This window comes from Myripristis murdjan, chromosome 1, assembly GCF_902150065.1.
Source record: "Myripristis murdjan chromosome 1, fMyrMur1.1, whole genome shotgun sequence".
In the NCBI taxonomy this organism is placed as follows: domain Eukaryota; kingdom Metazoa; phylum Chordata; class Actinopteri; order Holocentriformes; family Holocentridae; genus Myripristis; species Myripristis murdjan.
This window is the reverse complement of record NC_043980.1, coordinates 15,545,399-15,610,734: the sequence shown is the minus strand read 5'-3', so window position 1 is coordinate 15,610,734 and position 65,336 is coordinate 15,545,399. Positions and strand designations below refer to the sequence as shown.

General features: G+C 42.4%; 1 protein-coding gene across 3 annotated transcripts; it reads left to right on the top strand.

Moving 5' to 3' along the window:
• The first annotated feature begins 30,650 nt into the window (after positions 1 to 30,650).
• palm3 (paralemmin 3) lies at positions 30,651 to 65,003 on the top strand. 3 transcript variants are annotated; one of them, XM_030058904.1, is made up of 8 exons: positions 30,651 to 30,694; positions 54,751 to 54,803; positions 55,420 to 55,500; positions 57,838 to 57,965; positions 58,723 to 58,795; positions 60,331 to 60,361; positions 61,556 to 61,609; positions 62,912 to 65,003. In XM_030058904.1, the coding sequence occupies exons 2-8, from the start codon at positions 54,759 to 54,761 to the stop codon at positions 63,949 to 63,951; spliced, it is 1,452 nt and encodes a 483-aa protein (XP_029914764.1). In that variant the 5' UTR covers positions 30,651 to 30,694; positions 54,751 to 54,758; the 3' UTR covers positions 63,952 to 65,003. The 3 variants fall into 3 exon arrangements, with proteins under 3 accessions (XP_029914764.1, XP_029914751.1, XP_029914756.1); XM_030058891.1 differs by lacking the exon at positions 30,651 to 30,694 and adding an exon at positions 30,741 to 31,276; XM_030058896.1 differs by lacking the exon at positions 30,651 to 30,694 and adding an exon at positions 30,746 to 30,791.
• Positions 65,004 to 65,336: the final 333 nt, after the last annotated feature.

Below are 65,336 nucleotides of genomic sequence, written 5' to 3'. Positions count from 1 at the left end.
ACTCATCGGTGTAGAACACAGTTTTCATACAGTCACAAGAGGCCGAATCATTACAGTACACGTGCAAATTTTAACACGAGAATATTAAGGGAGCAGTTCTATGTAAGCACCTCCTCAGATTGTCTAAAATTTCATAAGTAGTCTCAGTATAATGACTTGTTGTAGATAGATAGATAGATAGATAGATAGATAGATAGATAGATAGATAGATAGATATACTTTATTGATCCCAAACTGGGAAATTCCCACGTTACAGCAGCATCATCAATAAAAAACATAAAATGAAATTTAAATTAAGAAGTATATACAATTGAGACTAAATATACTAAATATATACACTAAAGACAATAAGAGCTAAGTATATACAATAAACTAACCAAAGAATATGAGATGTTGAAATGAGATATATACCGATGGTAATAATAAATATGAAAAATGAAATATACAGATAGTAGATAGTATGGAACAGGGTAAGCTTGAAACCATGAAAAACAGGAAACCAAGTGGCAGAACCCGACGCCCCGGTACTGGGATTCAGGAACTGTCTGACTTGATTCGGACCCATGGAATCACCACTTCCAATAAATAAACAGTTAAGGTGCTGAATAATGGATAATAAAATAAAATACACAAGTAAGTGGGCATGGAGCATGTATACAAAAGGTGAAAGTAAGTCATTGCATTTACAAGTACTCAATTAGTTAATGGGTGCTTTTTTGTGTATTGTCTTGTGTATTTTGTTTTTCTAAGTTAGTGATTTTACATTTACATAATTTGATTTTTTTTTTTATGACATTTGAGGTCACATCAGTTACAGGGAGAACATTTTCTCGGCTCTCCATGAGCATCAAAAACCATCGTAACTTGGGGAACTGTGGAGTGATTCATAGTGAACAGTCAGAAGAGAATAATCCTGCTTTCTTTTTTTGTGAGTTTTATTATGTAATACCTGTTTTTTCCAATTAAGAAAATATACCTACATCTGACGTCTGTAATTTTACTTATGCTTCAGTAAAAATTCAGCAAAGTACTTCAACTTGAGTGGGACATTTTGGTAGTCTTTACACCCCTGCATGTCTATCCCAGCTCCCCCTCAATCTGGAAGTTCCCTTTCTTTTCCAGTCACCTCCCACCTCTGACAGGCTTCCCACTTATCACACACACGCTCCATAATAAAACCACTACAAAGCATGACCTATTTTAAGACAGAGCTTCAAAAACCACACACAGAACGCACATGCGCTAATGTATATCTTCACACCATTCCGAGGCATAATTAACTTGACAGACGTGACACTGAATTTATCTCAAGCTAATTATGCTCATCCAAGTTGACCCTTAGCTAGCTGTGCCACAGTTGCATGCCGACTCACATTAAAGCCCTCATTATCAAGCAAACACGCAAAGAACATGTGTCCGCTTTCAGGAAAAGCCGGTATTAATGGGGTATCCTAGAGGCTCAGCTGTCTGACACATGCGATATTTTGGGTTTGAATCAGTGTGGGGGTGATGTGCACAATGTGAAAAATGTACACGTCACCTCAAAGAAAAAAAATTCTGTCTTTCCACTCTAAATACCAGTGTTTCCCCAAAAATTTTATTCATATCATGGTGGAAAATCCTCTGAAACGCCATTAAGACCATGAAGTGACACTAAATCGCTCCGCTAAAACCCATAATAATTAAATACTTTGAGCGGGTTAGCAGCTTCATAAGGCAATGAGAGCACCCCAGCTTCAGTGGTAAATTTGCATGGAAAAGATCACATGTACTGTAACATGGCTGTCATTTCTAAAAATTATCTCATTAATTTTTATTCTGAGTAGATAGAGTTGATAGATTTCACACTTTATACATCTACTTCAATAAAAATTTAACGCCCCCGTGATATTGTTCAGCTCACAATGTGCACATTACCCCTACATAATTTTTTTTCCGCCTTTCCTCACTCTGTGTTGCCATACACTGAAATGTCAACATATTTGAACCAGAAATAATGTATGTTGCATATCAACATTTAGACTTGTAGCCAGCGTGATGGAGCCTGTTTCAATGGCTTGACTATTAACTATATTGCACAAATGCAAACACTACCTTGTCTGACAGCCACTTTGTTTGCTTTGTTAACGTTATGAAATGTTGACTAATATTCACTATTAGTTAAAAACTAACACAGCAGATTGTTTGAGACGGGATTCAAAACCTAAGCAAAGTGTCATCTGACGTTTCTTCCTTTCGAACAGGCTGAAAATCCTCTGAAACACCATTTAGACCAGGAAATGTTAGGAATTAGGAATATGTGCTGTTATTTAAATATGAAATAGCTTCCAACACCAGTTTTAATTAAGGTGGACACCTTTTTGGGGAAAGAGAACAAGCTGTGGTCACCTCTGACAGCACGCAGGATCAGGTGGAGTGGTGAAGAAGTGGTTCAATATTGTACAAAAAATAAATGTGGATCAGCACTTCATCTTTTTTTTTTTTTTTTTTCAAATATCATATTAGACTTTTGCCCCTCAGCTCTGTTTCATCTCAAGAGACTGGGCAATTTGAGATTAACCTCAGAGAGTGTATTCACACACTAGCCGCTTCTATCTTCCAATCTTTCAGTCCATCTAAATCTGACAAGTTTATCTCCTGGAGATTTTTTTTTAATGCAGTTTCTCTTTAGAGATCAAATGTGCAAGAGTCCATAAACATCAGGGAGACACTATATTCTGTCCACACATGTGCAGTGCTGCTGCTGTTGGACATAAAACATACATCTGCACAAGTACACTTCTCAGGAATGAAAAACAGGAGGCTCATTTTATTTCTACACCGCATGCAGTTTTTCAAATTATATGATGTGTGTTTGACAGGTTTAAGGGCCCAAGGTTCACTGATACTAACTCAAAACAAAAATTACCTTGTGTCAGCCTTCAAAGCGAGTAAGAAAAACAATATTACAGCGACACAGTTTACATTTACTGTGACAAAAGTGGCAGATCAGCATGCTAGACTCCTGTGATTTGACTGTAAGTGTAGATGTCGAATGTGGATCACACTGCATTACTGGTTACTGTCAAATGAACATAATCCTTGCGGTTTCTGTGATTTTTCATACCTGCAGTGGATATGTGTAGGTGTGTGTCAACCTTTATGAATCACATATGTTAGATTTAGTATAGCCAACTATGAGTTTTTTTTTTTCAGCAACAGGAAGGACAAATGAAGGGTTACAGTTATACAATAAAACCCAATTTGATTCAGCTACTGAATTGTGCCAGCATAAATTTTGCTACAAGACTGAACCAGAGTTCCTAACAGAGAGCAGATTTAAGATGATGACCCCTTTCTGGCTGACCCAGTAAACTAAAAAGACTTATCAGGCCGTGTAATTAAGGTCTCATGCTCATACCCCTGTACTTCAAAGGGAACAAATAAGTGAGAAAATGAAAGAGACTAATATGGCACTGATATGACAGAAACATCGAAAAATCGTAAGCTGGTAAAAGCCCCTTAACTGGTCTAATATTTAGACTTTGCCTTCGAGAGTGGGGGAAAACAAAATGGAGTGATAGCAAATCTGTTCTCTGCACCATGTGTGCAAAACTGTGAGCTTGCACATAAGTGCCGCATGTGTACCCTTGGCCTATGCAGAACGGCCAGATGTCGCAAAAGTCAACCGATGAAGTCAAACATGTTTACTGAGGGTGAGAGTGTGTGGATGGAGGCTGGTGTTGAAATGACGGCACCCCGCAGTGTGAAAAATAATGTCATGGCACTCAGGATGAACTGGACATATGTGGCTTCATTTTGCATCGAAAATGTCAGAAATGTTTATGAATGAGCAGGGAGTAAATGGGGTGAACAGAGCTTTATGCGCGCGCAGGAAGTTGAGCTTTCCTGCACTCCAAAAGGCTGCATGCTTTTTCAATGGTGAGAGCATTTTGATGTAGCATGGATATTACAGCTTGAGTGTCAGAGATGTGCCAACAGCGACACAAGTAGGCAATCTAAAAAGTAAGTAATCACTGATTACAGTCTCACAGATTCAGGGTAAATAGTCGCATCCATTTTACAAGTGTATTAGGTAATCAGTCTCCAATTATTTTACAAATGAAACAAACCACGGTCCTTCCCTTTGATAGAGCGGTGAAACATTTAATCATCTCAAGCATAAAACCCCGAAACATCAAATGCACACTTTTAACGTCAATCTCAATCAGACAGCTTTCAGATGGCTTGACTGAGAAGGTAGTTTCCTCCCACTGCCATGCACAAAAAGAGGCCCAAATTACCATGAGATCAGGCTGTAACACCTCTCCTCCTTTCGGTGTGATTTGATTTCCTGATGAGGTGGGAGCTCACATAATCACTTGGTGTAGCAGCGGTGAATGTTCCACAGCACGACGGTTAGCCAAGATTTCAGCATGTCTCTCCAATTTTCAAGCAGATGATTAAAAAAAACAGGGTTTGGTCCACTGCTAATGTAACTTTCATTACACACACACACACATACACACACAAACAAACATAGTGTACAAACCACTTCCCACAAAACAAAAAAATCAGACAAAAATCAAGATACACACTCCTATACCTGCGTCATATGTAAATGTTGGAGCAGAACAAAATGTTTGGGGCAACAAAAACTAGTTCTAAAAGAAAGAGGAGGAGGAGGCACGATCATGGAGGGACAAGCCCCTGTATACCACCGACAGAGAGCAGAAGTGGCTGATATTGAGAAAACAAACCAGTGGCTGGAAAAGGCCAGGGTCTATCATACCAGGCAGGACCCCAGCTGCAGGCTGTGCAAAGAAACCCCTGAGACAGTACAGTACATCACAGCAGGGTGCACGGTGCTGGCTGGTACAGCATACATGGAGTGCCATAACCAAGTGGCTGGCATGGTGTGCAGGAACATCTGCACCAAATTGGGCCTGGAAGTCCCACGGTCAAAATGGAAGACACTTCTAAAGGTGGTTGAGAACGACAGAGCCAAGATCCTGAGGGACTTCCAGATCCAGACGAATAAGCTGGTGGTTTCTAATCAACCAGACATTGTGCTGGTCGACAAACAGCAGAAGAAGGCAGTAGTGATTGGTGTAGCGATCCCGAGCGACAGCAACATCAGGAAGAAGGAACATGAGAAGCCGGAAAAATGCCAAGGGCTGAGAGAGGAGCTAGAGAAGATATGGGGAGTGAAGGCAGCAGTGGTGCCGATGGTAATCGGAGCTCCCAGGTCTGTGACCCCCAAACTGGGAGAGAGTGGCTCCAGCAGATTCCAGGAACAACATGTGAGATCTCAGTCCAGAAGAGCGCCATCCTCAGCACAGCTAAGATACTGCACAGTACCCTCAGGCCCGCAGGCCTCTGGGAGAGGAGCCGAACTTGAAGGAGACAAGAGACCATCGCCTGTCTCATCCTTTCTCTCTTTTACAGGTTTGTAAAGTTTTAAAATGTGGATAACTACACACACATTATGCTTAAAATGTAAACTGAATATATATGGTCTAGCGAGGGTTTTCCTCTGTGTAATGGTTGAATCACGATAGCGCCGACAGTAAAATTTTTGTTGAGATCAAAATATCAAAGTTTGTTTATTTTTGTTTGTTTGTTTGTTTTTTTTTTTGCTCCAGCACATTTCATGTTGGGTTACTATTTTTCTTGGTATAACAGCTTGTTGCAAATGAATATATTATTGGTGCTTCAGTTGGCTGTAAACCTTATACACAACATTATACGCACGTTGAAAAAGTTAGCTCATGAATTCCTGCCGAACTGACACAGGCATTAGTAGCAATGTGCTTGTTTCATTATGTAATTTACATTATGAGTGAAGATAAACAAGGGACCATGTGAGAACCTAGAAATGCTACATTTAATAGTAATGATTTCTTTTTCGGTAGTTGTGAAAAAGAGGAAATATAAACAGATACATTTAGCACTGGCAAATACATTCTGATGGGCGAAGCTGCATTGGACAGAAACACCTGTCGCCTGTCTCATTCTTTTCATTTTTACAGGAAAATTGATCTGTTGATGGGTTCTCAGTCTGAGACCTGTTATGCTGTTGCTAACTATCCACCCTGAAGTCCTCCATTAAAACCAATAGGAAGGAGCTCCACATGAGCTATGAGCGTCCACAACAGAGGACATCATAAAACGGGCTTGTATTTCATTCCTCAAAAGGTTCAAATTCACTTAAATCTCACTGAAAGCATTCATTCATCGAGCTCTACCAGACAAGAAAATGATGCTATTTTACTAAAGCACAATTTCATGTGATATTTTAGAGCATTTTCTTCCATAAAATGCCAAAATTTAGCTGTCAGGCATCTTCTGCAGCATCTATTTCAGGTTCACAAGGACTGACGCCCAAACATGAGACATCTTTGTAAAGCTTTGGTTGTCCTCTTGAAGGCACAACACCAATTTTCATGATAGCAGAGCAGTCTGGAGGCCAGAGGTTCTAATGTATAATGTCCACTGCAGAGGACATAAATGCACTGGTTGTGTCTCTGGAGGATATGATGGAATTAGCATGGATAACAAATGATTGAATGGGCTTGACTGCCACCTGGTGTCGCAGCACTGCACTGCAACACTCTGAGCAAGACGAGTGCAGTGTGAGACAAATGAGCTGACCGATGGAAAAGAGTGGACAAGCCGGAGGGAGAGCACAAAAGGAGAGGTCTGGGAGACGCAGGGTGAATGGAAGAAGATAAACAGACAGATAAAACACTTAATGAGAGTTTAGTACATCACAGAAAGCACCGCTGCAGAGCACAGCATGCCACAGGGAAATAAAATGGAGAGGTTGCGGGGAGAGGAAAAAAAAAACAGGGGGGAAGGCGAAAGAGGGCAAATGAGGATATATGAGAAAATAAGAGAAATTGAGAGATGGGCGACTGGAGGGAGAGAGGTAAAAAGAGAAAGAGGAACACGGGAATAGAAGAGGATCAAAGCATGCATTCATCTTTTGGACACCCACATGCCCTTCCCTCCTCCCTCTCTTTCTTTTTCTTACACCCCTTTTGTCTTGCTGATTACCGCGTGGACTCTGCCACAAGCCATTATTTATCTTTAACTCTGTCAGTTTTCAGTTCAGTTATTTGTTCGATCCATAGTTACCCCTGAATCATTACCAAGCCTGCTATGTTTCTCTGTCTTCTTGCTTTATTTCCTTTCTTGTATCTCTCATTCATCCTCTGTCAGTGCATGCACACGCGCGCGCACACACACACACACACACACACACACACCTTCCTCCCTTCATCCATTCCTCTCTCCTCCCTCCCACTCTCTATCTGCTAGAGTGGTGGCAGAGAGATACAGGCAAACTTCCACATGCGATTGGACTGAGGGTGCAGCACATATCCATGAATAGCACACTGAAATGCACCGTGCGCGGCAACATACCAAACGCAGTCACATAATGCTATAAAATCCCCCAATCCTCAGGCACACATGCCCCCGCATCTTACAAACGGGAGCGCATAAAAGCACATGCAGTCTTACACATTCAGGCATGACTCCCTGGAATAAAACCCTGTAACTGAAGGTTTTCGGTCCAAATCACTCAAAATGAAATTATTATGCGATTCTCATTCCTCAGTGTTTCAGAAATGAAGATGATTGTACCCATTATAATGCCGCTTTTTACAGCAAAGGCATGAAAATAGCTAATGGCCTCAGTAATAGCTTTCACTTTCATGTAAGCGTTTTGTGGTTTTGTCAGAGAGGGTGTCAGTATCCCAAATGGTGAATAATATCTTGATTTGGAATGAAACTTTTGAACTGCGGTTTAGGCATTTAGCTGACAAGTCTTATTTGGAGAAATTTGCAGCATGGCCGGCAGCTAGCATAAGCCTGCATCTCTGAATCCTGTAACTGTATGCAGCTCAGAAAGCAGCGAGTGCAAGCGACATAATCATATTTTGTTCAAGCAATTTTATCCTAGACACTTGAGCAACAGAGGATCTTGCATATCTATTTCCCAAGTAGTGGAAGACAATTTGACCACGGCTCCGCAGTCAAGATGGGCTATTCTATTCAATATTTGCTGATGATGTGAACCTATATTGTGTGAGGTGAGCCTGAAGGATGCCAGATCTCTCATCCCTCCCTCCCCTGTAGTGATAACAGGTGGGAGCCAGCCAGTTAACAAGTGTTTCAAACATCCACCTTGTGTGCCGAGAAATCCCAGTGCAGCAGACAGGCAGGCAGGTGCTATTCATAGAGTCTGGGAGATAATGAGGGGGGAAACTGTGGAGAGAATAATGTGAGAATATTACTGTGTCTCTGTGGTGATGTGTGGTCTTGTGCGTGCGTGTGCGTGAGAGTTAGTGCGTGCATGACACTGAGAGAGATTCGGTAGGGAGGGGCAGAGGGATGGAGTGTCTATTTGTTAATATGCACTTCAAAAGCAACACCAGAGGGTTAATCAATAAGATATCCCCATATAAAGCAATCTGTTGAGGGACATGATAAGAGCGGATTTATTTTCTCACATCTCTTTTATGTCTCTCTTACATTGGAATTCAAGATAATGGTCCAATGATGCTATTTGAAATCCCCATAAAAAAAAAGGTACAGAAGTTAAAGAGAACATTTTAGTTGAATATTAGGAAAGTAATTTAACCTAAAAGAGCAAGTCGGCTCTGCGAGTAATTCTGGAGTTAGTGATACAAGTGGTGGAGATGAAATGTGTTTAGTGCGCATAATTGGCACTAAGATATAGGGAAGATGCAAGGAAAGTGCGAGCCTGTGCAGAACAAAGCATCTTTAGAAAAGAGGAAACAGGTAGCAGAACAAATACGTCGCTGGGAGGTAAAAGCAAGGTGTAGTGAAGTAGGGAAAACGGATGAACTCAGCACATGTAGAGAAAATGGAGATTTGCTGTAGACAACTGCGGGCTGTAAATGCATTTAATATGGCATTCATTATTGAAGTGATACTCTGCACTGCCATCACACCAAAAACCTCAACCAACGGGTGAGGACGCCACAGGCCGTCAGCGTTGAGACACAACAGTATTTAGACGCTTCCTGTCAACATGCAAAGCAACCTTTTCCCTCAAGGTTGATCCACTCAGCAGCACAATTGCAGCATTGAAGTGCCTTGAAGCAGCAATAAGAGAAATGAAAAAGAGAAGTGAAAAATCTCTACCTTAGCAAGTCATTTAGTCTCATATTCAGTCTTAAAAATCTTGTTTTTCTTAAAACAAGTGGAAAAAATCTGCCAGTGGGAGGAGATAATCCCACATTTTTCCAGCGCTGATCAACTTGTTTTGGGAATTCTTTTTTCTAGATCCTAGTGGGCTTTCGACATATTTATACTTGTTCCCAGAAGAAAAAAAAAAAAAAGACAGAAAGATTTGAAACTGCACCTGAAGCAAGTGAGATTATCTCTTCCCACTGGCAGATTTTTAAGAAAACCACGATTATAGGGCTGAATACGAGACTAAATGGCTTCTTAAGATGGTGATTTTCTGCAGCAAACAAATTCTTTAACTGTTAAGAAGACAGAGCAACATGCATCAAATCGGTTTTGTGCGTTAAGGGAAACAAGTCAGGAAAACAATTATCACCGAGTAGGCACAAATTAGGGCAGCTACGGGACGCTGGGGGAAAAGGAAATGTGAGCATGCGTAGACCAACACCTTGCAGTGCTTTCGGAAACAGTCTAAATCAGCAGAAGTTCTTAACTATTAGGCCCATTTGGTCTGATGCTCAGCAGTCTGTTTCGCTCACTGAACTCACTGCACCATAGGAAGATGTGGTCAACGAGGCATGAGGGAGGAGCCGAGAGGAAGACGTTAGGATACACTGAGCTCGCAGCCAAGGTTGAGGAGTGAAGCTGGAACGCCAGGGTACGCCCCGCTGAAGTCGGCAGTTCATCCAAAATACAAATCTATGTATTTATAGTGCTATCAAAAGTATCAACACACCTTTTTGTTCATTCACTTTCTCTTCAAAAGGCCATTCAGTACGGATTATGTATTGTTTTGTTGTTCTGGTTTCATATGTCTTTTTCACATCTCATATCTCTTTTTCTTTTTCTCAGGTTAGCCCTTATTGTATATTTTTAGTTTTTAGTCTTTATAGTCTTTATTGTATATATTTAGATCTATCTATCTATCTATCTATCTATCTATCTATCTATATATATATAATAATGTGGGGAACATACTGTATATTTAACAGAAAATTACACAATACCCTCCGGCACTCTGTAATCTATAAAATCTATCAGTGCTGTATTTAATTGGTCCAATCTTCACCACTGAGCACCCCACTGCCACATTAGCTCTTCTATTGTCCCCATTATAAAGAGACAGTCCACCCAAAATACAAAGAACCAAAGGTATTTCTCCACTTACCCCTGGTGAAATTCATCTATCCAGATAGCTTCCGTGTGATTTGGTGAGGTTTGTAGTCTCCACTGGCCCTCCCTGTCCCTTAGCAGCCCAATACAATGGAGTGCTTTTGATGGCACTTTGCTGACTACTTACTACTTGCTCATGACACGGCACACCACCCTGCAACAATACCTGGACAGTATAATGTTTGAACCAACACCACCACTTTGCTGACCGTTATGACATCTGCACATTTCCACTTCCATTGCTGTCATAATACCTGTGACACTGCTCTTTCAGTGTTACTGTACAAGCAGTTTGTGGTGCTATCAATGCCACTATTACAACACCTGGCAGTATAATCTGCACTTCATTGTGAATCGATATTCAATCTGTCCCTGTTTGATATGTCAGCCCACTGAACTGATACCATCATGTTGCTCAATAGGTTAAGTAGCTGTCTGCATCTTTTCTGCTATCATTCTTAGTGTGCTCACTGTGATACTGCATGTATACTACGATAGAGTGTCTAAGTTAATTCAGATTGAGATTTCATTAAATTAGGCCCATTGTATTACATCTGCTTAAAATATTTTTTTCAGACTATAGTTGTTATTGGTTTATGTCTATGTTATACACCTTGTTGAGCAGTGAGCACCCAAGATTTTCACTTGCCGGCCAATGGACATTATTTGATTTGATTTGAATTGTCCAAAATTTGCATGTGAAAAAACTTCAACAGCTCTTTCAAAAAACAAGAACATGCATACTTGGCATAATCCACAGCAAGTCATGTGGAACTGTTTCCAGCCGAAGAACCCCTGTTAAACAAAGAAGTACAAATTCAGGGTGGAGAGACCCACATCCATACCTAGTCCCACTGTGTTTGGGTGGCAACAAGGAAGATTGTGGAAAACTGGAAACCTCACCAAATCAGACATAAGCTATCTGGATGGATAGACGGCAGTGGGGGTAAAAGGGAAAATAAATTTCTTTGTATTTTGAAAGGACGGTTCTTTTAACAGTTATCACATTTTGTTATTAGTACTACTGCTATGACTGCACTACCTCTCACTGGCTTCAAGTTGTACACTCAGTGAGCCAGCCGCTGCCTCAGACCTCACTTGAAATCACTCTGAGTATACTGTAGCTCAGCAGTTGTACACATTTCCACAGTGCGCCGCCCGGCCCAGATCAACACAACCCACCACCCCCCAGTGTCTAAAGCGAGTCAGGAATCGGTTACATCAAAATGACTTTTTAAAGAGGGTCCTTTGAAGCCGTCCCTCTGTTAGGCCCCGGACCAGACTCTCATGTGGCTTCACAGCTTGACAGTAGCGACAGCAGCAGTGTGGAGCAAGCAAGAACAAGACAGCGGCGTAAAAGAGAGAGAGAGAGAGGGAGAGAGAGAGAGAGAGAGAGACAGAGAGACAGAGATAGAGAGAGAGAGAGAGAGCATGAGAGACTTATCTGCTCTCCATTAGGTTGTTTTCATCCCATGCTACTAAAAGTGAAATTGTGTGTAATCCTCCTCGGTTGTAGAGGAAACCGATAAGGCCAGTTCTCACAATTTAATCTGGAAGAGGAGCAAGAAGGGGATGAGAAATGATGACTGCGAGAGAGAGAGGGAGGCGAGGAGGGAGGAAAATATGGAAAGGGGATGCAGAACAAAAAAAGATATACAAGAATCAAAGTGAGATATGCGAGATAAGCTGGATATGGTAGATGGGCACCGATAAAACAAAGAAGGATGAAAGTGGGAACGAGAAAGGGAATAAGAATTTCCATATCGATGGAAAGAGCAGGGAGGAGAAAAAAGAGAAAAGCAACGATGAGTTTAAGGGACAGAGAGCAGCAGGTAGCAGAAGACAAAGAGAGAGAGCGCATCAGAGAGAGAAAAAGCGAGAATCACCAACAGCGAGCAAGAAAAAGACAGAAGGCAACATTGCAACAGAGGCAGAAGAATAAGAGACTGGGCGTTTGAATTGAAAAGAAACGGGTAATGAGATGGTAATGTAACAACAAAGGACTTAGTGCCCTCCGGGGGGAGCTATGCTACAGCAAGCTGCTCGGTATGAACACAGCAGAGAGGGGAATTGAATTTAAAAATGCCCTTTATTAAACTACTGCAATGCACACAGGTTAATTCAGGTGCATATACTGTGATTAAAGTCAAACCAGATTTACATCATCCCGCCTGTGGCCCAATGAACAAATAAAAATGACAGGCAGCGCTTGAGAGAGGTGGTGGGTGGGAGGGTGTGGGGGGGGGGGGTTTAACTGACAAAATGAAAAACAAATCAAATAAATAAAAACAGACACTAAAAACATCAGAAAGAAAGAGACAGTGTGCTGCTGATATCCTCAGCGGCGCACCACGCGCCCCTCCACAGCGACTCCGTGTAAGGCCTGAAAGCGTCCATGTTTCCCTCTTGTTTATGAAATGTACCGTCCAGTGAGAGAGTCCTGTCATCATCAGGACAAGGTCGAGCGACAGAACGAGAAAGAAAGAGAGAGAGAGGGAGAGAGAGGGGCAGAGACGGAGATAAGCGTACAGATGAGACTTTTGATGGCACTTAAAAAATATCACCACATGCAACTTCCACCCATTGAGAAAACCGTAAAAAAAAAAAAAACACACCTCACAGACACTCCTTACGCCATCCACCAGTCACGCCTCAGACACGCACACACACCACGCACCCCACCTGCACACACACACACACACACACACACACACAGACAGCTGCAGCCCTGTACCGCAGCATTCCTTATAAGAACGCCCGGCATGCTCAATTACAAACAACAATATAAAACATGACATCAAGCTGTCACGTTCAGACGCATATACGGAAACCCTCTTCCCCCACAGTGCAAACAGCAACATCTACACACCAGACCTTCTGAAAACCAACAATATCATTTACCAGACTGTAATAAGCATATTCAGCCCTGAGGCATGCAGAGACCGGCCCCTTCAACAGTAACACTGGGTCTACCAGCCGACAGCCTTTCACTTTATCCCTCCCTGTGAGCCAAGTCGCCAGTTTAGCCTGCACAAACAGAAAGTTACCAGCACACTTCTTGTTCTGTTTTGTTTTTCACAGAACGGTCCCAGAGGGTACGGCCCCACGGGGCAAAAGGAACCCCCATTTTTCCACATAGCACATTCAGCGGAGCAAGAACATGCAACACACTGTTACATTCAGTGAACACATGTACGACAGTCTCGGGTGGATTACAGCAAGGATATTACCCACATTTGTATCTACTTTGGGCAGAAAAACATTGCTCGCCGGGGCCTCATGAAGCACCCTCCACTGCAGATCCAATGATCTTTTTGTCACATATATATACATATATATATGGATGAGAAGATGGAGCTCTGTCAGAGTAATGGAGAGACTGAAGAAGAAATGAGGGAGACCCACGAGGCAAGATGGAGATGGAGGGAAGAAAAGGAGAAAAAATGGGGCTCTTTGCAAGGAGACAGGGTTTTGAGTGGGAGGGGATGAAGCTTTAAAAGTAAAGGAGAATAATGGAGAGTTCCATGGCGCAAAAGATGTAATTACACAGGGGAATGAGTGCTTGAGAGGAGCAATGCAGAGGATCTGAATAAAGAGAGTGACTGGGCAGTACTCAAGAGACAGTCAAAGAGAATACCGGAGGAAGGGAGGAGTGCTACAGACAGATGTAAGCCTTGAGATATTGTAGGACGCACTATAAAATATTAGAAAGCTGGAAAATCGTTATAACAAGTCCTCGAGAGGATGTTGAGAATGAGCCAGTACCAAAGCACGATGAAGGAAATAAAAGCAAGCTTAAGATTGCGGGAAAACCTTAAGGGATTGTAGGATATTTATGCTATAAAGAGATGCAGCTGTATTGGAGGTGTGTTGAGGAGTAATGCTGTTATGTGAAAAACGCACGGGATTCGTGTGTCGGGTGCACCATAGAGGGCAGAAAAATACAAACAATCACATGCTCTGGGAAGATTGTTGTGAATGAGTGAATGAGCACAATGAACGAGAAGAAAAGTGAGGCTGAAGAAGAGAAACCCTCTGGGAGAGTCGCATAAGGAGGTGGAGTGGTCTTGCAAGTGCAGCTGGAGAAATACACGGCTTTCTGAAGAGAGCGTACAATAGGAGCATTCGCGGAGAAGAATTGAGCGGGAAACTGCTAACGCTGTGTGACACCAGCTCTCCAGAAGATTGTTTGTTTACTGTGGTTTCTCTCGGCTGATGGGACCGAAACACGTTCAAACCCATCCTCAGCTCGTGTTTGCCTGCAGGTTATATCTACCAGAGCAAAATCGGCTCTTTAATCTGCTGAAGAACAAAAACAGTTATCTATTTTTTTTTTTGTCATCCATGTAAGAACACCACAGCATATCCATTGGCCAGATTCGAATCCAAACACTGAATGCTATTGCTAAAAACAGCTAACTCGGCTCATTCCGCGAACCTGCAGGCTTTGAGCGTGTTAGCAGTGGAGTGTGTTAATTGGGTTTCCGTTCTTAATTAGGCCAATTAATTAGGAAACGTAGCTGAGGCCATAAGCGCTCCGCCAGGTCATTTAGGGATTACACAGGGAGAAGGAGAGCCGTGGGAAGAGTATAGAAGTGGAGAAAAGGAACTGAGGAGATTGCGAGCAAAAAGGTCACTTGAGAGGGCTTTTGTTGCAAAAAAAAAAATATTTCAGGAGTAAGCTCGATTCCACTGATCTGTAAGTGATTCATGGCCTGAGGGTAATTACATTATTGCGGCAATTCAATCAAATCAGTTATTTCTGCTGCAAGCCAGTGAATTGAAAACAAAGCCTGTTAATTTGCACAATTTCCCAATTGATTCTCACTGTTGCTTATCTGTGATGGTATAAAATGACAGAAGAGAGGAGATGTAGAATGGAATATTCAAAACGGACAGAAGGAAAGAGCATGAGAACATCCAGAGGCATGTAACTGTGCAGCGTGTTTTCATTTGTCCCAACACGTTGCTCTGCATGACTCAACCTCCGAGAGCTAAGACTTCCACTTCCCGTGGCGCAGAAACAGGTACCTGTTCACTTGTTACCACTTTCAAGAGCAATCCTGCAGCATTTACAAAAATATTACAAAAAAAAATCTGCCTACTCATGTTCAGCTGTACAACCTCACCACAGATGGCAATTTGGATGCAAGCTGCAGGATGCAAACTCCTCACTGTTTTTCCTTTTTGTGTTTGTGTGTGTGCATGTTGTCTGTGCAGTTGTTGTTGGTCTGGTTCAGGTGCTGTGGCTTTCTTAATAGCTTGTAATTTCTCACTGGCAGGTAAGGCAGCACAGTGAGTCACCCAGCCTCCTTATACACAGAGCCTCTGCTCTCCGGCCCTGTGCAGTATGCCCTGCTCGCTGTGCCAGCCAGTAGTAAATGCCTCCAAGGCAGGATCAAGTTTAACTTCACATCCTTGTAGTCTCATCAGTACGTGTTATACTCCCTCTCAGACATTGTGCTGTCAATTGGACACAGTATAGTCAAGGCACTTACAGTCTGAGTGAACATCTACAGGTCATCCATGTGTGCACCTCTCCACTCAATATGGCACAGTTCACAATTGGCCCTACTGATGTAACAGTCTGTTTGCATACTTTTTCTGTATCTTGTTGTCTTCTTCTTTTTGTCTTGTTGATCTATTCAGCTCCCACATCTGTTGATTCCATTTTTGGGGATCAATAATGGCTGTTCGAATTAGCTTTCAGGCAGATGCAGATATACTTACAAGTAACTAGAAATGAGTATATAAAGCGAATGCCTTTCAAATTTCTCTCCCAGGGGACCATGCCCCCGAACTCCGCTAGCTGTGGCAGGTTTTCTCTATTTATTTAAAATGTTCTTGCCTTTTTTTTTTTTTTTTTTACCCCTTACCCGTTTGTATCCCTGAAGCTGGGTCAGACCCAACATGAAAATTTCTCATTTAGCAGGGAAGGTGGGTGGGTTCATATTTACCAAAATCAGCAAACACACAACATTCAGAGGGAATTTCATGGTTCAGCTGGATCAGGCTCATATTTTTACTCCTGAGTCAAGCTCTATGAGCACAACCAGTATATATCATACTTTCTTAGATTAAAGAAAAAAAACCCTCAACACTCACCTCCACAAAGAGAAAGCAGGGCACGATGTAGGTGCTGGTCTTCTGCAGGCCTCTGTCTGCCGGAGCGTTTCTCATCACACTCCTCTGTGCTTGTTGTCGACTGTCAATCATCTGTAGGGTTAAAGGTCAGTCTTTTGTAAAGCTTCATTCTGCTCACTTCACTCTTTGTGTCAAATGGAAATGCGTGGTGTGGAGCTGCTGTACAGTAAGAAAAAAAAAAAAAAAAACATTTCATATCTCCCAGAAGCAAAAACTGCAAATGGTGAGCTTGGCATTGTATGGCTCTATCTAGATCCAGTGCAACTCTGAGATATTGAACATCAACAATTTGATATACCAGCTGGCAAAACTGTTATGCATTTTTTATCTTTATAAATATTTAGAAAGTTCTTTTTAAAAATAGTAGTAACACCAACAACATAAGCATTAAAAATATCAGTGAATGTGAGACTTTGCCAACACAGCGAGGATAGTGTTCCAGAATGAAGAGCACATTTTCTGGTGTACATCAACCTAAGAGATAATCTTCATATGTCCAAAATGTTACATTTCAAGAGTCCAATGCTGCTTGTTTTTGTTCAGATTTTCTCCCTGTTCCATCCCCCTGCACCTCGACTGGCCCTGCAGTGGCAGTGCAAGAGCCTTGGGGTGGTGCATGGGTTAAATTGTCTGTCTTCATTCTCATGTTGTGGCACACAAGCCTGGTTCATACCACACACCAAAACATATAGGCATAAAAAAACAAAAACAAACAAACAAACAAAAAAACAGGCTGACTATATTTCCCACCTCAAAGGCACATGCAAAGCCTTTAAAGTGGCATTCTTTACACTGGCATGTGTAATAACCTACAGCTTCAACAACCTGTGCTCTTGCCGTGCTGGACAGACACAATGCAGACAGTATTGGGACCGACCTGTCCACTAAGACCTCAGTTCCAATATCCAATATCTTGCAATGTGCATTAACACATTTTCTCTGCATCGAATAAAGTGCAGGCTCAGCAAAGCACAGAGATTGGCGGTCTTCTGCCCAAGGTTCAACCAACTCGAACTTTCATGCAGTATGTTGTGATGAAATCCCTAAAGGCCCAATAGAAAGGAGAGGTTAAACAGCTGGGACATGATGGAAAATGGAAGCGAGCTTATTCCTTGTTGTCTCTGAATTCCCAGAGGTATATTGTACAGCTTTTAGGGGATATCAGCATCTCAGGAGGAAAGTCCTGTCCTGGAAACAGGTTTCCAACCAAGTGGGTATATAAGGCATGTTTAAACGATGCAGTGCAAACTAGTGATCTATGATTATGGGCACTGTATCATTAAAATAGTTTAATATCACCTTTGCAAGGCACTCAGTTTTATGATCAGGACTATTTTCTACATACTAATGGCAAGGGAATACAATTTTAAGATTTTATTACAAGAAGCTTGTTCTTACTCAAAAATCATATCCCTGCCTGTGTTGCACATATCTTATCAACTTTCTCATAACTTCTGTTGTGCACTGTACCAAACAGTGAGCACAGTACAAACCAGTGTGTCCTATGTGTAGGGGCCTTTGATAGTTATAACAGTGTGAAAATTAGTCAATAGATATTCAGAGTATGGGTTTAGGGTTAAGTACTCCGTCAAAATGAAGACGTCTATTTGTGAACATCTGTTTTTGTCACCTAGGTATCAACATTGCATGATCCAAATAGTGCTACCTGCAAAAAAAAAAAAATTAATGGACCATATGGGTCATAATTTGACTTGTCAGTCTACACAAACATATACATATTACAGATTATGCTTTTTTGTCTTATAGATCAAATTCACTACCATTCATGTTCAAAAAACTGTGAAAAACCACTCTGTGAAACAGCTATGTATGTAATTCCATTTTGTGAATACTTGGCCATCATGTACTTTGGCTGAAATGACCAAAAATCCATTAAAATTTGCGCACTTGGGCACATGCAATCTCTGTCCAACGTCTGTTTCAGCTTCGTTTTAAGTGGCTGTGATTGACATCTCAGAAGCCAGAACCCAAGTACAGCGGAGGTCAATGATTGGCTGAAAGCTGCACCAAAGAACAGGGAAACATGTTCCTTACACATAAACTAGAAACAGAGGGACAGCGTACTATTCAGCTCTGCATACACCTAATCTTAGCAGCCAGCTCCAGCTAGGCCACTTCCATCTCATCAAAGCAGTCAGGAGTTCACAGCACGTGGACCTGAACACCTCTTCAAGCTTGGAACACAGAACACATTTGGTATTCATGAGTGAATTTTAAGTGATTGTAATAGTGTAACAGAATTTTAGTGAATGTACAGCACATAGCAACCAAATATTCACAAGATAAAATTGCCTGTGTATGTAACTTTAAGCTTTCACAGAGTAATTTTTCACATTTTTCACACAGACGCAATCACTACTGTTGACGAGGAGTCAAAATAGGACCAGTGAGGTTCTTTAGGTAAAAAATACTATGAGAGAGCAAAGGCAGTCTCTCGGTCAGTATTAACAGAGCAGGTCAAGGTAAGGGCTCTTTATGATTTACAGGATGTCTGTACTGTATTTGTGCAGCCATACAGGCAGTCACACTTGTCACCCAGGCAATGTTACTGCAATGTGTTGAATGACATAGGAACTACATTCACAATGAGTATACTTAATATTCTCTAATATCTTTTTTGTAGAGCATTTATCTCGAGTTGATAATGTGTTGTCAGTCCATTAATAAAAGAAGTATCTGTCTTCAGCTGCACTGTCAGTGGCCTTACTTTGGAGTCGGTTTTACTGATAATAATAACCGTGTCGGAGCAGCAAGAAAGAATCCTTTTATCATCTATCATCAGTTGCAACACCACCTATTTTTTGTGCATGCACACACAAACACACACACACACCCTTACACAAACACACAATCACTCATATACAGAGGTGTCCACAAAGATGCATGTACATTGTGCGTCGTACATCAAAAATGCACGCACACAAGTGCACACAGGTACAGAAACACACACTACAACGCAGACTCACACAAGCACATGCACACACATTTGCACGTACACACCTCAATCAAAAGAATGGGGGGAAATGAGGTTGAAAGGAGGAGAAGCAGAGTGGAAACAGAGGAGCGATGATCAAAAACAAAAGCATGACAGCGAGAGATAAGAGAGAGACAAAGTCATGATGCAGACGTTCAGAGACTCTTCAGAAGTAACGAGGGTGGGGCGAAAGCAAGCAGACTCAGCAATGGGAATAATAGCAATTGAGGGAATACGGGTGGAAGTTGCAGAAAAACAACACCAAAAGCTAAACCAAGCCTGCAGAAGGCACCACTCACATTACAACAGTGCTGGCTTGTACTCTTGTGAGTTCTGGGGACACATAAGAAGGAGTTTTTAATTTACTCTAGAAATCATGTTTGGATTCAAATGCGGTTCCTCTTTGACCCAAAGAGGAAATGTAATTTTTCTCAATACTGTGAACTTGAAAATTGCGCTATTTGTCAGTCATAAAGAGAACGCCGTTAGCAATCTTGGAGAATTCAATAGTTTAATTTGATTTATTGGAACACCAGCTTGGTTTTCTTCTCTGCTATTGAGCCTATTCCCTCATCTCCTTGACAACAATTATCTCACTGGCTTTATGGCTGAAGGCAGTCGTCTGCTGCCGTGTCAGCCCTTTCCCCAATCAATGGCTGTTAAGGGTGAGAGGAGGCCGGTACACATGGCTGGAATGCGTCCATTACTTCATAGTTCACTTAGAGACCTACAGCATCAATGATAACTTAAATGTTAAGGAAACAGGGAAAGGAGCCTCACTGTGAATGCTGGAACACATCCATTCCTTCAAAGCACTTTTTGCAGCCAAAAATCTTCAAGGGGTAAAGAAAAGTTGAATAATTTATTCCCATCGATCCAAATACAAAGAGACACACATTGTTATTTAAGATGAGTGTATAATTGGATGCAGGAGATTGTAATGAGAGCAGGGAAAGATCCCTGCTGAATAGTAGTATATGCATTAATAACTTTAGCATTAAAGATGTAATGCTGCCAAACAACTGAATTCATGAAGTATTACTCCAACATTTGTTCATCTGGAGCAGTTAAACTGTACAGCATTTTTATCTCTTACATAATTGAAGGTTGCTAGACTGCTGAACTAGAAAATTGCTGAACTTGAAACAGATGTGTCAAAAAATGAAATTGGAAATGGTACACCTACTGTTATATACTGAGCAAAAAAAATTCAACAATGACTGGTATATTTCACTTGATGCTAAATGACATAGCCAAGGAATGAAAACACTCCAACAGACCACAAATGTAAGCCTCCTTTATATTGCATGGATATGATGATCTATACAAATTTAGCATACAGGATTTTAGAACAGAACTCCTCATTCGTGGAAAGGCACCCGAGGTGCTGTCACAGCATCCGTTAACTTGGATTGCCATTATCTGGCAACGGAGCCCTCCGGGCTGTGACTTTTCCACGTCATAGTTTTATCATCATGGCTCTCTATTTATAGCTTAGCGGGAGACTTGTTTGTGGCCACAAAAGAAAAAAAAAAGTCTGCAAATCTCTTTGGAAAATTTTGTTTCAAGGTGTACTTTCCATAATGCACACATCCACATAAATATATACATGCAGATAAACATGCACACTGGGGTCCTTTTCATGCATTGTGCAATTTTGAGGTGAGAGGCAACACACACACATGCACACACACACACGCGCGTATGCGCTCGCGCTTGCGCACACACACACACACACACACACACACACACACACACACACACACACACACACACACAGAATCCTGCACAGGCTACATTTACTGTGTTTAAGTGTGTTAATTATTGATGCTGTGGTTCACATATTCGTTTTCACCCCTCTTCCTCTGCTGCTCCCTGTCTGTTCCAACACACTGTCCCACTATTCAACAATAACTAGATGCTGCTGGCAGGTGAGAGACAGTTCATGTGTATGTATGTGTAGGAAAAATACCATTCTGTAAGGTTCTGAGTGAAAGACACTGTATTTGTGTCACAAGAAAACATGTACTGAATGCTTATACACACACACACACACACATACACACACTAGGTTGTATGCTGTATATACAATAAGTGGGTCTTACTTTAAGCACCCATCTCCCTAAGCCATGAGAAGCAATCAGGCATAAGGCAGGCATGACTGATCGTCTCTTGTATTGCTGTCCATGCCATTCACTGTGATGTGCATCCTGAAGCTTCACGCTGGCACAATGGCAGCAAAAGACTGAAAGACCTGCTTATTCCCACTCACTATCTCTCACTGACACAAACACACAAACGCACATAGTGCGCACAGGTGCATGCACACAGGCACATGCGCACGCACCGGTACACACGGGGTCAGTCTCAGTCCTCTTATATACGCACATGCAGACAAAAATGACCCTGTACTCTTTAAATGCCAAGCTGGATGTCAGTCCAACAAGTGGTATTGCACAAACGATGTATGTAAGGAGACATGCTTTGGTGTGTGTTTGTGCGTGTGTGTGTGTGTGTGTGTCTGTGTGCGTGTGTGTGTCAGAGAGAGCGAGAGCAAGAGAAAGAGAGAGAGAGAGAGAGAGAGAGAGACTAAATCCTTGACGGATTCCTGCTGTGCTGCACCTCAGGTTCAACAATGTGGGTCAGTCAGATGCACACATAAGGCATATGCACATGCACTCTCTCTCTCCCACACACACACACACACACACACACACATACACACTGATACATATACACACTGACAACCTCATTCCAAAAAGAACCAGAGGAGAAAAAGAGAGCACTAAATGGATTGAAGAAGTCTCACCTTCAGTCTCTGTGTGCTGCTGCTAAACACTGACCATCTCCTCCTCTGGGTCTCCAGTCTCTAGGATGATTCGCTCCTCCAGCAGGCTCCCATCCTGTGGCTTGGTTGTGGTCTCTGCTCCGCTCCCCTCTCTCCTCACCTCTGTCAAAGCGAGCCACCCCACACTTCCGCCGCTCCGCCGGTGAGAAGCCCTCGGCACTGACTGTGAGCAGGGAGAGATAGAGAGCTCACTGCCCACTGCCGGGCACCCAGCCTGCAGCCAGCCTTGTCTATATCTGTCTGCACTGTGCTGTGAGGTCGCTCAGCTAAGTATGATGATCTTCAACAGCACTTCAAGGCTAATTAGTCACGTGAAGGGATCCACGGGCTTGGCGAGGGGAGACTGGGCTCAGTACAGTTGCCGGTGGACACGAAGAGAGGAACAGAGAGAGAATTTGTCTGTGTGCGTGTCTGCATGTTTCTGTGTGAGAGAAAGAAAGAGAGCGAGCGAGCGAGGGACAGAGAGAGAGAGAGAGAGAGAGAGAGAGAGAGAGAGAGAGAGAGAGAGAGAGAGAGAGTGGGAAGATGGAATAAGAGAATGAGACAGCGGGAGACTGCGAGCAAAAATGAGCCAGCCTGAGAGAGAGAGAGAGAGAGAGAGAGAGAGAGAGAGAGAGGAGCGACTGTATGTGTGTCAGTGGAAAAGCGGTGGCTAAAATTGTAGACATCGTGCACTTTAGTACTCTCTTCCCCAGGAAACCACTTTCATACTTGAGAAGGCAGACCATGGGCTCTGCAAGAGAGAGAGTGTGTGCGTGCGTGCGTGCGTGGGTGTGCAATTATGGGGAAATGGAAAGAGAAAGAGAGGGTGAGAGAGTAAAAGCCACAGAGAGAAAATGCGTGTGTGTACGTGGGTACAATGCCCATGTGTATGTGTGTGTGTGCGCGTGTGAGCACTGTGGCTCTGCGCTCTGCATGAATGACAGTGTGAGCTCAGGTGAGCAGCGAGTGCTGCCAATCCACCTCCGCCCTGCGGACAGCAGACAGTGGGTTAACGATGCATCGTCAAGCGGAAAAGTGGGACGCATCGGGCACCCGCACACAACCCTATGTGGGTCAGGGGCCCTCAGGTGCAAGCTCACCAGCAGCTTTTGGCAGTGTGCATGTGTGCTTTAGTGCGTAACTGCTAACGGTGTATGTGTGCGCATTTTGTTTGCATGTGTGTTTGTTTGCCTTTAACAAAATCTATTTCCCTAAGGACTATATCTGGCCATACTCAGAGTGTGTATGTGTGTTTGTGTGAGAATGTGTACGGTATGTCCACATGTATGCCTTCATCAAAGTGCGTTCATCATGCAAACTGCATTTCAGTGACACTAGAGGGCTGGACATCCTGGACAATGCTGCATAATTATTTGTGTATTTAAATTGTTCCTCATAAGTCCTATTAAACTGTTCACAAAATATAATGCTAACATACTGTTAAGATATGCAAACGAAATGCAATGCCCACATTGTTTGCAAGAAACCCAGCATATACTATAACTGCTGGATGCTTAAAGTAAAGACATAAATGTTATCAAAATCAATGTGTTCAGTAGAATAAATTACTCAGTGGGCATTATGTCAAAATTTAACCCATTAGATATGTAAATATAATTTATTTAAACCTTAAACAAAGGAACAGTTCAGCCACTGTACAAAAAAAAAAAAAAAAAAGATATTTTCCCACTTAGTCCTAGTCCAGCATGAGCCTGGCACAGCCATGCTTTGAGTTATGTTTGTTCATGAAACAGAATCTGGGCACTGTTGGGTTCAAACAGTCTGAAAAAGCAGCAGCAGCAGCAACAGGTTTTTTGTCACGGTTGTGCAGACAAGGGGACCCAAAAGCAGAAGACTGCAGGACACAGGAACTGAGGAAAATAACTATTACCAGAGTCAAGTTGTAGGCAGACAAAGGCAACGGAACTGGCTGGCTTGAAACACGAGGAGCATAACACGAGGCACAAAAACAACAGCTGCAACACTGGGAAAAATATCAAACCAAACAGACTATCGGGAAAAATATCAAACTAAAACACAGCAAATGGCAGAAATGGTAAATATAATAGCCCACACAGGGAAGAACAAGATCACAGAAAACAGTGAAAAGGCTCAAGTGTAACTGCAAATCCTACCAGAAGTCAGTTGCCATGGTTATCACAGTCAAACTATCAACCAGAGCATCAACAACAAACAGAGCAAACACGGGAAACCAAAACCCCAAACCACAAAGTCCATACACACAGTCATGAGAAAACACAAGAGTCCATGAAGTTCATAAACACAGACTCCTGATGTTTACAAAAACACATAGCAGGTGATAGGGCCGACTGTCATTAGCTAACCTGCCCAATACAAACAAACAAAACAAACTATACTATGTAGAATGAGAGTGCCAAAGCTAAACAAATAGAAGCTACTGTTATGGTGAAAATGAGCAAGCATTTTGATAAGCATAGCCATATACTGTTAGCATGGGAGTATTCTTGCAATTTTTGAAAGGAAAATCAATGCTTAAAGTAAAATCTATCTATATTGACGTCCTGTCGTTTCTGTTTTCCAATTTAGTGCAGTGTAGCTTCTCGCTGTCGTCATCATCTAAGTCACGCTTGCAGTTTTCCAAAGGATGCTGAGTGGCCCGGCTGTTTTGAGGCTCACAATGACACTTCAGCTGGAGAGCGGCCAGATGGTTTCACAGAAGTTTCCATCTTGCCGTGATCTTCCCTGTCTCCTGGCAGCCCGATACACTGGGTCGGGATGGGTACTGTTTTATAGAGTGCAAGCCGTCAAAAATGTAAATGTGAAAAAACTCAACAGCAACAGCTCTTTCCAAAAACAATGACACAAATACCTGGCATAATTCACAGCCCTCGGAAGTGCCGAGTTTTGTTAGGAACTATTTTCTGCCAAAGAACATTGGCAAACTGCATCTATCCACCTCCAAGGAGTATATATTAGGGAAGGTAAATTTTTGATGTTTTGAATAAAAAATGAATACCCATCCAGCCTATCTATTGTTAGGAGACAGGGGAAATTACAGTAGACTGGAAACCTCGTCAAATCACACAGATATAATATTTGGACAGATTTAACAGATGGGGGTGTTATCTCCATAGTTATGCCAAAAATGTTTAGATGAACTGTACTTTTAATATTTTAATATGTATTGAGATACTCATGAAAATGACACCCCCATCTCTAAATCTTTGTGAAGAGAGCCATAATTGACATAGTTTTGAACCTTTTTGGTGTTTGGACCCCAAAATTGCTCAGGACAGATCTGTATTTTCTAAGATGTAGTCTCTGGTATCCCCATCTTATCAGATCTAATTATTCCATAACTGTCTGTACTATAGATTGGCAAATTAACAGTGAAGAGTGTGAAACCTATAAACACGAAAAGTCACTCTTATACACTATTGGGCTAAATTATAGTCAGTGAAATAATAGTGAAATTAAAATATCCCCCACTTCTCTGGGGACCAGTTGAACCCCCCAAAAGAACCCCTGGGGGTCCCCAAACCTCAGGTTGAGAACCGCTAATATAGAGTATTGCTAAAGCATTAGAATATTTCGAGAAGTGAAATCTCTTGGGAACAGATGGAAAGGGATAGGTTAGGGCATTTCTCTTGCCAGCACAAACGATTATGTAATTACCATGGCTTATCACAGATTTCTGAGTCAAATGTGAAAGGAAACACCACTTTAGGAGCCCCATGCCCTCCTGCCTCCAACAAGTTGCTCACTGCTTGAGAGGCACCGCAGACCACTCAGAGGAAAGTGTTTTTCTTTTTTTTCTTTCTTTCTTTCTTTTTTTTTTTTTTTACAGAGACTGATGGATAAAATCATGAGCCTGTCACAGATTTTATAGTTCCCATGGTAACTCTGTATTCATGGAGAAGAATGACAGGCAAGGAAACGCACATACAGATATAGACACACACAGCTCAAACATGCACACACACACACACATATACACACACACGTGCACGTGCGCCGCGTGCTAGGTGAAACAAGCACCACTTAAAGAGAATGTCCTTGCTCACAGACTATTGAATTCCCAATACCTGAGTGACACCCCTCTAGAAAACCTCTCACTAGCTCTCATAAAAGCACTTCTAATGTAACTATCATGTTTCAATGCTGTCTGGGGAGACAAATAAATCAATCTGCAGAGACTGAAGTTGCAGGCTAAAACATGAAATTAAGTTGAAAAGCAGAACGCGCATTTATAATTGATCTACATTCTGATGAAAGCTCAAAATCTGATAGAAGACGTAGAGGCAGATTTACTAAGAGAAGCGCTAAGTAGCTACCCTGAGTTTTGGCCCCAGCAGCGGTGTATCTACCAACAACTGATATGAAAACGAATACAGATTCTCTTATTAAAGGAAAATTCCTTAATAAAACATGTTTAAAATCAGGGCTTGGTGACGTATATCGTGTTTATGGATTCCTTTTGTTTTAGGGTGTAAGTCTGTTTTTTTCCATTAGTAAAATCACCAAACGTGGCACAAATAGAGAGCAGCCATAGCTATAATGGAGCTTAATAGGAGAGAACAGCGTGCTCCTCTTCCTTTGTGCTGGTTTAACATTGCCACTAATTGCTGAGGCTAAAAGAAGCCCTTGCCCATGGGATTGACATTGAAACCTGACAGGTAACATTTCTTTTTTAGAATTTTTCTTCATTCAGTCATTTTTCAACATTTTTTCCTATTAAACACCATTTTGCTGCGCTGAGAATATGTCTCGCTGACATGAGTGGATTAGCATTTGGCTGGTTAACTGTGGAATGACAAAAATACAACATCAAACAATAAAACAGCACCAGGAATGCGATGTCCAAGGTTTTAAATAGCGTTAATGTGTTTAAAATTGTAATTTTAAACACTGCTTTGTGTCAGGGAGCAACACAGCGCAGCGAACATCGCCAACAAAAGAGCGATAGAGAAAAGAGAGGTTACCAGCAGAAGAGTTGGAGGTTTTGTTTCAAGAAACACGCAAACATTCTTCATCAGCAAAATCAAAATGTTTTGCCGTCATGTAAAATTGTGCAGCATGGGTTATCATTTCAGACGGAGTTAATGCAATAGGAGGAGCAAAATGTTCATTGTCCTAAAAGAGAGATGACACGACTTGCCTCTGTCTCACGTAATAACAATGGCAGACATGTTAGCTCTGAGATGACACAAGCTTTTCACAGGCGTTAAATGGCGCGCAATCACTGAATAGGTAATTACTATAAGCCTTGATGACTCAAGATTGGTGGTTCATTACCATAATCACCTCCCAGCATTATTTGTTTGGAGAGGTAAACTCCCATATAACGCATACGTAATGAGGCAAAAGTGAAAAAAAAAAAATAGCAAACAACTCTTTGGTCTAATTATAGGCCTTGAAAGCCCATTACACCAGTATAGTAAATCTTGACCGTCACTCTTTAGTGCCAAAACAGGACTTGCAACGGCGCAGAACATTAGTAGATGTGCCCCTGGTCTAATATCAAATGAGCTGAGGTTATATTTATTTTTTTTCCTTACAAGGTCTTTATGCAGCAGAAGCAGCAGTGACCTAAACACCACCTGGCTGCTATAAGGATAGAAATGACTGCAGTATATTTTAGAGACTGCATTAATATCTGTCTTTTACAGCCTCCCAAAGGACAACCATATTATCCGCCTCATCACTTCAACTCATGCTTTGCAGGTGTGCAGCTTTCAATACCATATCTTCCATGATAGTGACGCCTTTAGATGTGGCTGTCTGGTTGTGTAGAGTAATGTATGTGATAAAAAACGTTAAGGCTGTAAAGAATGAAGGGAGTTGTCAAAGTCAAGGGCAAGACAGGGAAGGTAAGACACCGTAGGACTTTGTTAATAGAGCATACACACAGGGGTGGGCGTGTATAGCCTACAAACAGATGCACACGCACGAGTGCACACACACACACACACACACACAAACACAAGCCTCACATTCCTCTCTCTGTCTTTGACTCATACACACACTAACTTACACACACAACGATGCTCACATGCACAGGTAGCAGTTTGCCTCTCACTTACAGGGCGCCAGAATGGCCAAGTGGTTCGACAGATTGCCCTTCAGCTAAAGGACGTGAGCTCAAGCCCCCTTGTCAACATGCATCTGCCCTGTTTAAGTGTCCTTTAAACAAGGCATTAACTCCTTAGCACCTCCAGGCCTGCTGCTTTTTAGCTGACGTTGACCTCTGACCTCCCTCAAGGGGAAAGAAAACTAAATTTCCCTATGGCCATCAATAAAGCATCATGTTATTCTGATTTCTCTACTGATGCATTGTATGCACACATCCCGGTTGTACATCCTGTCTCTTTGCTTCCCTCGTGCACAGGCACATATTATCCTTACAAACACAAACCTACAGACACAGAGCACTGTTTTAGAGGTGTTTGCATGCGTGCAAATACACATACACAAGCACACACACACGGTATTGTCGAGGACAGGCTGGTGCATACACAAATACACACACAAATACAGAGAGAGAGACTATTCACGCCATTGTTGAGCAGAAGGCGTGTGTGATCGGAGTGTGTGTGCTTGCAGTATTTGGCTGTTCATGTGAAGACTCTCCCTTGTCTTGGGGAATCAGAAGTAGGCCGAGTCAGTGGATGTGCTCATTTCATAGACTATCACTATGGATCACAGCCAAGGACATTCTCGCTTTAAATTGCCATGCTAGGGAATTTTAGCCATAAAGAATTAATCAGATTTTTGGCAAAATGGGATTATAAAGAAGATATAGCACGGGCCACTTAAACTGTAACTTCCCTGGCTAAAATACTGACCATCTCTTCAGACACTGTTACTCTATTGCTCCAGGGGTATATATCCTAGATTTGGGGCAAATTAAAAAAGCAATTAACGGCAGGAGAATGAGCCTAGAGTACATTGTAGTATAAATGAAATATGAGTAAGCTATAATGAAATATACATAAAAATAGCTTGGCCTAGATTATTTTGTGAAGCTATAGAATAGATGAACATAGACTTCTGTCTTTAGCATGTCCTTGGTTTCATTGTTGAATGAATGATTTTATCATTCACACATCCGGGTGGATTTAGGTATTAAGGGACGATAATGTGGGACAGAAGAAAATTTTGTTTATTTATCTATTTCTGTGTGTGTGTGTGTGTGTGTGTGTGTGTGTGTGTGTGAAAGATATCAATGCAAAATTGTCAGTGGGTACAGCTGCATACAAATATTTAATCATTCCTAATGGATCACTTCCTGTTAAAGATTTGAAATAACTGTTTTGCTTGAATACAAAATAATGTGTGATCATATCATAATGTTTGTAGTTACCATACCAAATCATGTAATTATATAATGTAAACATATAATCATTATCTTGCAGTTGCTACATTATTAGGCATTCAATATTCAATATCAATGTATTGCCTGATCACTAGTTTTGCACCCCACCGCTCTCTCTCTCTCTCTCTCTCCTGGAAACTCGCTGATGTCCTCAACTAAATGGACGATCATGCCAATAATATTACATACTTACATACATAGTCCAAGCAAAGACGGCAGTGTAAGCATTTAAAAGGCCCCTAATATTAGCCATGAGTCATAGAGGTTTATGCCATGCCTAAGACAATTTTGTTTGGACTGAGCACTGCTGATTCTTGTGAGGTGGGCAGGCTAGGGGCCACTGGTATTCTTGTTGGTCTTTTAATCCCTTTACTAGTGGGATCCCTGCAAAGGCAGCCACCAACACTGAAACCTCAAGCTCAGAATCATCATTTCAGATGAATACCACATGGTGAGGCAAAACACAAATCCTCACTAGACTGGCTTTGAGGTCCTTGATCTCTCATTTGCACCCAGCCATGACTCAGAAATGCATGCTGCAGTCTGCACTAAAATAAGGAAGTACTTGTTGATCAAATCTAACCTTTTATCCCTTATAACTTGTGAAAATTATGGGCCAGCATGGTTTCTGAGATGCATTTTTTTAAGGCGCATATTGAGGCCTTTTCCAGTGCTAGAGAACAGGTTTATGGTTGCACTTAAATCAATACAGAGTTCTAGCTTTTGAATTAGTGTTATCTTTGAGTTAGCCTACTGTAGTTTTGAAGCCAGTGGCCAGAATTATAACAGTGAGATCCTACAGCCTGCGGGGTTTCTCGTTATCAGGCTACTGCTGACGCCGGTTTTAGCTCGCAGGAAGCAAATGGAAGTGTTAAATATTAATAATTGATTTAATTATTCTCCCCTATAAGTTTGGGGGGTAGAATGGCAGAGTCAGACCGGGACAGGGAAAGTGAAGTGGTCGTAGAAAGCAACCTGTTGCTTTTGAGGAAAGGTAATCTATTTGCCCTCCACCTGCAGTCACACGGGGCGACAACAGGAAACATTTGGCGGCTGCTGCTGCTGCTGTCAGACGAAGGGCTGGCCTCATGGTAATGACTGGAGTCAGGTATCCACCGGCCAGACCCAGTCTAGCCCACCACGGGAACGGGTTCAGACACGAAGCAAGGCGGTCCCGGTGACTCTCCGACACGGTTTCGCTTCGTTTTCTCACGAATGTCGCCGCTTTTCCCCCTGAAATCAAACTTTACTGAGCGGTAAAGTTTGAGGAAAATTTCCCGACGTCGCGCTCATGTGAAAGCTTCGCGTTTCAGAGCCAGGTCGCCACTCAGGTGTTTTGCTAACGTTACACAGGAGGACTTGTGTTATTTATTTATTTTTTCACCTTATTTCTTCCTTTCTCGCCACAAAACGCATCGAACTGGAAGAAAGTTGGCAGTGTTTTTTTTTTTTTTTTTCTTTTTTTTTTTTTGCGCTGTTTTGGTCTAGTTTCGCAGTAGCTCGCTTCAGTTTTCTACTTGGTTTCATTTTGAATATTTCATTGGACTTGCTGTATCAAGTGGCCACGTTGAAACAGGTAGGTCTATTATGGGCTGTTTTCAAACTCTCTTTCTCATCTCTGTAAATGTGTATGTGAGTTATGCAGGCAGGTTTGGTGTGCTGGTGGGTGGACTCCTCTTGAAACGGGGCCAGCTGGTGGAAATGAGTCCAGCCAGACAATTGGACAGCCTCACCAGCTGTTGACTTGCCTGACCTCTTAATATCATTAAAACCAAAGGGTTACATATTAATAAATACACTCTGACATACTGTATCAGTGCCGAAAATAGTGCACCTCTAATATATCCGGACATTGTAAGACTTTGCACAGGCACCATGGTTGACTAACCTTACAAAAAATGCTGTAAAATGCTTTTTTAAACGTTTGTTGTGTTTTATCCCCTAAAGTATGGCGCTGTACTGTATGTATACTTATAAAACTTACTGTAGTATTACTATGGGGTGTTTATTTTTCCTTAAAAGCTCCATCAGTACTGAAAGTTTTTGAGTAGTTATCACAGGGCCAAATAGAGAGTCAAGGTCTCTGTTGCACATCTGCAAGGCATAAGGGACAGTTTCATGATGCAATGGGTAAGGCTTTTCAGCTGATGGCATTTTGTGATGTTTTGCTGCTTGCTGCTGCTTCAGCTCTATCACCACACAGACACACACACACACACACACACCCACGCTACACAGAAACAGGATATCAAGTTCTGCATCTCACATTAACCACACATTTGTTTGTACACTCACATGTGTCTACTAATTCACCTGTCATAAAGCAAAATGCTGAGGTATTTCAGCACTTACAACCCACAGCTGGGCCAAGTCACTGTTACAGCTTTATTTGAAAGAGCCCAGGGCTGCCTTACAGCTCATCATACAGAAACACACACTTGCAGTGCTTAGCATGCAGCTCAGCGTGTGGAGCTTTATGAGCAGAGATTCCTGCAAGAGCTCCTGACATAGCTTTGCTCTGTCAGCCTGAAGAGGTGAGGGGCTTGAGGCCATATCCAGGGTGTGTAATTCACCTTACTGCACCTCTGGCTTATTTGCACTTTCAGGAAAGAGCTACTGTCTTGAGGGGTCTGTTAACAAGGGTCCTATTGCCTGTAGTTTCAAAGAGAAGCTGCGCGTATGTGGGGTCACTGTTGGGGTCACATGCCCTCAGAGAATACTGATGACGGGCAGTCGTGACAGAGTTCACCAAGGCCAAAAAGCTATGCTGAACGCAGCTTTTGACACGAACTCCTGTCCCCAGGTGCTGTCAGTCTGCAGATAAGATTTCTTGAAAGTATTTAACATTTAGGAAATTCAGCAGAGCAGTGGAAGTTTACCGATGTTGTACAGAAATGCTGGTTATCGTGAACGCAGCTTGATCAAGGTCAATTCTCTTGTGCAAGAATCAAACTAGATTTTGTAGTTGTGACACATAGCTTCTAATAACTTTTATACATGTTGGATCAAATGTTTAGATACCAACAAAATCACATATGGGGAAATGAGACTCAACTCCCTCCATCTTCTGCCCTGTCTGTTTGTGTTAAACAGAAAAGTTTTATCTCGGTGGCGTATGCGAAGTGTAGCAAAAAAAAAAAAAGTGCAGGTCGGTATGAGAGAATCTGCTTGTCATTTGCAAATCAGTTTGGTTTTGATACGAGTCTGCAGAAATCTGTCCTAATGTGCGAGAGGACGAGTGGGCGAGATAGCTGTAAAAGGCAGATAAAAGGGCATGAGAAACTGTGTGGTCGTCAGCACCACCAATCAGCTGGAGTTTTATCTTTTTAAATCGTACTGAAAAGAGCAGGAGAGAGTCAGACGTTGACAAGACGTAAGGGGATTAAAAAAACAGCCAGATAAAGGGGAGGGGAGAGAAAAAGCGACAGAGAGTGATGAAATCCACCACTACTTCTCCTGGCAAGCTGGCTGATGGATGAACGTTCAGCTGGAGGGAAATTTCTCACTGCCACATTGCCTTCAGCAGATCTCTTTGTATCCCCACTATAAGTGATACTGGATTATTCACGTCTCTCTCTCTCTCTCTCTCTCTCTCTCTCTCTCTCTCTCTCTCTGTCTTACATAACATCATCCTGAGAAGTGTAACCACCCTGTGACTGTAATGGGTTCATTTTCACCTTTGAGAAATGCTGTAATGGAGATGCAGAGTGCCATGTTACAGCCCAGTGGACATTTCCAATCTTTGTTTCTGGATTATGTCACCATGTCAGCTGTCAGCATACCTGAGCTACCAGCCATACCTAGGCCTTCAGGCATGAACTTGCAGGGTTCAAAATGAACCTTTTACACATAAAAACACAGCGATGTAAGCACGGCCCTAGGTGGTTATTCCAGATTATTTACTGGCCACCTGGCTGGCTTGTGACCCCAATTTTTTTTTTTCTTACTCATCAAACCCTAAATTTACCCACATTTGGCAGATAAATGGTGTGAATTTTGGACCCGGACTTGTAGTTGTCTGAATTTTATTAGGACATTGTTCCTTGTATGTTTCTTCTTTCCTTTTTTTGTGTGTGTGTATTTTATAGGCTGAATTTTGAGATGGGACAGTTTACATCATTTTGTGTGTATGAGAGACGGAGGTAGAGAGAGAGAGAGATGCTTTTCATGTGGAATCGTTTGTTTACTTATGACTGAGAAATTCTAGCTGACAGCTGGCGGGAGAGGGAAGATAAAGAAACATTTACCATCTTAGGTTTGCCCTCTCGCTGTCCCTCTCTTTCTCTTTAGACACAGTAAATCACCCTTTCTCTTGCACTGACACCACCAATGATATATATTAATCAAGCAGGCAGTGATTAGACTGTTAAATGTTGTTATTATTGGTGCAAAGGTAATGGCCTGAGAAGATTACATGAAGAAAGAAATAAGCCCTTTCTGACATGATGATGAAGTTAGCTTCTTAGCTTCCCAGCGTTTACCCAGCTCTTTATCATGGATTCCCTTTAAAGTTGAGTCTGCGAGTGCAGCGCCGTAAATCAGTGTTTTAACTGTCTAACTCTCTTTGTTGTGTAACAGCGATGGTAGTAGCTGTCCACACTTTGCTTTGCTTTGTGAAGCCAACTTTGTGAATGATGCGTTTGATCAATGAGTGTTCCCTTATTTCCAACACTATCCATGGTGCTTTGGGTTGCCATGGGGCTCCCATTCCATCTTTGCCTCTATAACCACCCCCCATAACGTGTTGATTTTTAACTATAGTGAATTGTCCACTTTTCTTGGTGCATTGTTGTAGAGAGACTGTGCGTCAGGCCTGCTGTTATCATGAAGCGTGCTTTGAATCGTATTTGCATTACCGCTTAACAGTTTGTTTAATTTTCTGGCATTTGCAGCCTATCTAGCGCATTTAATCAGTGTAGCCTATGCAATATAAAATCTGAATCCAGTGCCGCATGCTGTCTGCACACGCCAGCCATAAAGCTTGTGATCGAGCCTCTCAGGTATTCCTCGCACCAGCCAAAATTTCTTGTATGAAATGAAAACAGCTTCAGATCTGGAATTGGCAAAATGTCTGCTGAGCGATTAAGTACTTGTGTCCTTGCAGGGCTTCAGATGTTGTTCTGGCCAATGTTAGACAACTCAAACACTAATCCACTAATGCCGTTTGCCTGCCCAGGTCAGTAGAGTGTATCTTGACTCTCCAAGATGTGTTTACAACCTCGGTATGTTGACAAAGTTCTGCAGAACACTTTCGGTTGCCCAAGAGAGATGAAGGCATTCCTGTGTACCAGAGTGTTGACCGTGGTTTAACTGTAGCGGTGGTGATAGTGTCATTGACTGAGTTGTTAGTGAACCCCACAGTGTTTGGTCATGGGAACCATCCAAGACCTTTAACCCTGGTAAGGACGGATTTGGAAAGAGACACAGCTAAAAAAAAAAATCAATGTTAAATTATTACAAATGTTTGAAGTAGTTAATTTATGCTTTAATAGCTAACATTTATTGGAGGAGCAGATATATTAAGTTTGCCATATTTGGAAGCTCTGTTTATCCGCCTGAATATCATTTGTGGTGTCTATAGTACTTTTGAACTTAATACTGGTATTTGTGTTTCAAAGTAGGAGATGCACATGTATAATAGACAGATTTTGCAATAATTTTCACGAATATTCATATATTTACCAGCTTTGTCTATCTTTGTTTTCCCTTGGTTTTAGAAAGCTCCTCAGATAGTAATGTGTAAACTGTGGTTGGCTTACGTGGAGGCAGAGAGTTTAACAATCCCTTTGACCTTTCAACAAACCAACATTGATCAGGCTACTAGAAAAGAAGAAAAAACTCAAAATTTGAACAGGAAATTCTCATTTAAATGGTGAAGAATATTTTAGGTTAGCTGCCTAGGTTAAGAGAAACACATGTCTACCCTGCTGACAGTGAGCTAATTGCAACAGTGATTTTTTTTTTTCTTTCAGGTGAACACAGTTTTGGAGGTCAAAGGTCCTTGAGCCCGAGTCATGAATATGTACTCATGTGCTGAGAGGTTGATATATGTGGGCCCTAAAGGTTTATCCTCAACTTAAATATAACATTTAACTCTTAACATTTAGGTTTCACAGATTTCAGAAAGAGATTTGATATGAAAGCATTCCCTGGCTTCCTCACAGCTATAATTCCAGAGAGTGTAAGGGGGTGTGGATGGATGGATGAGCGCATTATCTCTAATTTCCTTCTTGGCGGGCTGGAATGTCAGCTTGTTTGTCCGCTCCGATAATGAGGAAGGAGGAAAGTTAAACATTAGATTGCCTGACTTGCGGGCTACAAGGTGACTAGACATCCTTGCAGAATAGGTTTACACAAAGGCTGTGTTTCAACACTGCGAGGTTTGAATGAGTTAGTATCTCCCCAACAGATATTTCAAGGTAAAACATTTCAGGGAACATCATATCTGTTGGGAGTTCAGATTGGCAGATGTCTTTGTAAGGTTGTACCGAGCTGTGCTGCTGAACTTTAATTCTGAACTAAGCTGCCGTGTGTTGTGTTGGATGATGTGTGTAATCTTGCTTGAGCTACGAGGCCTAGCGACACACAGACCTCCAAGCTTTTGACTCTATGACAATAGTGAAAATGAACCGAGACCGGATTAGACCAGTCCTGCATTCCTCTCCAAAACCTGTTTGACACACACACACACATGCACACACACACACACACACACACACACACACACACACACACACACACACACACACTCACTAATACCTCTGCACACAGACAGACAAACCACTGCAACAAGCTATTACACGTCGTGTGCACTCATGCTTAAAAAGCAGAGAGGACCAAACAGCTAGAATAGTGTTTGCAGGTGTGTGTGAAATCTCATTAGTTGAACATTTCAAAATATTTTAATCAAAAAAAGGTCAAAAAGCAGAAAAATATCACCATGAATGAGTTAGGGCTTGGCAATTAAAAAAAAATGACATTAATTATCGCAATATATTTTGCCTCAGTATAAACATTAGAACATGTTTAGTAAAAAAATCAATCAAAACACAGATCATGTAGCAAGAATAGAGGAAGGTCTAGTTTCACGCCCGGTCATGAGTGAGAAAACACACACCGCGTACAGGAAGTGCACTCTTGTTTTGGTGGCTAAAAAAAGATCAGCATAATGCTAATTATTAGTATTTTGGATTGTTCAGATTTCATACAAAAGCAAAAAGCTGTTTTTAAATGTGACAAAATAATAATTTGATATATGTCAAAAAAATGATTGATATAGACTGATAATGGTAATGCATTTTATCATGGTAATTTTTTTTTTTTTGCCGTATCGCCCAGCCCCAGAATGATTTTCAGTGTGTTTATATCAATTCTGTTTTTGGATGATTTCTCAGCATCGTGCTTACAGTGGTGAATATCATTTTTTTTTAAACTGTAGGCACACCAGTATGACACAAGTTTCAGGCGCATCTTGATCCTTGTGAAATCCCTCTTTGTGCATGTGTTTGTGCATGTGAGCCACTGAGAAATGAAGAGTGGCATTTAGACGTTGCAGAACTTTATTGTGGTGTCTCTCCATGCTCTGTATGTGTGTCAGGCCGCTACGTTTTGACGTAGATGCTGACAGAATGTTTATGTTGTGTGACACCCCGAGGTGTCTTGTCAGGACTTGTCAGAACAGGTGTCTCAAACTGTGATCCCTCCCTTCATTTCCCCTAATGCATGCTGTCTCATTCATCTTAACGTCTTCCTGTTACTTGCAACATTTTCCTAGTGATAATGTCTCTCCCTCGCTGTCTTGTCTCCTGTTTGTTTCTTTCATTCACCCTTATATTTTTGCTAGTTCTAGTTCCCACTCTGTCTCTGCCTGTGATGATTTGTCAGCTGTGTGGAATGTGTGGCAGGTTATGAGCCCTCTTGTCTTGTGTTGGCGCTTGCTCCTTCGTCAGTCTTTGTTTGAACAGACTCGCCACAATGTTGACCTTTCACGTCTTTACCTCACTTTCCCTTTTTGTCTGTCTTGCTCAAAGTTGGGTCAAGATGGCCATAAATCCACTTTAAAACAGAAGGGACAGTTGTTATTCTGTGATTGTTGATTCAGACTTTGAGTCACCTTCTTGTGTTGTAAATGGATCACAGGCACTTGTACAATATGTGTAGATTGTGTTTAATTGTATTTTTAAGTCTGCTTAGTCGACATGGCATGTAGGTCTCACATTACACTACCATCATTTACTTGCCATAAAGATACAGGAGAGACTGTAATGACCCTCAGTCAGGGGTAAAGGGCAGCTTTGCCCTTGGCCACACTGACTCTGTTTCCCATGCAGCCGCAGATAGCTTGTAATCTTCACTCTTAACAGAATACCACACACACTCTGCATTCCACTACAGTGTAATAGACTGGGGTTTGCTTGCTTATTATAGACACTAATGCATGTCTCTAAGCATTAATGCTCAATGCTTAAGGAGATAAAACTGTAGATAGGAGAGTTCACGAACGCCTTAACATGAAACCACAGTGAGTCAGCCAGTCTGGTTTACAGTTGGTGGGAGACAGTTGATGACCCATAGTCTCCTGCCTTTCAGCCTGGCACTTTTCGAGACTACAGCTGTACATGTTTAATTATATTTTTAAATGGGCAGCGTCTGGGCCATCTGTACAACCCAAATGCAATGCAAAGGGAGTCCTAATCACAGAAGTTTATATTACATTTAGGACAGTGATGTTACATCACTTTAGGTATTGGGTAATATATGTGAACATAAAAACAAAATCATACACATATTCAATATGACAATATATGCTAACAGTCAGAGAATATACATATAACCAGCCGAATAATCCATTATTAGCTTTTATTTACTCATTTTCTAAATAGAATTACAAGTATATAGTAGAGACATCTAGGCCAGAGTGGCGTGACCTCACTGACGCCAGAGCTTTTGTGATTTAACTGATAGACGCCTCAGAAAGTGATTTTTGTAGCACACATGTCCAGATGAACTAGTGCAACAATCTGACTTCTTCACGGTTGGATTAAATAGATAATCCTGCCTGTTAATCATACTGAGTGAGCCCAGCTTACTCACCGAAGCTGTGCAGCGCCTGCTCATTCTTCAGTCTCGCCCTGCACATCTATGTGCTGAATAACTGCATTAATCACTATAGGCCTCTCGATTGATTGGATGAGTGGATGACAGCAAGATTTTGTCATTCTGTCGAGTTTCATCTGCTGTATGGATGTATGGTGTATATATAAGGGCTGCAGAAATTATTTTCTCATCTCTCAGTTAATATTTTGAATGTGGAGGGTTGCCTGTATTTGTTAAAGGACAATATTAAGACATATGCACGTAAATATTAATCTATATTCAAAACAGTCAGTGAGCCCCTAAAGCCTTAATGGTTTAACACTGTAAATTCCATGGCACAATAAATAGTGGATCAGCCCATATGGAAAGTGTAGAGGGAAGGGATCAAGTACAGGCTCTGTGTGTGTGTGTGTGTCTGTGTGTGTTTGTGTGTGTGTAGGTGTATAACTGTTTCATTACCAGACGAGGGGAAGGATGCGTTTCGGGTAGAGCACAAGCGAAGGCTTAGACCACCCTACCACCTTCTGAACAGAGACTCTATTGTGTTGGTGTGTAAGTGTGTGTGTGTGTGTGTGTGTGTGTGTGTGTGTGTGTGTGTGTGTGTGTGTGTGTGGTACCTGACAGAAGGCCATTGATCCCTCCCAGGCCTCTTGTAGCTGTGAGAGTATGAATAGAAGAGATGTGAGAGAAGGAATTTGCTCCTTTGGGTGCTATTGTTACATCATTCTCCTCTGAACACGATTTGTCGATTGTCAGTGCATTAAACTTTTTTTAGTGTAACCACTGACTGAACACTGGGACCTATTGGAGATTTCTTTTGATATTCTCTTGCCTTTGATGCTGTGAAATGTACAGTACTTGTTCCAGTATGATCATTTGCGCATGCATCTGCTAGGTTAACGCGTTGAAAATGTGATTGGTGGGTTGATGGAGGCTTTGATGCTCTGAGGCGTAAATAGTACGTCGTGAACTTTTGCATTACCTCAGAAGCCTAGCGGCAGCGGGTCTGTCATGTCAGTGAAGTGCAGCAGTGATGAATGACTTGGAGTGATTCTACGACGTATGTTGTTGACTTTGATAATCCCCGACGCACTCTCAGGTCTACTATACTGTTAGCGCCGTGAGGCTGGAAACACACACATCACAGAAGAACACATACATGCGCAGAGGAACACGTGGAATGCGGTGTTTTCATTCCCGTGACCTGGAGTGTCAATCAGAGAAACCTTGCTCTGTTGGAGCTGGCCCATCCAAACACCACAAGTTCCACTCATACCACACACACATAGTCACGTACACAGGCGTTCACACACACACAAACAAGCACACACACACACAAAAAAAAAAATCCAATCTACCATGTCTCAGATTTATTTCTATCTAGATAAGCAGGATATCCATCTCCAATAATGCTATTTCTGCAGCATGGTCTGCAAAAGAACTTCAAATCAATAGCTGATGAAAAAGCACTTAACAACAATTCGCTCTGACCATCCCTCAAGCCAGAGAGTGATTGCCTCTTTTATTGCCTCGTCTCTGATTGAAGTTCTCTCCAGGAATTTGTTTTACAATTGGTTAGGTGTCTATTTCAGTAAGGCTCTTCCTGAGCGACAGCAAATGACGACAGCAGGGGATGTGTGAGATCAGAGATCAGGGTCGTTACGATTGGATGTCCTGTCTCCTGTTGTCTGGAGGACAGCAGTTTTTGTTCTCGTCCTGTTCCCAAACATGGATGGAAGGATATTTTCAATTTGCAGCGGCCTTGGAGCACCCACTCCCCCCGCACCTCCACCCCCGCTACCCTTCTCTCTCACCCCCTCAAGGAAAAGATTTAGTTCAAGCCCAAGTGCTATTGCTTTTTCTAAACCCTCTACTTTATTTTCATCTAGTTCAGTTCCAGCATTTACAGTTTACAGTAGTAAAGCCTTTCTCGTCTCACATTTTATGCGCTTGCTACACTATCGCTACACTGGTACTTCATAGAAGGAAGTGACTAGAAAATCCTGTGGTACTAATGCTGAATAGATACGGGGTAAGGGGGCATAGAGATGCTACTGGTGGTATCACTGATGACACTGAGCATACATGGCTGTGAACCAGCCCTCGGCATTTGAACTGTGCTCTCTAAGCAAAAATGATTCCAGCCAGGCGTCACTAATGCAGGTATTACAAATTAATGAAACCATTAACGTTAGTACTTGTACATGCACTGATATCACAGAGTGCTTTTGTAATTGAGGGCACACAATCCGACCCCCCCACCCTTGTTTCCCTCTCTTTCTGCTTGCTCTCTAGTATGCCTGCTCTTTCTCCCTGAGAAATGGAGCAGAAACATCAAAGTACCGTGAAGCAGGGTGGCCAGGGGTCTAACAGCAGTGTAATTGCATCATTGCACAAAAAAACAGAATGTCACTGGGTGGCCTTTTTATGACCCCCACCACCCCCTTAGTCCTGAAGCTGTTTTAGAAACCTGGCATATGCTGAACCACGTTGTGTGTTCAGTGACCAATATTTACAGAATCAGCCCTTTCAGAAAAATACTGCTCATTGATCTGTCACCGCAACCCCTTAACTTAATGTACAGTGCATCCTAGTTTATTTTAGACAAATCACTGCTCCTGCCTCCACACACATACACACACACACACACACACACACACTACACACAGACAGCAGGTGTATTGTCAATGACCGTCGCTCCTTTATAATGACAGACTATCAAGCATGACTGTTCATCAGAGAAGCTTATCATTGACTCTGATATCTGTGACTGTGGGGTGATATTTTTGCAGCACTCTGGTCAGAGAGAGTCTCGTGACTGAAAGGTCACAGGTTTTGAATCCTTCTACAGACTGTTGCTGCAGTTGGGTCGCTGCCTGATTTGAACTAAGCATGCATAGGACCACATTTTACAGCATGGTGTTAAGTTTAGAGCGCAAGGTAACCCCAAGTGCCTTATCAGTGTTACCATTTGAATTAACAACAAAACATTTAAGGTAAGCATGGATGATATTTTTGTGAGGATTCAGTTACATAACAGGGTAACATTTCATTTGAAGGGCTTTTGACGAGACTGACATAACGCTGTCATTACCTTGTCATGATAGCTGTCATGAACATTAAAGAGTATTTATGACTGTCATTAAATGCCATTCAGTCAATTATATCACTTTCAAGTTGACAGTGCCAGGGATGTGTTTGTCATAACAACATGACACTTGTCTTTGTCTTTACAATTTGACATTAGCCAAGGTTATGACAATTGGCAAAAGCTGTCTCTGATGTCACTTACAATGAAAAGTTGATGTTTGGTTATAACAACTTAAGACTAGCCAAGGTGCTAAAACCTGCCATAAACATGATATAGCGGGTGTACTTACAGATATTTGGTGGTGTCGTAGTGCCAGCCTGCTGGTCTTGGTATACCAGACTAGAGCCCTGGAACCCAGCATGAAAACCCATTCTGATGTGTGGGGGAATTCAGACACTGCTAACAGGGTCCGTTATGCATAAAAGTTCTCAAATCAATATGAAAACAACCTAGCCTGCTCCAAATACCACATTTTACCTACCGCTGTGTCCCATTAACCAACACAGAGTCACAATGTGTTCACAACAGCTACAGGAAAGAAATGATAAATGAATCAGAAGGAATAATAAAATAACATTAAATGAGAGAAGGAAACTGGATTTTTTTCCCCAGAAATGTTTCAAATTTAAGTTCTAAGGCAGGGATGTCAAACTGTTGCCATGGAAGGCCAAGAGTCTGCATGTTTTCATCCCAACCAAAAACTCCACCAGGTGATTTCACTGATCACCTCACCTTCAAGCAGAGAGAAAGGACTAATTAGTTAAATCACCTGGTGGAGTTTTTGGTTGGAAAAAAAAAAAAAAAACACTTCAGCCTCTTGGCCCTCTGTGGCACATGGCTGGACACGTGGTTTAAGGCATCAAGGTCTCCAGCTCCTTCATGGGTTTTTTATACTTTTGCATCATGTTGAGTGTCTAAACTGTGTTTCATATCTAGACAGGACACACTGGATTATGGGTACAATGGTAGGAGCTTTATCACAAATTTTTATGTGAGGCTGTAAAACATGGGTATAAGAGCATGTTTGGTCTGAAGTGGGTAGCGACAGCTGCTGTCTGTCCCTGTGAAAGTTGTCCTTGATGCTGAAATGGCCGACACTCTGACCTCTGGCAGTGCAGTGTGCCAGTGTATCCATCTCTGAGTGGACTCACCAGTAGCTAGTGCCCAGTCACCTGTAGACAGTGTGTAGGTGGTCTAGCTTCCTAGAGTCTGTGTTATGCATGGGTAGCTTAGCAACTTTGCATTCAGTGTCCCTGCTTCACCATTCATGTTATGTTTTATGAGTCAGTCTGAAGTAATACAGAGCCACAGGAGGCAGTGACTATATGGGAGCGCTCCCCATCAATTACACTGATTGTACTTTAGCCTTTTCCTCTGTTAATGGGTGTGTTGGCGTGTCTTTTCAGGGAACTCTTTTCTATGCACTCAGAGAAATGAAATGCTAATGCTTTTCCTTGTTTGGGATTTACTCTGTTTGAATATAATGAAAAGACTTTCTCTTATATGCGTGTTAGTGGATACTACTGAGCACAGAAATAGTTTGTTGAGAAGTTCTTCTGGAACACCTTTTGATTAAGAGATAAATATATAAATAAATAATGCAGCCTCTTGCAATTTGCAAGTAATATTGCTGAAGGTTGCCATTTCCATTTCAGTATACAGTAAAATATGCATGCCTAACTTGTATGTATTACCTGTGTTTGTGTGCGTGTGTGTGTGTGCGTGTGCGTGCGTGCGTGCGTGCGTGCGCGCGTGTGTGTGTGTGTGTGTACATGTGTATCAGAGAAGGCCGCAGGCATTGAGCTATGCAACTAAGTGATTCCTTAGTTTAGTTTTTCATTCCAGACACCCCACTGTTTTCCCATCTGTTCCCACAGAGCTAATGTCACTATGCTAGCACTCGGCATATAGACTTCATGGTACCCCACTAGGCAAACATACATTCTTATACAAACACACACACACACACACACAAACCAAGGGATGAGGAATGTTAGTAGTGAATCCATGCAGTCAGGCTGATTGACTGAGAGGCTGCTACTGTTAGCTCCCGATTCTTTTGTTGAAAGCCCAAGGACAGACCGGAGTCAGTCTTCAATTTTCTGATGCAATATTTATTATGGTCACATATAAGCAAAGCAGCGCTGGTCTCAGTGTGACAGAGCTCCCACAGGATCTCAGTCAGAAAGCGCGTCGATATCAGGAAATGATACACATTTATGTTCTTGGGCTTGGGCCTGCCCCGTACATAGGTTGGACTTAAACGCAACCGAGAATAATTGGCCAGTTACCCGGACATGGACAGGCCAACCACTGTCCATGCCTTGTTTCTGGAATGTGTGATGCTATGTGTGTGAATGTTGACTGGGCGTGTATCTAATGCAACAGACCTAAATAACAAGATAGAGAAAGCACATCTGGCTCCTGCTGTGTCTGTCCTCTGTTTAGCAGCCAAGCTGCCCTGAACTATGTAATACATTGGATAATGCAAGAAACATTGAACTATACGGCCAATTGTAACAATCCCCCTTTTGACATAATTTTATTATGTCAACAAAGCTAGGTCAGAATGTTATTCTTCATTGCGGTACCGCTTTAGGCGGAAAACCAGCCAGTCAGCCCCCCCAAACTGCCAGTGATTCCCAGCCTAAATAAGCAACACAATCAAGCATCGGGTTTTAATGCCCCCTTTTGGTATACTCTTATTTTATCAACAACAAAAACCCATAATTTAAATCTTAAGCAGAGGCATATGTTCCTACCTTCCTAGCAACCTATATGTCAGCAGATATGTGTAAGCTGGCTATGTGTAAGTGTTATTAGCAACTATCAGCAGCAATTCTTCTTGCACAGTTTATGGAAAACAGTAAACATTTCTATGAAAGCCTATAAGTCTCACGCCCCTATGTGTATGCGAGTATATGGTTATGTATTAGCATTAGCGTATATCATGTGTCTATATGGGGTTCAGGGATACAAAAACGGTCTTCTTGGTTGTTGTAGTCGTCTTCATCCAGGTCCACTTCAGTCTCGTCCTCCCCGGGCTCAGGGAGGGAGACCACAGGAATCATCTCTCTGGGGTGTTAAATTAATCTATAAGGAGGTGGTGCAGGGAATTTATGCAGAAACTATCAAAATTCTCCAATTTTCGAATGCAGATCAAGCCAATCAGCTAAGGGATCCCTAAATGTTCTGCCAATTCTTCTGATGTGGTCTTTAAGCTATAGAGCTTTCTTTTGATACAATTATTGAGTCCATTTACATTTTGAGAAATGATAGTCAGATCCCCCATATCAATAAAGTCAATTACTATCTTTCAGGAAGCCTCTGTATCAGAAAAACTCCCCAGCCCTTTCCGCTCTCTCTGAGCTTTAATATTTTAATGTGTTGTCATTTTAGACTAATTCTTCTTTTATTTTTCCATAATCCAACACATCTGCATATTGTCCTTCATAACCCTGAATTTATTTATGTTGTCTAAATGTAAATAGCCTTTATTGCAGTCTGTCACACAACTTGTTTCTTGCAAGAACTTTCCATGGAAAGTGGATGGTTCTAATATTTCCAGACTATGTAATCTGAGCTCAAATTATGTGTGTGCATTTCATGATTCCAGTAATTCAAAGGCCTATCATTTAAAGCTGCTATTAAAGGTGGTGTAAATGCTTCTTGTGTGTGTGTGTGTGTGTGTGTGTGTGTGTGTGTGTGTGTGTGTGTGTGTGTGTGTGTGTGTGTGTGTGTGTGTGTGTGTATGTGTGTGTGTGTGTGTGTGTGTGTGTGTGTGTGACTGTGAGTAAAATAGAGAAAGAGAGAGAGACAGGCCCTGTATCCTGTCCATGGTGCGAAATATTTAGTGATATCCTTTAAATGGCGTTGTCGCCAATGTTATGAGATAAGGGCTGTCCCTTTTGAGCACGCACAGTGACCTCCACTATACGCTTGCTGACGTAAGTACATAAGTACTTCTGTTGTGTGTGAATGCTATTTTTTTCTGGTTTAACTGAGGCTTCAGTTGCTTTTAAACTGCTTGTCATATATTTTTTTTTAATCTTGTTGTTAGTTGTTTCTCCTTTATTCTTCTGATGAAACGCTGGAAATGGAAAACCCCCATAATTTTGTTATGCTTTTGGCATAATGACAATTAAGATTTCTGATTTCTGATATCTGCCGCATTGTTGCCTCACGTCCATAGTCTCATGGTACAATATTCAAGATTCAAGATTCATCTTTGTCACATGCATGAATGTACAAGTACAGCAGCAGTGAAATGCAATGGTAACAACCCCAGCACTGTGCTAGTGAAATAGATAAAAACAGAAATAAAATAGAAAGTATATATACACTCCTATATACAATTATGGCCATCTCCGTGTCTAAGTGTGTCCCAGTCAAGGTCAAGTGTCCAGTCAGTGTCAGTAGGAGAGGTTCCTAAGTCAGTCCGAACCTCAGTCAATGTTCTGTCGTCTGGGTCCTGGGTCAATACACAGTGGGTCTTGTGTATCCAGTCACTTAGCCTGTTGTCTGTTAACCACATCTTCACACAGTGTGATGTAACTTCAGCCACCTTAAATGGTCCCTTCCATTTCGGTGTCCTCTGCACCTGACTATGGCAACCTGATCTGGTTCATGCAGGGCATAGTAGAACCATGCTGTGGGGGCGGATAAATGTCATAATCATATTGTGGAACACGGAAGTCTGGTGGGTGTGAGTAGGTCGGACAACGTGCAGCCCAGTGTCTGTAGCCTCTGCATGTGTAGCATGTATCATCTCTGCTTGGCCTTGATTTGGGCTTGTGATCGTATAGTTTGCCTCGCCAAACGTTTTTGAACCAACAAGGTCTGTTCTGTTTTACTGCCTGTGAATGAGGGTAGGGTGTTAGTTCCGGGTGAGGGCTGTAAGGCACCTGAGGAGGGGGCTGCACAGGGGGTGGCACTTGAGGAGGAGCCTGTTGGAGAAGCTGTTTAACAGATGCTTTATTCTGTTTTTCTTTATCTCTTATCTCCCTTAGTTGTGATTTAACCAACTGTGTCTTAAGGGAGAACAAATCTTTTTTCTCCTGAATGCGTTGCTCAAGCTCATTATCCAGGTATTGAGTGACATGGGCCGCCCACATGTGATAGTTCATGACAGGCAGTCCTACCACCTTTTTGAGTGCAGCTTGTGTAGACGGGGGCACTGAAGCCTCAACTGCTCCCCTAAATAGCAATTCAAGAGTCTCATTGTCAACAGGATCTTCACCAGTTCTGTCCTGCCACATTTCCCGTACTCTAAGTAAATACGCAGCCCCTTTCTCATCCTCATCAGGTGGGATGCGACTCAACTCAGCTGACCGCATCTGCACCGGAAACTTTTCTCTTATGGCAGGCCAAAGGGAATGAACCAAGTGACTCAAAGGCACATCGTCTGGGTCTGCATCAGTCAGACAGTGTTGCTCTATTTCTCTCAACATTCCCAAGGACGTGCAAGTTGCAAACACACGTCTGAAATCACCCAGAGCAGGGACTACGCCTGCGCATGTCTCCAAAAATGCCTTTATCCAAGGCGCGCCCCCTTTGTTGATGTCAGGCAGCTTGGTCTTAATCAGTGTTGTGTCTAGTAGAGAAAAGGGCGAATAAGAGGTGGAGGCGCGGCCTCCAGTGGTGGTTGCTGTCACTAAAGGCATTTGATGGTGACGACGATGGGTGTCTGAACAAGTGTTAATGTTGCCATGATCATGCCTGTGAGGGTGACGTGATGAATCAACAGATACTCTCCCATCACGGAGCCCTCTTCGCTCAACAGCAAAGGGTGCCCCATGTACAGTGGTGTCACCACCTGCAGCTCCAGGGCTGTTCACGTATTCATGTTCAGACGGTGTAGCGTCTGATCGAGATTGTTCTGTTGGGGGCTCAAAGGTATCAGACAAAACGACTGAAGTAGGTAGCTCTACTTCTGCCATAGCAGAAGTGGTATTTGGAGGCGTGCTAGTTGTTTTCGAGCTGGTGGGTTCACTTTGAGGCATCTGGTGTTGGATTGCTTCCAACATCGCCCTTGCCTCAGCGAAGGGAGGGGGCGAGGTTGTGGGTGCCGGAGCAATCTCAGTTGCTTTTGGTGAAATTGTTTTGTCTCTGGGCCTGGCACATTGAGTCTGAATTGTTTTTGTTTTGGACGTGTTATCTCTAAACTCGGCACAGTGTGTCTCCGGAGAAGTCAAGGTCTTAACTGGCACCTCGTGAATGGGGAATTTAACTTCTCCCAAACAACACTGGCAATTAGGCAGAAATGTTTCTGTCCTTTTTGCTTCTTTTTCTGCCCATCCTCTTTGCCATACTCCTGTCTCATGAAATTTTGCTTTTGCCTCCTTTGTAGCTTTCTTACGCCACCTCTTTACTGTTTCTAACAGCACCGACCAGAAGGAGCCGGGTTTACAGTCCTTCCATTTGTCAATAACCTTTTGCAACATCATTAAATATGTACACGTGTTATTCAGAGAGGGTGAATGGCACAGTGCCCGAGTGGGGACCCGATTAAGAAGCTTCTACACGGAGCCTAGTGCTCTGTGCGCTTAATCGCTGGGGGTTCTCCCAGTCTAACCACTCGTTTTAATTCACCACCTCTGCAACACCCTAAACTAAAAAATCCCCGTTCTAATCTATTCCAATGCCCCCCTTTCAGAACTACTTGAGATCTGTGTCAGTGCAGGAATTCTCGACCAGTCTCAACTGTTCGATACACTGCCACATGCACAGTAAAAACATCAATCAAGTAGGAAACCACCCCACATTGGTATGAAAAATAACAAACTTTCCCTGTATCCTTATTGAACCTTAGGCCTGTTGTCTACAGAAATACAGGAAATTTCACCTAGTGGCATCAGGATTTTCCCCGACATCAGAACCTTTTCCCGACATCAGAACTTTTTCCTGACATCAGAACCTTTTCCTGACATCAGACTTTCTCTGTTCTCTGGTCTCTGACTATTTGGCAATAATCCGGCATCGGACTATTTGGCAGTCACTTTAAGTGGAAACTCTAGCGTCCTATAAAACCTTTAGATTTTAGAATTTAAATTAGAACTAGGGCACTTATTCACCTTCCCTCACGTGAGTCTATGTGTTTATACTTTACATGTGACCATTCAGTTGATAACACAGTTATTTATTTTCCCATAATTTTAGGCTACTATGATTTTAGCGAATTTAGCGATCAGAGGGTAGCATTAATCAGACAATTTAATTTAGTATGTCCAATGTGCAGAAATTTCAGATGGAAAAGGTTTTCTGCTTTACCTTTGTTTTAGGGCCCTGGAATTGTCTGAAAAAATTTCTCCTCCAATCGACTCCGGCGGTCCTCAATCGGACACGGTCTCAGAGTCAGTCAATCCAGGTCACCGGCACCAATTGTTAGCTCCCGATTCTTTTGTTGAAAGCCCAAGGACAGACCGGAGTCAGTCTTCAATTTTCTGATGCAATATTTATTATGGTCACATATAAGCAAAGCAGCGCTGGTCTCAGTGTGACAGAGCTCCCACAGGATCTCAGTCAGAAAGCGCGTCGATATCAGGAAATGATACACATTTATGTTCTTGGGCTTGGGCCTGCCCCGTACATAGGTTGGACTTAAACGCAACCGAGAATAATTGGCCAGTTACCCGGACATGGACAGGCCAACCACTGTCCATGCCTTGTTTCTGGAATGTGTGATGCTATGTGTGTGAATGTTGACTGGGCGTGTATCTAATGCAACAGACCTAAATAACAAGATAGAGAAAGCACATCTGGCTCCTGCTGTGTCTGTCCTCTGTTTAGCAGCCAAGCTGCCCTGAACTATGTAATACATTGGATAATGCAAGAAACATTGAACTATACGGCCAATTGTAACACTACAGTAGTGTGTAGTTCTTGGGCCTTTGCTCATTGTACACACACTGTCAATCACTTATAACGCACTGGGGTGTTTTACAGAATCCCCTTAATGCCCCTCGGACTACTGCACCTCATGCTTTTCGCGTTTAACCTTGCATACTGATTTAGCAAGAGAGAAAGAGAGACGGCGACAGAGGCAGGGAGTGTGGGAGGTCATACCAGAGAGGTCACACAGCCTCCTGTTTGCTCAACTTGCAAGCTTCTTAAGATCGGGATTGTTGCTTTGAAAACAGAAGGTCAACTGTTTTAATGGAATTGTCTCATTGCAAGCAACAGGTGTTACAGGTGAACTTGTGTCTCTAATTAAATGGCTGCCAGTGGGCTGTGTTCATGGCCCGGCGCCATATTGGTATTTTGCTGTTGCTGTTTTGTTCGGTGAGATGTCTTCTTGGGGATAGTGATAATTGACAGAGGCGAGGGTGCAGTCAGCAACTGCAGAGGACTGTGGGAGTTCTGTGAAAATTCACAGCTAAGGTGCAAGGATTCATCATTCAAGTTAAATTATAACAGCAATAGAATTTCTGCTTCTTTTGATCAAGTGGAGAGTTCACAGTGAACATGATAAAGAGTAAATGATCTCCTCAGGTGCTGTACAGCGTGATGAAGCACAGGTATAGACGAGTGAAATGTCTCAACCCTGACTGACTGACCTAAATTCACCTCATAATAATCACAGTGCCATGTAAAACACAGTCTTTATGAATCTAAAATCACAGTGTTCACCCAAGCCTTGAACAGTTTTTTTCCTCTATCCTCTACAAGTTATTTTCTTGCTTCCTTCATTTCTCCGTCTCCAGTCACAGATTGTTCCATTTGGCAGACACTTTTACTCTACATGAGTTACGTGAGTGTATTTTGGGCAGCCTCAGTGGGAATTAAATCCCAAACTGATCACTGCAGCCTGTGTCACCCTTCTTTCCTGGTCTGTCCCTGTCTCCCTCTCTTTTCTCTGATCCTCTTGACTTTCTCTGTCTCTCAACTTTTTGTCTTTGTCTCCCTCCCTTTCCTACCCTCCTGTATCATGTCTAATTATCAGAGTCAGTGTGTGTCTACGGGGAGCTCCTCAATACCTCCTCATCAAAGCCTCTGTTTGTGTTTGCTTGTTTATCTCTGGCTGCTATTCTGGGCGCTCTCCTGGAGCCCTGATGAGACACAAGCCTGCACTCCCTACGGAGGCTTATACTGTAAGCTGTCATAGCACCTCCAGTCATTCAAAACACTGCTGAAATGAGATTTTGTCTCTCTCTGCCTCTCTGTTCCTCTTGGAGGGTGCATTCTCTCTTGTCTCCCAGCCTCTCTCTGCATACCTCGTATATGTTCATGTGACTTTCTGCCGATCTGCTGATCTGTCTCGCCAACTCTGTTCTTAAGAGAACTCCAGTGAAATGAAAGACGTGCTAGGGGTTGTTTCTCAGTCTTTTTTCTCCTTTCCGTCATCCTCTTTGATCCTCCTCTTTCTTTTTCCTCCCCCCACCGTACACTGACATTGTTTGTTGTGGGCCCTGTTCCCATGTGACCACACCCCCACCCCTCTTTTCCCCTCCCTCCTGCACCTGAAGGAATCCTTCAGGTGCAGGTAAGAAGAAGTTTCTCGCAATGATAACTAACTCTCCCTCAGGCCCTGGGAGATGCACCGTGTTGGAGGAGCAACCATCAGCTTTACTGTGTTGCGACTTTGCTGTGCAGCCTCGCGGGGACAAACCAGAAACCTCATTTGTTGTGTGTGTGTGTGTGTGTGTGTGTGAGAGAGAGAGAGGGGGATGCTGTGGATCGATGTATCAAAGCTTATTTTGGCACTTTGCTAGTGAGAGGAAGATTTTTTCTCTGTGAATTGGAAATGTGAGTGTTGAGACTTTAATAGGGTGGAAAAGGTAAAGTCACAGCTCAAGTTGCATTTCCCCATTGGTCTCCTTAGGCACTATCTGTTTGTTAGTTTGTGCTGGCTATCTATGTGGAACATTGTGATTGTGTGTGTGTGTGTGTGTGTGTGTGTGTGTGTGTGTGTGTGTGTGTGTGTGTGTGTGTGTGTGCTTGCGTGTGTGTTGGCAAGTAGAGGGTTTGTGGTTCAAAGCTTTGTGATGGCGATTAGTGATGCTTCCAATCACAGTCTGATACACTGCATGATTTGTAACACAAATAGGGCATTGTAGTACCAAATCTTTCCCAGTGTGAGAATGCAGTTGCTATGGTAGCTAAAATAATTTTTAAAGTAAGAAACAACTCCTCATAGAACACAAGGGGGGACTGACATTGACCATTGTGTAAAAGTTTTCACTAGGGTGGTCCTGAAAACCTTTTTTTTTTTTTTTGGGGGCTTTGAAGCTTTGCCAGCAATTATTCAGTGATATTCAAAGGTGTGCTGTGATGGGTCGAGGGACTCAGCCACTTTCACATGAGGGATTTCTAGCACCCTCAGCCTGGACCCTGTGCGTCATGGTGCACAGAGGGTAACTGTGACGGTGGAATGTTTTAATGGCGCTGTGCCGCTGGCAACATCCAGCTGTCCTGGTACAGGGGTGCACATGGGCAACACAGACGGTAGTCTACAGATGCGAGTGTGTTGGCCCATGGTGGAACATGTGAGGGATGGTCAGCGAGAGGTCTCTTGAGCACGAGTCTCCAGCGGTCCCACATAAATTATCTGGAGTTCTTAGCGGAGTTTGTCGCCCCGAAGCGCTTTCATCTGTTTCTCAGTGGGCATCATGTGCTGGTGAGAGTGGACAATTCAGGCAATAGTAGCTTATATCAACCATCAGGAGCGTTTGCGCTCCAGTAAGTTACAGATGCTGGCAGACTGATATTATGGAGTCTCTGAGAGCAACACACGTCCAGGGGATTCTGATTTCTGGGGGCAGATCTGCTGCCCAGGGGCGCACCGCTATACTCTGCATGCAAATGTGTGAGGCAAGTGTAGATGCGCTACAGCAGAGCCACACTGGATCTGTTTGCATCAAGAAAAAATGCACAGTATCCACTGTTAAAAAGAAAGGAAAAAAAGTATTTGAATGCTAAATTTGCTGTTGATTGTCATGGCATCGATTTAAGCTTCGAAGCATTCGGGTCATCCCTAGTTTTCACTATCTAGTTGTTAAGTTGCAAAATCATTTTTTCATGAAACCACCCAATTTAAAATGAATAAACTGCACAGAGGGCAATCTCAAAATAGTTTTTTTCCCCTCACAATTCCTGAAAGTTTACTTTATTTATTTTTATGTAAGTTTTTTTTCCACTGGTGGGAACTAACTAATGACTGAGTTGCTTTTTGTGGAGCTTGTTGCTATGTATGACTTAAGACTGCGCTCTCAGATGTAGGGCTAAAACAATTCCTCAAGGAACTATTATAGGAGCTAAAATAATTTGATTACTAAAAATCCTCAATTCATATTCTCTGCCTGGAAGTGTTGTTTCATTAAAGAACTCTATACGGCAGGCTGTGGAGCGCATGGACGATAATTACTGTGACCCAAACACGAGACCTGACCGTGTGAATCGCAAACTACAGTAGCGAGATGTAGGAAGGGAGAGAAAACACGAGGCAAGAGTGAGAAGAGACAGAATCATCTAGAACGCAGCAGAAAGTGTGTAAACTTAGGGACCTATAAGCGGCTACAACCAGTGTTTTCCACTACAGGGGCTGACTACAACTCTTCTGCTGCTGTTACATGTGCCTTTTAACGAGAATAAACAGAGGCACCGACGTTTGCAGATGACACCCAAACCGACCACCAAAACAAGAGAACTGGATCTTACCTGAGTCGTCCTACAAGTCAGGACAGAACAGGGACGAGGATCATAATCGGCTCTGAGTTGGAGCCGAGGCTCCGGTCACACTGGTCTGCTGTCGACTGCTCGTTATCGTTGCATCGACTTACATTGTGATGTGTTCGAGCTCTATTCAGTAAAAATTTGTATTGCGTGAAGGTAAATTGTTACGTTATCATGATGATTCTAACGATAATCTTGTAAAATTATTTTTTGGCGAGAAACTTGAATAAATACAGTTGTTTGAAGGGGAAATTTGTTGATGTTTTCACAGCAATATAAAATGGTTATTAGAGAGGGAATTATTACCTGTTTAAATTTCACTAACACTAATTCTAACCAATAGCTTATACTAGATGAATGTTACTTCTGTAAAATTAATCAAAGTAATTGTTCATTTTAAGAAACCTTGCCTACTTCTTTTTCTTTTGGATGTTTAATATTGCTCTTTAAAAAAACAAAAACAAAAGTATTTCTTATCTGATCACTCGATTAAGCAGTAGAATAAGTAGAATACTCGATTATTACTATAACCGATAGCTGCAGCCCTACTCTCATGTACTTCTGAAATTCAGGGAGCTCAAATATTGTCCCATTTAGTGTCAGCTGCAGGCGAAAACAAATATTGTCCATGCTCATTTGCTTGCAGATGCCTCTGGCTGTGTCATGAGGACAGCTAGAGATTTAATGGGGTGTGAAGAGATGTTTTTGGAGAGAGTGGGGATGCAAGATTATGGGTCATGGTGGCTCTGCAGACGAATGCGCACACTGTGATCATGTGCTCCCACTCAACTCCAGCCTCCATATCCTCTGATGGATCCGCAGTGGCACTCAAGGATTTTAGGGGCAAACCTAGCCATGCTGTTTGACTCTTCTCCACACAGACTCCATTAGGCCTCCATTAGTCTCCATTAGGCCCCAGACACATTTTTACACTCCATATTTTACACAATTGGAGACTGAAAAATGCCAGCCCAAATTATAGAGTTGTAAATAGAATAAAATGCTAAGCAGGGTTTCAGAAGGGTCACGCCAGAACTATCTGAATTAATAGCGAAGGCTAAGCCTGTCTTGGTAAAAACAAATAATCAGCAAACCAAGTTCTGGGGGTAAATGGACCCTCTTTACACCTCTCATGTCTCATGTGTCTTTAACCTCTAATCTCTCACCTTTGACCTCATCCTCTTGTGTCGCAGGTGCCAGTATGGATGAAGCAGAGAAGTACCAGCAGAGACTGCAGGCCATTGCTGTGAGTCCACCTGTCTCTCACACATACACACTTGCATATACACACATACACACTAAGAGAACGAGAGAGCAAAGAGACTAAGCTGTGCTCTGTGAGCTGTCCATAGTTCCTTAATAATTTACCGAGGGTGCAGTGTGGTGAAGCCAGGCCTCCCCGCTTCCATGAAAACAACACCAGACGGTTGCCATGGGCAAAGGTACTCTTCTCAGGCCGAGTATTATGGGATAGGTACCTGGTGTCTATGGAAACAGTGTCCTTGTGACAGATGGTTGACCAGGTGTCTCCCTCCTACTCTTTCTCACTGATGTTTTATTCACTGTTATCTCTTTCTTTGTTTCTTATGTATTTCTGTTTGTCTGTCTGCCGCTCTCTGTCTGTCTCTTTTTATCTTTCATTCTGTCTTTATTTGAATAAAATCATACTCGTCTTGCTCTCCCTCTTTAAAGCACTCAATCTGTCTTTGTTCATTATCTTTCTGCTTCTCTCTCTCTCTCTCTCTCTCTCTCTCTCTCTCTCTCTCTGTGTTTCTCTTTCTCTCTCTCTCTCTCTCTCTGTGTGTTTCTCTTTCTCTCTCTCTCTCTCTCTCTCTCTGTCTCATGCTCTCTCTCCATTTCAGGAGAAGCGGCGGCTGCAGGAGGAGCAGGACAGAGCCAGAAGAGAGATGGAGGATGAGAAGCTGAGACTACAGCAGCTCAAGGTCTGACACACTTGCACTTTGCTGCAGCCTCTGAATGCAACTGTAATTTGGCCCAGCCAAAATCCTCTGGGCACATTCCAGCTTGTTAGCAAACAGATACTCTCCCAATTCATTCACAGTTGACACACACACACACACACACACACACACAGATACACACCCTTCCTCACTTCCTGGTTTAGCAAGGTTAAAGGCAGGCCTTCCTTTGCTGAAATAGGTTTTTATGTGAGTGTTTACACACATTGAGACACACCAAGCTGCTCTATTGTTTTCACATCATTTCCAGATTGGCGTTCCCCCTTCCTCCGCCACTGTGTTACACTGCCCTGGGGCACATTCCTCAAATTGTGCAAGCGTATGTGTACGTGTGTGTGTGTATGTGTGTGTGTGTGTGTGTGTGTGTGTGTGTGTGTGTGTGTGTGTGTGTGCATGTGCATTCAAGAAAATATTGGCATATGTGTGCCAAATCTGTGTCCATGTGTCTAAATGGGTCTCTGCTGTATATGTGTACAGTGTGTGGTTTATGTATCTGTGAGGTCAAAAAATCAAACAGCGACAGCACTCAGAGAGACATTTTAATGACTTTTCCATTTGTTCTCACGGGAGGTCATAACATCTTAGCCTTTGGTACATTCATTAGTCTTGCTATTGACTGTTGCGTAAGCCCGTGGCTGTTATTGTCAGATTCAGAGAGGTGATAGGAGGGAGCAGCAGCTTAGCTCCTGACCTGGGAGGAAGTTTAGAGAGTGCTGTGTCCAGCCAGCCAAAGGCACAGGGAGGGGAACAGAGAGGGGCTTGTTCATTGCTGCAGGACAGAGCACAGAGAGGTTTTTGTGACACTTTTAGCTTAGTAGTAAGCCAGAGGCTAGCAAATAGCAGGACTTTGGAAACAGGGCCAGGGGCTGGAAGGTAGCATTGGCTTTCTGATGCAATCATTTCTGACGCTCGCTGACTCAGGCACTTGAACCTGGAAACCTTAAGTTGGTGCAGTAGTGTCTTTCTTTGTTTCTGTCTTAAAATGACCGAAACAAAGAAGTGTTGTTGTTGTTTTTTTTGTTTGTTTTTTGCCCTGATAGTCATTTTTCTGATATTCACTTCAAACCAGCTGAAAATCCACCTAATCTGTATTTTATTTTTAAAAGTTTTTACAAATTCCTCTATACAGTGGCATGGAAACATTGCTGCTCTATATATTAACTCTGGACACTAAAATAGTGCAGCTCCACTAAAAAATGACTGAAACGGCACGCATGCCTATATTCACAGATACAGATAAGCTTCATCCAAGAATAGACCTGTGTCCACCTTTGAGTCACTGAAAAATCATGTCCATAGGGCTAGCCTTGGTCATTTTGAATGATATAAAACCATGATTTTTCAAAACAGTGGCAAATGTATTGTAAGCACTGTAGTTCAAGCCGTCATACATGCAGATGGGAACTCCCATTGCATATACCCATGTGGGATCTTGCACACAGACACACACAGCTTTGAAGTCTGTCTGCCATGAGCTGTGGGGGTCTGGTGTGACATTGGTTAAGGCTTGAGTGTTTGAGGAAGTAAATGCTGGCTGCACACTTCCTTTCTCGACTCCTCTGCACTTTCATTTCAGAAAAAGAGGAGAGATAAATAGGATTGAAGGGAAACAGAAATGTGGGGAAGTGCAATGCATTTAGGGAAAAAACAGACCTAGGAAGGAGCAGCAGGAATGACAACTAAGTAGTGGAAATGAGATGGATTTTTTTTGTATTAGAGTTAAAGAAATAAGATGGGACACCTGCTGGGCATATGTGTGTTTTTGCTAGGCACTTGAAACTGTGGCATTCGATGAGAGAGGAGTCAGTTCTTCACCGCATCGAGAAGTGCGCTCTACTTCTCCCTGTAAAACATGAGAACACTTAGCTGGTTTGATTTTCTGCAAGCTCGGGTTAGTTAGCAGCAGCCCCAGGCAGCTTTTGTGTTCACTGGGTCATGTCTTTGTATTGGAGAGTGCTGTAGGAATTAAAATAAGGAGACGCACACACGTGTTGTTCCAAATTCATGCATATTTTCTCTTCATGCTCTGCAGCTGAGATGAATATCGTCAGCATGAGCTTACAGTGTGTCTCTCTTTCTCCCTTTCACTTTCTCTCACCCTCCCCCTCCCACCATCTTGTGCCCTCTTTACCTCACCCCTCTCAATTGCTCACTCTCTTTTCATGTAACTCCTTCATCTCTTCTCATACCTGCTCTGCATAACTCCTTTTCTCTCACATCTCCCCATTTCTCTACTTCCCATATTTTCTTCCCTCTTCCTTCCTCTCCCACCTCGATCCCAAAACCTCCTTCGTGCTCCAGAGGAAATCTCTGAGGGATCAGTGGTTGATGGAGGGTCCTCCGCTGTCCCCGACCTCCTCAGATGCCCAGAGTCCCCGCTCACCTCTGTGGGGCTCCCAGGCCCAGGAGATTGAAAAACACATTGACAAGTATGGCCACAGTGTGTGTGTATGTGTGTATGTGTGTGTGTATTTTAGTTAGAGGAAGACCAAGCTTTGTGACTGCATGAGAGAAGGAGACAGCTTGTAAAGCAGGCAGAGCATGAGAGAATTGTCAATTTTTTGGTTGTATTTTTGTTGTTGAAGCTCAATTTATAAATGATAGTTAAAGCGTTCTGTTCTCTATTTTTGTTTCTTTGGCATTGTTGCAGATTTTGTACAAGATGTATGCCTCTGCAAAGTTTTATCATGCCAGCACTGCTCTTGGCTTGAACTTGGGGAATAAGTGAGAGAATAGTGAGAGCGTGTGCATAGTATGTGTGTGTGTGTGTGTAGCTGCGGATCAGCAGCCTTCACACTTGCCAGACAGGACTAGCCGTCTCTTTATTGCAGTGGACAAAGTTGTCAAGTCCCTGAAGACTACAGTCCTAGAACCAAGAGCGAAGCTTTTTATAGCCAACGACCACAACTCTGCCTCAGGCTCCCTCCACTCTCCTCATACGCACTGTGCAGGGTGTCTGTGAGCATCGACTAGTCTGTATTCTATATGCTGTATTTTTGGGACGTAAATGCATGTGTGCACAGTAGTACAACTTGGACTGTGATCGTAAAATATGGACGTAATCATACATGAGCCTCATATTTTAACACATGTAAATGCAACATAAATAAAGAGTGTATTGTATATAAAGACTTGGTGTGTGTGTGTGTGTGTGTGTGTTTGTTTGTGTGTGTGTGTGTCTCTCAGATTGCAGACAGAGAGTCAGCGGTTGGCAGAGGAGGAGAAGAAGCTGAAAGAGCAGATGGAAGATGGCCAAACGGTGAGGACCCAAACCCACACACTCACAGAGTCACACACACACACACACACACACACACACACACACACACACACACACACACACACACACATTTGCTCACTCGCAGTGGACACAAAGGGGGTTGGAATACTTGTTGAACAAGCTTGCCCCATCACCTTCCATTAGGTAAAAATTTTCCCACAATTTCTGTCTGTGGCTTTTTTCCCATGAATAATGCATTTCCCTCTTAATGTACCTTTGATGTAGCACCTCTTGTTCAAAAGCAGGAACTTTATGAATGTAAGCTGCCGTCTTACATAAACAGTTCAGCACTTGATCCACTTGAATTATTGTTTCAAGCTAAGGCAAGTGCAGGATTGTTTACCTCGTTTCACTGAATGTCTTTATAGCAGAACAAAAGAATTTTACTTCCTGTGCAGCTGTGCACTCCAGGGTCTTTATAAGCATTTTTTTTTATAGCTATTATATATTAATTTTAACCTTGATTTTTTCAGTGTAACTTAAATAAGTTTGGAGTTGTAAACAGTATTCCATTTTTAATAACCATTATAGCTGATTATCTATACTGACTGTGATGGAGACTTTAAACATCCCCCTCAAGTGACCTCATCAGCTGTCTGAGATACTTGTTATACCTCAAACAGGCCTCTCAAACAAATCTTTAGTGGGCCGACAGACAGTGAGAGTGACTGACAGCAAATTCCTGCCAACTCAGTCAGGTTTATCTGCGCATCTCCTTCCCTGATTCATTTGTTTACCACTTTTTGAGATTATCCATACCTCCACAGCTCATGGGGTGTGTTGAGGTCACTTGATGTGGGCTGCATTATAACAGGCACAAACACACACATCCACACATAAACACACACCTACTGTAGGCCACCTGCGTCTGTACAGATCAAATGTGGTTAACTTAATATAATGTACCAACCTGGGGAAAAAAAACTGTTCACAGAGTACTTTCTTTTCTAGTTTTACAGTTCTGTGGTTGCCTGTTATCCTCATATAGCCTTACCCTGTGTGTAGACCACAAACATAACAGACACATTTTTTGACTCGCACTTGTTCACGTGTACGTGAACACGTAGGTGAACATGTTCATTTTGATCTGTGCGGCTCTTTGCATTGGCTCCTCACAGGCTTCCATCTCAGCTGCATCTCACGGGCATAACCGCAACCGGAAGTGTCCATTTACGCTTCAAGTATATTTACAACAATACACGTGTGAATACTAGGTTGATGCCCAACACAAAAGCATTGAATTAATATACTTATCTTTGTTATTTCAAATTTCATGAGTATACTAAAATTTCCTGTATGTTTAAGGGTTTTAATATTTTATCGTTTTAATGATTTCACTTTTATCATTTTATCTTTATTTTCTTGCTATTTTCTGACTGTCTTTTTTTTGGTTTTATTGTTTCTGATGTATGTTTTCTCCTTTATTGCTGTTAATGTATCTATTGCACATTGTGTAATCCTCATCTAAATCTGTAAAGTATATTTAACCCTCTCCTTTGTCTCTCATCCAATAGGAAGCAGAAAATGTGGCAGAGGCTGCAGCTGGTAAGTGGAGTGGGATCAACAACACTTTTGCACATAGAAATGCCAGAATTAGAAGAAATGTTATATACAGTTAAGTCAGCTTTACCTTTTTTTCAGACAATAAAAACTGTTGACAAAATGTTGACAAATTGTATAATATTGTAGTCTCTCTGTCCTGCTAGGCACAGCTGTTCCTCTAATGATACTCTCTTAGTTAATCACAGTGGTACATATTGATTAGATTTCATTTGTTAAATATTTGGACTGTGTCCCATTTTTCTGTCTCTGTGAACAATGAAAAGAATTTGAGATACTGGATGCCAGGAATATAACTGAATGCCTCTCGTAGGCAGAATGTTGTTTCACTTTTGCACTTAGGTGTGGCCATTAGGGTGAGATTTAGTTTCCTAAAACAAGAACAGGTGTGTGGATATTCCACATTGTAACGGTAACTACAAGAGAGAGCACAGAGTGTAGTAGACTACACAAAAGACAACAACAGGGACAGCTTGGTCTGACTGTAATGATCAAATGCATCTTGAGTCTAACCAATTTTTGCTCCACTGGCTGGCAGGGATTAAGCGTAGCTGTATTGGCTGGTTCATCTGTCCATCCATCCATGTGTCCTAATCTCTAAATTAGGACTGGGCGATATGAACATTATCCAATATCACAATATTTTTGACCAAATAACTTGATATCAATATTGTGATGATATTGTAGGTGTGACTGTTGGTGCTAAACATTGGTTAAAGTAGTGGGTAATGTGGATATCATGACCCAGCAGGTACAGGAAAATAACAGAACAGCTAGAGCACTTTCATGCTTCCCAGGGAATGACCACTGTCAGTGTTGGTGTCACTATGACCTCTCCTCTAGTGCCACCTTTAGGCCAAAATGTCAAATTTGATATCTCTAATGGGTAGAAGGCCATGAAATTTGGTAAGCACATTCATGCTCCCTGGAGGCTGAATCCTCTTAATGGTAATTTGGGTGGGTTTGATGACCGCATAGCCTTTTCCTCTTGTCCAGTACCATCTTCAGGTCAAAATGCACAAACCCACTCCCTCCACATGCACCAAGCCAGCGGGGTGCCAGTGCTCCACAGTATACTGACTTCATAACTTCTTATTAACACTGCATTAACACTGCATTAACACTATCTGATTGAATCGCTGGTACATGAATACTTACATAAATGCCAACTCTTTGCAGAGGTTGTTCAAAGTGGTGTTGTTGAAAACGGAGAAGAGAAAACCTCAGGATCAGGTACGTGTAGAAGCGACTTTTATATGAAAATGCACACACACACACACACACACACACACATCACAGCACTGCCCTGCTGTCTGGAGTATAAAGAACAATCACCAAGAAACATGCATACAGATCTCTCTGTCTTCCTGATGTTAACATCTGTCATGTCACCCTGAATCTGCATACAACGTATTTCCTCTGGACTCTTCCCATTTGCTAAACCTGTTGAAATGACCCAGTTATGCTAAAACCTTAAAGACTGTGCAAAACCACCCCCCACCCCCGGATATCATGTTCTGTATGCATTGTACTTACTGCACTGCTCTGAAGACATTTGCATTATAAAGGACAGGATGGCACTGGCACTGCACTTCATAGTAACGTCATACATGCTCTGATGAATATTTAAGCATGTTAAACGCATATTACCATATACACTTATGCTAATTGTGGATTAAGTGCATAAGTTCTAGAGGTTCAAGTTTTAGAGGACAGGGGATATGTGGACGTGTCAGTGGGGATGCTGCTGACGATGTTGAAGTTGACTTGAGAGGTCTCAAAGCGAAACAGTCCTGCTCTTTTGTGTTTGAACCTCTGGCAAACTTGCCTACACTTTGCAATCCTAATTCATGTTTTGTTTTTTTTTTACTTTCTTTATTCTATCGGTATACTGTCTGTCTCTTGTTTTCTTTCATTGTCTGAAAAAATGTTCTTATGGTTTATCCTTGAAATGCCCTGTTCTTAACATTTAATATTTCTCTGTGTCTTGCTCCTTGTGTCTTAGCTTGGCTTTGATGATGGTGCAATTAATATCTGCTTGTTCTAGTGGTTACAGTCTGTTCTGTCTGTAACTACTGTAGAAGTCTGTATTTGCTTAAATTTCATATTTTCTGTGCACTGTTCATGTGGGTTCCCACAGGTCATTTAATTTCTGAAAAGTCACAGAATTCCAAATTGGTGAAATTTGGGAATCTAATAAATTATCGAGACAAGTCAGGGAATATCATGAAATTTTGTCAATTTATTTTCCATTGTGTTCACATTACTTTCACTTTTGCTTGGTACTGTTGTCTACAGATGCAATTACCAGTATTGAGCCCTGACACATTGGTAGGCAAAGCAATTGTAAGCAAATAACAAAGCATACACACAGACTACATACAGTGAAAACTGCTGATCAGCACATGATGAATAAAGTGGTATATTGGCAGCAAATACATGCAACATCATACTTACAAACAGCACCAGGTTTGTGAAGCCTGAGATATCCTCTTCCTTACTGACACTGATCATCATTTGATCTTTCACCTTTAGAAACAACTGAAGATGTAGTGAAGGAAAACTCATCGCTGCAACAGGATGAAATGGCTACTGTCCTAACCAATGGCGGAGGTGAGGTGGAGACAGAGGACAGTCACAGTGCCTTAGAAGAGAATGTCCCATCCAGCACCAATGGACCAGTGGGATCCCCTGATGACACTATTACCATGACGTTCCCGGGTTGTTCTGAGGCAGAGCCTGATCAGGTTCCAGATGTCAAGATTAATGAAGAGGAGGAAGGCACTCTGGTGATGCGAGCAGAACGAGTGATCATCACAGATGATGGGGATGATATACCTGAGGATACCAGTCCTCAGGAAGAGCAGCAGGAGGCTGGGGAGTCGGAGAGCTCCCCTCAGCCAAAGCCACAAGTGCCTGAGGAGGCAGGGGAGGCGGCAGATGAGGTTGTGAAAGCAGAAGTAGCTCCAGACACGTCCAGTGAACCAAAAGGAGGAGAGGAGAGGAGTGAGACTATTTCACCCACTGCAGAGGCAGAAACAGCAGCTGGAGACACAGACAACACAGAGGGAGATGTAAAGGCAACTGAAAATGAGGATAGAGAGACTAAAACTGAGGGAGAGGAAGAAGAGGAGAAATTAGAGGCTCCTACCTCTGTGCAGGTGCAGTCTCCAGCCGATGCTCTAGAGGGCACTACAGTGGCCTCGGTGCCAGTCTATTCTGAGGCACAGCCCTCCTCTCTCGCCCCAAATGCAGAGGATGAGGCTGCGGCTGCACCAGAGGGCGGGGCACCAGAGGGGGCAGAGGCAGCCTTGATAACCCAGGACCCTGCCACCCTTCCTGGCCAGTTCCAGGAGGTGTCTCTGGCTGATCCCCAGGAAAACCAGAGGACAGAAGCAGGGCCAAGGGAACAAGAGCCCCTGTTGTCCCAGGCCAAACCCCCCCAGACCCAAGCAGAGCCAGCAGCGGTCAGCAGCCCAGCCAGCACAGAGACTTATACCCCAACTAGGGCCAACCAAGGTGGGGAGACTGCAGCTCCCAAACATAAAAGTTGCCAGTGCTGCTCTGTCATGTGAATGCCACCTCTGACCCTCTTTTTTTTCCCTCTTTCCCTCTCTGGTCTATATCTTTCACTCTGTCTCGTTTTCATTTTATAACATGCTCCTTCTCACTCCCCTTGTTTTGGTCCCATAACATTTTTTCACATCAGCGTGAGCACTCGTTACTCCCCTTTGTCTGTTGCCCTGTTCTCCCCTATTCGTCTTGAAATCCCCTTGAAACTCACTGTCGAGCTTTGATACTCCAGGAAGGATTGAGCTCTCTCCAATATGGTGAAGGGTAGTGAGGATATGACAGTGTTCATGTGCCTTGTGGAGCTCCCTACCCAGGAGTGCAGCTTTAAATTCCTTCACACAATGTGGCTTATAGACCAAAAATGTGTGCTTTTTTTCAATCTGGGTGAGCTTGAGTTGAGTTACCTCTTCAGCAAACTAAGTAACCAGCCAGTCGGTCTACTCTTCGCTGTAGTTGTCATCTAGTAGTAAATTGTTACTGAAAAACAGGACCAAAGATGTATTATTTGCAGATCTCTTATGTATAATTAATTAATTAATTAATCTTTTTGGAAGTCAACTGGAAAACGTGTGAAGATCCAGAAAAACTGTGAGGATGGTATATTGCTATTTTAATGATTTAGGAGCTGAATTGTTTTAATGATTGTTGTATTTTGTTAAAGATAGCTATTTTTAATCCAACTACAGGGCCTGAACTTTTTTTATTTACTCTATAATTACCATGAATACAGGAGATCCATTAACTGATTGCATGAAATGGTCTGCTTTATAAACAGTATGGTATGGACCACAGAATATTATTTTTTGTGGGCTGTTACTTTTAAAAGGGATTTGTTTTAGAATAGTTGTAACTGTCAATTTTGTATTTTACTAAATGTACTTTTCAAGAGAGGCTCCTTAGATTTTGAGATTGCTTTGTGCATCGCTGTACATATATCATAAGTATCTGGAACTGAGTGGCTGTGTTGTTGTACAGAAACTTCCTTTGTTTTAAGCTTGTCAGTTTTGAAATGGGCAAGATGTTTAATGATTAAACTGACATTTGTGAAACATTGCTTGATGTTCATCCAGCCTTTCTGTTCTTTAAACAGTGTATTTGGCCTGAAACTACATCCAAAAGATACACTGACAAATTGGGGAATTTTTGACCTGAAGCACATTACAACAGTACATAATGCAGGTTTTGCAATCAGAATGCGTTTCTTGTTTCTTGTCAGGAGTAAGTTCTCATGTCAGGCTTTGTAAAAATGAGTCCACGGCTTTTACTCACAGACAACTAATTAATAGCCTCATTCTTTGTTTTAATGTACCAATAATTAATTAATTTTGAAGAAGCTATGTGGACATCTATGAAACCCCGGTTTTCAAATCTCAGGCACATTTCTGAT

What these genes read in the sequence shown, in the direction of transcription:
- palm3 (XM_030058904.1), top strand. Translation starts at nt 54,759, where the DNA reads ATGGATGAAGCAGAGAAGTACCAGCAGAGACTGCAGGCCATTGCT. An exon ending in AGATGGAAGATGGCCAAACG is followed by an intron (nt 58,796 to 60,330) that starts GTGAGGACCCAA and finishes CTCATCCAATAG; the next exon opens with GAAGCAGAAAATGTGGCAGA. An exon ending in TGTGGCAGAGGCTGCAGCTG is followed by an intron (nt 60,362 to 61,555) that starts GTAAGTGGAGTG and finishes AACTCTTTGCAG; the next exon opens with AGGTTGTTCAAAGTGGTGTT.